Source organism: Panthera leo, chromosome A2, assembly GCF_018350215.1.
Source record: "Panthera leo isolate Ple1 chromosome A2, P.leo_Ple1_pat1.1, whole genome shotgun sequence".
NCBI classification, from domain to species: Eukaryota; Metazoa; Chordata; class Mammalia; order Carnivora; family Felidae; genus Panthera; species Panthera leo.
The window spans coordinates 8,351,497-8,409,088 of NC_056680.1; the positions used below are offsets into that span (position 1 = coordinate 8,351,497).

The 57,592-nt window shown below is 53.0% G+C and overlaps 2 protein-coding genes and 1 long non-coding RNA gene across 11 annotated transcripts; 1 reads left to right on the forward strand and 2 right to left on the reverse strand.

Moving 5' to 3' along the window:
• The first annotated feature begins 329 nt into the window (after window positions 1-329).
• LDLR (low density lipoprotein receptor) lies at window positions 330-39,838 on the forward strand. 8 transcript variants are annotated; one of them, XM_042928459.1, is made up of 19 exons: window positions 330-408; window positions 1,139-1,316; window positions 14,503-14,625; window positions 15,588-15,710; window positions 17,723-18,109; window positions 21,776-21,898; window positions 23,386-23,508; window positions 24,758-24,877; window positions 25,318-25,443; window positions 27,428-27,599; window positions 27,691-27,918; window positions 30,492-30,610; window positions 30,820-30,959; window positions 32,981-33,122; window positions 33,234-33,386; window positions 33,633-33,815; window positions 36,199-36,276; window positions 37,309-37,466; window positions 38,090-39,838. In XM_042928459.1, the coding sequence occupies exons 2-19, from the start codon at window positions 1,232-1,234 to the stop codon at window positions 38,123-38,125; spliced, it is 2,619 nt and encodes an 872-aa protein (XP_042784393.1). In that variant the 5' UTR covers window positions 330-408; window positions 1,139-1,231; the 3' UTR covers window positions 38,126-39,838. The 8 variants fall into 8 exon arrangements, with proteins under 8 accessions (XP_042784393.1, XP_042784397.1, XP_042784394.1 ...); XM_042928463.1 differs by having other exon boundaries at window positions 1,139-1,244; XM_042928460.1 differs by lacking the exon at window positions 330-408 and adding an exon at window positions 444-620.
• LOC122213979 lies at window positions 6,743-7,948 on the reverse strand. Its single transcript, XR_006199715.1, has 2 exons — window positions 7,772-7,948; window positions 6,743-7,161 (listed from the first exon to the last, which is right to left on the reverse strand). It is a non-coding gene; the product is annotated as an uncharacterized LOC122213979 (long non-coding RNA).
• An 8,231-nt stretch (window positions 39,839-48,069) lies between the features above and the next one.
• SPC24 (SPC24 component of NDC80 kinetochore complex) lies at window positions 48,070-54,395 on the reverse strand. 2 transcript variants are annotated; one of them, XM_042927430.1, is made up of 5 exons: window positions 54,191-54,395; window positions 50,866-51,010; window positions 50,617-50,721; window positions 50,413-50,489; window positions 48,070-48,279 (listed from the first exon to the last, which is right to left on the reverse strand). In XM_042927430.1, exons 1-5 carry the CDS (start codon window positions 54,348-54,350, stop codon window positions 48,173-48,175), a joined length of 594 nt encoding a protein of 197 aa, XP_042783364.1. In that variant the 5' UTR covers window positions 54,351-54,395; the 3' UTR covers window positions 48,070-48,172. The 2 variants fall into 2 exon arrangements, with proteins under 2 accessions (XP_042783364.1, XP_042783365.1); XM_042927431.1 differs by lacking the exon at window positions 54,191-54,395 and adding an exon at window positions 53,923-54,184.
• Window positions 54,396-57,592: the final 3,197 nt, after the last annotated feature.

Sequence of the window (57,592 nt, forward strand, 5' to 3'; positions counted from 1 at the left end):
TAGAAGTTAAAAAAAAATGAGGGGCGCCTGGCTGGCTCAGTCGGTTAAGCCTCCGACTTCGGCTCCGGTCATGATCTCACCATTTGTGGGTTCGAGCCCCCGCAACGGGCTCTCTGCTGTCAGGGCCTGCTTGGAGTCCTCTGTCTTCCGCTCTCTCTGCCCCTCCCCCCTCTCAAAAATAAACATTAACAAAAAAGAAGAAGGGAAAGAAAAGGCACTGTAGTTGCAGGCAGCTAGAAGTATCCATTTTCCCTGCAAACAGGTGTGATGTACCCCCTCACCTCTCCCCCACCTCTGTGACGCAAGACCATGAGTTGCAGTCAGTTCAGCCAAGGAGCACAGAGCTCCAATTCCAGGCCGTCAGGCCTCTGACTGTTGTAACATGCAGAATGGGAAGGGCAGGCACAGGTCTGTGGGGCCCCTGGAGGGCTTCTCCCGGGGGCTTTTTCTCCCTGGATTCCCATGGGTTCCTGGCAGCCAGGGTAGGGGCGGCCTGAAAGACAGGGCTGGGAGGCCGAGTTGCCCTTGACTTAGACCCCGAGGCCAAGGCTCACCCTGGCTGACGCAAGAAGCTGTAGGAGCCAAGGTCTCATCCGTGGCTTAGAGGAGATTTTCATAATGTGGGTTGTTTTTTTTTTCTCATTTATTTATTTTCCTCCCTCCTTTCCTTTCCTCTTTCCTTTCTATTTTTATTTTAGTTTTTCTTCTCCTTTCTAATTTTTCATCACGGCAAAATACACATAACATAAAACTCCCCACCTGAACCATTTTTTTAAAGGTTATTTATTTATTTTGAGAGAGAGAGAGAGAGAGAGAGACCGTGAGCAGGGGAGAGGCAGAGAAAGAGGGAGAATCTGAAGCAGGCTCTGTGATGCCAGCGCAGAGCCTACGCGGGGCTCGAACTCACGAAACCGTGCCGTCATGATCTGAAATCAAGGGTCGCACACTGACTGAGCCACCCAGCGCCCTCTCCCCCCCCATCTTAACCATCTTAAGTGCACGGTTTGGTGGCTGGTGTTATATAATCATGACCGTATCCACCTTCAAAACATTCCCAAACTGAAATGCTGTCCTCATTAAACACTGCCTCCTGGTAACCACCATTTTCTTTCTATCTCTATAAATCTGGCCCCTCCAGGGACCTCCTCTAGATGGAACTGTACAGTATTTGTCTTTCCGTGACTGCTCTGTTTCACCTTTTCCTGAATCGCCTAAGTGGTGCTACATCGATATGACGCATCCTGGTAAGACGTCGAGCATCACAGGACACGGTGAAAGACACTTTCCCACCTGCCTCCTCAGATCGGGACCTAGGGGTATGTGCCTCCCAAGGACGTTGGGACCCCGGTGGCGTCTCAGACTAAATGTAAACCGAATCTGACGGTCATCCCCTCCGTGGCCGGACCGTGGTCCAGCCTGATCATTGCTCATCACTGCGCTTGAGTCTCCTAGTTCCCGCTCTGTCCCCCCCACAGCAGCCAACAGGCGCCTGGGAGCACCCAAGTCCTGCCCCTCCTCTGCTCAGAACCCTCCGTGGCTCCGACTTTTGGGGTAAATGCCAGCGTCCTCCCCACTGCCCACAAGGCCTTGCACAACCTGTCCCCATCACCTCTTCTCACTCACTCTAACCCAGCCACACTGGCCTCCCTTCTGGAATGTTCTAACCTCAGTCCTACCTCAAGTACCTTCTACCTGCTAATCCCTCTGCCCACATCGCCCTTCCTTTGGCCAGGTCCTTTTTGTTATTCAGGCCTTCGCTTAAAAGCCCCCATCCTCAGAGAAGCCTCTTTCCTTTTCCCATCTAAGCTCAGCCCATTGGTGTGAGGGACACTGCTAATATTATCTATCTTGCTCTAGGTGGTGGTTACACAGATGAGTACCTATGAAATAAGTCTCTGAAGGGGTGGGGGAAGGCACCTGGGTGACTCAGTCAGTTGAGGGCTCGACTCCCGGTTCGGCTCAGGCCATGATCTCACAGTTTGTGAGTTCGAGTCCCGCATCAGGCTCCGCTCCAACAGCAAGGATTCTCTCTCTAGCCCCCCTCGGTGTTCTCTCTCTCCAAAAAATAAAATGAGGGGCTCCTGGGTGACTCAGTCGGTCAAGCGTCCGACTTTGGCTCAGGTCATGATCGCACGGTTTGTGGGTTCAAGCCCCGCATTGGGCTCCGTGCCGACAGTTCGGAGCCTGGAGCCTGCTTCGGATTCTATGTCTCCCCCTCTCTCTGCCCCTCCCCTGCTCATACTCTGCCTCTCTCTGTCTCTCAAAAATAAATAAATGTTAAAAAAAATTTTTTTTAAATAAATGAACTTAAAAAAAAACTAAAGCCATGTACAACTCTAAAAAAAAAAATCTATGGAGCTGTACACATAAGGTTTGTGGACCACATTGGATGTATATTTTATCTCCATGCAAAAAAGTCATAGGGGCGCCTGGGTGGCTCAGTTGGTTAGGCAGCTGACCAGCTCAGGTCATGATCTCGCGGTCTGTGGGTTCGAGCCCCGCATCGGGCTCTGTGCTGACAGCTCAGAGCCTGGAGCCTGTTTCGGATTCTGTGTCTCCCTCTCTCTCTGCCCCTCCCCTGCTTGCTCTCTGTCTCTTTCTCAAATAATTAAAAAAAAAAGAGTCATAAAAATAGACACCTCCCACACTAGCCACTCTTGTTTCATATTATCCTCTCGTGTTTTGAATCTGGTTATCCCAAACCATCTCACTGATTTGTTTCATGCTATCTCCTGCCCTGGAACTTCAGCTCCAGGAGGGGTGAAGTCTTGTCTCCCTGGGGTCCTCAGCACCATAGAACGTTCCTGGGACACAGTAGACACTCAGGAAATTTTTGTTGAATGAGGAATAAAGACAAGGAAACAGAGACCCAGAAAGTGATTTGTCCAAGGTCCTAGAATTTGGCCCGGCCAGATTTCCCATACCTCTGAAGCTTTTCCAGCGTCTTCCAGATATTTCAAAATTCAGAAAACTCCCCATGTGCGGGCAGGCTGTAAGCAATGCATTTCACATGGGTGTATTTCATGAAACGTGACAAGGTGCGGACTCTGAATGACCAAACCTTGCATTTCAGGATTCGTGTGGATGACGAACTGGTGTGAGTTAAGTATAAAATATAACCTAAGAGGCATAATCCCCACTCATTCCCGCTCTCCCTGCCCCCACCTCACCTCTTGCCCAGGCCTCTCTCCCACCCTGTCCCATGACCGAATTAATGAATCATCTGCCCAAATTACCACGTTAAGCATGCATCTCTCAGCTCCGTGGCCTCAAATGCTTCTCACTGCCCTGGAAATAGTTTCCTTCATTTGAAGGGCATGCCAAGGCCTCTCGGGTGTCCATCCTCATCTTCTTTCAGCCTTCCAGGGTTCCACACGTGTGCCCCGCCCTTCAGCCCACCTCTCCCTGTCCCCACCTCAGTGCCTCTCCTGCCATGCACAGTTGGGCAGTTTGAGGTTCAAAGAACAATTGAGCGGAACGTACAGAGATTTCCCACATACCTCTGCCCCCCTACAGTCACGGCCTCCCCACCATCAACATCCCCACCAGAGTGGTGCATTCGTTACAATGGAGGAACCCGCGCTGACACGTCATTGTCACCCAGCGTCCATAGTTGACATTACGGTTCATTTTCCATGTTGTACGATCTCTGAATCTGGACAAAGGTATGACATGTAGCCACCGTTACGGTAGAACACGGAATCATTCCACGGCCCTAAAAAAACCTCTGGCCTCCGCCCATTCACCTTGCACCCCCCAACCCCCCCGCCCCCAGATCCCTGGCAACCACTCATCGCTTTACCATGCCCATAGATCTGCCCTTTCCAGAATGTGACACACACAGTTGCAAGTGTGGAATAGCTTGTTAATACGCATTTATGGTTCCTGCAGGTCTTTTCATGGCTTGAAAGCTCATTTCTTCTTAGTATGGATATTCCATTGGCTGGATGTGTCATGGTTTATTTATTCATTTACCTGCTGAAGGATATCTTGGTTGCTCCCAGGTTTGGGCTGTTATGAATAAAGCTGCTATAAACATCCGCATGCAGGGTTTTTAAAAAAAATTTTTTAACGTTTATTTATTATTGAGACAGAGAGAGAGCTTGAGCGGGGAAGGGCAGAGAGAGAGAGAGAGAGAGAGACAGAATCCAAAGCAGGCCCTGGGCTCCGAGCTGTCACACAGAGCCCAACACGGGGCTCGAACTCGTGAACCCCGAGATCATAACCTGAGCTGAAGTTGGCCCCTTAACCAACTGAGCCACCCAGACGCCCCACCGACTGAAGTTCTCATGTCATTTGGGTACATAGCAAAGAGTGATTTCTGGATCATAGTAAGAGTGTGTTTACTTTCGTAAGGAATTGCCAAACTCTCTTCCGTGCCTCACCACCAGTGACACACCACGGTTCCAATTTCTCCACATCCTCACCAATGCTTGTGCTTTTCTGGTTTTGGATTTTGACATTTTTTTAAAAAGGTTTATTCATTTTTGAGAAGGAGAGGGCAAGCAGGGGAGGGGTGGTGGGGGGAGGGGGGGACACAGGATCTGAAGCAGGCTCTGCGCTGATAGCAGAGAGCCTGACACGGGGCTCGAACTCATGAACCGTGACATCAGGACCTGAGCCAAAGTGGGATGCCTCACTGACTGAGCCACCCAGGTGCTCCCTTTTGTTCGATTGTTAATCGGGTCGTTTCGTTGTTGAGTTGTAGGGGGTCTTTACGTATTTTGGATGCTAAACCCTTATCAGATGCAGGATGTGCAAAATATTTGCTCCCCTTCCATAGGTTGTCTTTTCATTCTCTTGTGCGTGTCCTCCGATGCGCGGTAGTTTTTGATTTTTCTGAGATCTTTTCTAAAGATTTTTCTTTTACTGCCCGTGCTTTTGGTGTCGCGTGCAAGAGATCATTGCCAAGTCTACTGGCATGAAAGTTTACTTCTATTTTTTCTTCTAAGAGTTTCATAGCTTTAGCTCTTCCTTTTACACCTTTGCTCCAGTCTGAGTTCATTTTTGTATGTGGTGAAAGTAAGAAGTGTCCAACTTTATCACTGTGCACATGGCTATCCAGTTTTCCCAACACCATTTGTTCAAAACACTGCCCTTACCTTATTGAATGGTCTTGGCACCCTTACGAAAAATCATTTGACCGGACCTGCGTGGTTTATTTTGGGCTCTGTATCCTAGTCCATTGGTCTATGTCCGTCTTTATGCCAACACCACACCGGTTTTGTTGTTGTTTTTTGTCTTAAGTTTCTTTCTTTATTTTGAGATAGTACGAGCAGGGGAGGGGCAAAGACAAAGGGAGAGAGAATACCAAACAGGCTCCGCACTGTCAGCTCGGAGCCTGATGCGGGGCTCAAACTCATGAACCGTGAGATGGTGACCTGAGCCGGGATCAGGAGTCAGACTTTTAACCAGCTTGAGCCACCCAGGCGCCCCAATACCACACTATTTTGATTACCGTGGCCTGAAGGGAAAGGAAGGGAACAAGAGAAGAAGGAAAAATGATGTAGTTGTAACAGAAAAAAAAGCAAATCCATATATGGTGCTTATTTTGTGCCAAGCGTGGTTCTAATCAATCACTTTATACATCTATGTATTACTAATTTACTTAATTGTCAAAACAACCCTATGAGCTAGTCCTGAATGGAGGCTCCTGTAAGTGGAAGCAGAGAAATTAAACAGCATGACTCCATTCTTAAGGCAATATATGACCATGGCCATGTGTGTGGCAGGGACAGAGTGGCCTTGCGATTTCCACGGGGAAGGTCAAAGAGAGACCTTGTCCAGGCCTAGGCACCCCCGAAATGTTCTTTACAGAGCTTTTATGGCCCTTTTCCACGCCTGCCCTTACATCTATGTAGAATTAGCTTTGAAAACATTAAGCCAAGTCCCTTCCCAGGAGAGAGCTCCTTCCTGGTAAATTTTTTCAGCCCTGATGGGGAGAAAGGGCCTCCAACCACCAGGTGAATAAGAGAAAGCTGGGCTCAAAACCAGAAACTGGGCTTGTTAGGTGTTGTAACTGTTTTGAAGGGAAAGAAAACTTAGTTTTATTTATTTGACAAAAAAAAAAAAAAAGTAGCATGTGGTCTTAGGAACGGAATTTGATGATGACATTCATAAATGTGCCAAAAACTCCCAGAACCTGCCCATCCTTACAAATTTTCCCAGGTGATTGTTAATTATCTCAATTGACACTCCCCCCCCCCCCGCCCCCCCATGGAACCTGCCATGTAAGGGAAGCAAGCATGATTTCCTCTCCTTTCCTCGTTGGAAAAGCTAATTTATTCACCCAGGGTCTGATTCCCAAGCTGGAGCTCCAGACTGCTCTTTCTTACTCTGGATTAATCGCGCGTTTCCTTCTGAGGTTTCAATCGTTCCCTTTCTGCCTCCTCTCTTGGGTTTCCCCATAAGCCTGCTGAGAGGTTAGTTCACCCTCCCAGGATCAATGTGTAAAACCCCAGAGAATTCTGCTCATTCCTGGAGGACCCTTCCAAGACTGCCAGACCCTTAATGGGGTTCAGGCAAGATTCTCACATGTGCCTTTTTGGCAAGGGGCTGCTGGCATCTCACCCAAAAGAGACTCGATTCTTAAAAGCAGCTCTCCATCAGCCCTCTGTGATTAAGGCAATCAGGTTCAACTCTGCAAGCTGTTTTGTTTTGATTTTGCTTCGGGGAGAGGAAGCAGCCTGGTTGTTCGAGTCCTTCTCCTAAAAGAATAAATCAATATTTATGTCCAGACCCCGACTGGATCAATGATTTTAGAGATGTTTTTGCTCATATTGATCCAAACGCTGGATTCACTGGATCAGTTGGGGGCTGTACTTTTGTGAAGATTTTATTTAAATTCCTCACTGATGAGTATTTTGAAGAAAACTCCGTTAACATCTCTATACGATTCCTAGAAAGGCAAAGGCAAGTAGGGAAAGGCGACGGTAAAGTTTCCGATACGTCCCGTTTTCCCTTTGGAGGCACAGGGGGCGATGGTCATTAGCCTATTAGACGATTCGGGAGCGAGGTTTGGAAAAGACTGGAATCCGACTCAGGGCTTCACGGGTTAACAGCCCTTGTAACATCGGCCGTTCGAAACTCCTCCTCTCGAAACTCCTCCTCCCGCAGTGAGGTGAAGATATTCGAAAATCACCCCACTGCAAACTCCTCCCCCTGCGAGGAAACTCACATTGAAATGCTGCAAATGACTGGGGCCCCGCAGGCAGTCGCCGCCGGGCCGCGCCAAACCCGGGTTTCCTGTGCGGACTTTGCGGACCCAGACTCGGGCCGGTGTTTTACGGGCGGAGGCTTGGGAGCATGAGGGCCGCGGGCTGGGGGCTGAACTGGGCCGCCGCCCTGTTCCTCGCAGCGGTGGGGACGGCAGGTAAGGCTGGCTCCAGGCGCCCGCGTGCGGTGCGATGACCCCCCAGAACTTGGGGAGCCCCTTGGTAATTTGCGGGAAGGATGCGAAAAATGCCCCCATCCTTTACGACTTGTGGGAAAATGGCACGAAGTCCTTCCCAAACGGCTGGAGGGAGCGCTGAGGGTTGCGAGGGTTTGGGGATGTGGGGGAGTCAGGAGAAGCGGGGTGAGGTTTTCCCCACAAGTCTCCGCCAGAAGGGGGGACCCCCCTTATCTTCCCTCAGACCGGGACACGGGGCTCTCCAGCCCTAGGGAGGCAGGGACCCCCCCCCCCCTCCCCCCGAGCTGTTGTAGGGAGAGGACTAGCAGAAGCCCTGGGGTCCCTGCGGGCGCCCGTTTGCGCCCGCCCGCGGACAAGTACCCAGGCGCCCCAGGCAGCTTCCTATTGCGCTAGGGAGGCTCCGGACCGCGGAGCCGGACGCTGCGATGCCTCGCGGGCGCTACACGCGCGCTTCTGCCGGTGGCCACCGCCTCCAGCCCCGCCTCCGGCTTCGAGGGCCAGTCCCCAAGCTCCCATTGGGCGCGATTGGAACAGGCGAGCCTCGAGCCACTCCCCTCGGCCAATGGGAGTCGGCGGATGCGGCGGGGCGGGGCGGGGCTGGGACGAGGGCTGGGCGGGGCTCGAGGTGCGGCTTGGGACGCGCGAAGCACCTGGTTGCGTGAGGCGGCCGAAGGAGTTCCCTCGCGTCCGTCCAGCGCTCCTGTCACAAAGGCGACGCGTCCCGGGCCCCCGGAGTCGCCTCCGTGAGCGTGGGCAAGGTGCCTACCGCGCTCCTGGGCCGCCTTCGCGCAGCCCAAGGTTTCCTTCGAGATCTGGCCCGAGCCCATTTCGTCCCCGTGGCCGCCGTCGCTGCCCCTGCCCGAGTTCACATCCGTGTCCCCAGGCCACCCCTCAGGGCCTACCTCCTTCCCTGGTTGAACCGTTGCCTCAGAAATGCCCGCCCCTCTTCGGTCGGAAGCGGAGACCTTCCACCCGGGCGGGGATCGGGAGGCGCCGACATCGGATGGATCCCTCAGGGTGGCCCTGTTTGTTTCGAAGCTCTGAAGGGGGGGTTCGACGACTTTTTTCCTCTTCGGGGGTTTCAGGGGGGTTGAGATTTAGTGAAGAGACTGGTTGGTGCCTGCTCCTGAGTTACCCGGTGGCTTTAAATGAACTGCCGGAGGCATCTGACCTCGCCCTGGATATTAGATAAGTGATCTTTTTCCTACTTAGAACCGGAGCAGCCCCTAAAAGAATCGGGGCTGCCTAGTATCGGGATTGCCGGAAACTTTTCCACGGATGGGGCGGTGGCTTTGCGTGGGGCGCTTTGAACTCTTGGAATTCCTGCCCGTGACGCATCAGTTTTGGCTGAGAGTCGAGGAAGGGAGTTGATGCCATACAGCTGAGGATTGAGATAATTCTGCCACCCAGTTGTGTGAAGAGGAGGGAGTGTGGCTGGTCAAGAGGCACTTGGTTTGGCCTGTGTTTCAAACGCTGATGGGCTTCATCCCTAGGAGGAAATGATGGCAGTGATGTCTTGAGCAAGATGGGTTGCTGACTTTAGTTTTCTCTCTCACCGAGTGGCTGAGGATCTGATGTAATCTGTGTTCGCCAGGAGGCTCTGAGACCCGAGGGGTTCCCCAGACTCCTGGGAGCCAGCAGTTCCTCTGCTCTGGTGTTAACCTGATGATGTATATTTGTGGCAGCCCTGTTTTGCGCCAGCTTGCTCCTTAGCGGTCTTTAAAGCATTTTGGGGAGGTGGCAGGGGATAAAATTTCTTGTCCCGTTTCCTTGAAAATGGAAGTCCTTGGAATCCGAGCTGCATGCGTTCACTTAGCCGGGTCAAAATCCGTTATCTGCGGAGTATCAAGTATGCCCAGGGCACACACCAATTCAGAAAAAATAGAGCATCCTGCGAAGAGTTGTCTCTGCCTTGGCAACATGCCCCCGGGGGGATTCAGTGGTCATTGCTGGTCATACTTTTCTTCTTGGACAACACCGGCAAAAAGGGAGATTTTTTTGAGACTGCAAAGCTTCAAGGGGAACTACCTGGCTCATTGTGTCTTTCCAGGATATTTCTGCTCTTATCTGTAGGGTTCCTTCCCCGGTAAGATCCAATTCTAGATAGCTTTGTTGCTCAGTGCTTTGATGGCCCTCACATCCCGTGTTAAGTACATTAATAGAGTCCACACTTTACCCGGCTGTCAAGCAAGTGACATTTGTTGCTAAGACACTGTGGAACTTAGCAGCAGTGAACAACCACAGAAACAGGCTACCCCACCCTGAAGGAGCTGACTGCAAAATCTTCCATCGAGATCACCCCTGAGGAAAATGCCTTGAGATCACCTAGTTTGGAAAAGAGCCCTTGGTAAATTGATTTCTTATTCATTTTCAGCTGAGTCCGTTAGCTCTGGCCATTTTTTTTTCCACGGAAATGGTTCTGTCTGTAGTTTTGATGGCCCTCAACAACAGCTATCTTCAGTAGCATGGGAAAGAAAACATCGAAAGCATTTTACCACCTCATTTGTGTGCTGGTGAAAAAGCAGAAATGTGTATTCTCCTTTTCTGTTTCGATAACCTTGTTCCTGGCTTGTCACTCGTGACAGGAGAGATTTAAAGGCTATTTAGAGATTTGAGCGTGGGGGCCGGGGGCCGGCAGGGGTACGGTGGGTGTGGTTCTTGTGCAACCCTAGCAGAGAGGAGTTCAGGGGTGGGGTGCTCCAGGTTGCTTTTACTGAAATTAGATGAAACTGACCAGGAAAACCAAGCCTTGATTGGGCAACAGGGAGGAAGCAAGAAAACCCTGTGGTTTCTTTGGGTGATGGTGCTTTAAATTGGACTGGTTCTGGAGCGCCTGTGTGGCTTAGTCGGTTAAGCGGCTGACTTCAGCTCGGGTCAAGAGCTCGCGGTCCGTGGGTTTGAGCCCCGTGTCGGGCTTTTGTGCTGGCAGCTCGGGACCTGGAGCCTGCTTTGGATTCTGGGTCTCCCTGTCTCTCTGCCCCTCCTCCCTTGCTCTCTCTTGCTCTCTCTCTCTCAAAAAAAAAAGAAAAGAAAAGAAAAAATCAACATTTAAATTGGACTGGTTCTGACCCTTTGCCAGGATGGTGTTTTCTGCTGTGGGGACACCCATCTGATGGGGTGTCCCTCGGTGCTCCCTGTTCCTGATCCCCGTCCCCACCAGCAATGCTATTACTACTATTTCCAGTCTTTCCTGTAGCACGTTCTGGTGGTAAAATAGAGCTTTGTGCAAAGGTTGGCAGGCCAGAGCCGTGGATTAGTGGTAATGGAAGTTGTGAGCCCCTAGGGGAGGAGGGGATGACAGAAGCTTCTCCTCCACCATCCTCACTGCGAGTGCCCCTGGCCTGAACTTCCTTTTTAATTTTTTCTGAGTCCTGGAATTCCAATCACTCTTTTACCCACCCTGTGTGCCAGCAGCGAGCAGTGAGTCATATCCCGTTGTGGGTACAACTACGATTCAGCTATGAGTCAGTGCAGTGTGGGGCGTACTGTAGAGGCAGGTCTGAGAGACTCCTCCTGTTCAGGTCACTCTTTGGACAATTCGATTCTCAGGATGTGTAACCACAGCAGATCCCAAAGCTCAAGGCATTCTCTTCTCTCTTACTTTCTGTCTTCTACTCGTTCTCCATGACACCTGGGGGCTCTGCAGCATGGCCACCTCAAGCGTGGCCTTCTTGTAATTCAGTTACCAGGTTCTTTGATTTTTTTTTTTTTTTTCTAAGAGCTTCTTAGATTTCTCTATTGGTATCCCCTCTATTCTCCTTTCAACCCCGCCCTCAATTTTCTCCTAGTGTCATCTGACTGGTTTCCTAACCTCTGGCAGAAGCACTGGACTTGAACTTTGAAGACCCAGAGTTTGTTGGCTTTTTTACTTATTTATTTATTATTAAAAAATTTGTTTCTAAATTTTTGAGAGAGAGCGGGAACAGGGAAGGGGCAGAGAGAGAGGGAGACACAGAATACAAAGCAGGCTCCAGGCTCTGAGCTGTCAGCACAGAATCTGACGTGGGGCTCGAACCCATGAACCGTGAGATCATATTCTGAGCCAAAGTCAGACTCTTAACTGACTGAGCCTCCCAGGTGCCCCCCAAATTTTATTTATTTATTTGTTTTTAAATTTATTTATTTTGAGGGGGCAGGGAGAGAAAGAGAGAGTGAGTGAGTATGAGTGGGGGAGAGGGAGAGAAAGAATCCCAAGCAGGCTCCACACTGTCAGCATGGAGCCCGACGCAGGGCTCGAACCCACGAGCCGTGAGATCATGACCTGAGCCAAAATCGAGAGTTGGATGCTTAACTGACTGAGCCAGCCAGGTGCCCCGGAAGGTGGTTTTTTAAAACTGGGTCCCAAAGTCCCTAGCCCCCAGAGCCCTCAGGCCAGGTTCAAGATTGGGTTCAAACCTAGAGGGGGCCTGGAGGTCTCTGGGCTTATCTACTCCCATTGGAATGACCAAAGATAACAAAAGGCACTTGGGAAGGTTAGAGAATTAGCGTAACTAGCACGAAAGTCAGGCGTGTGCAGCAACTGGCATTGCAATTATTTCACTTAATTATTTTTTCTTACCTCTTAAAAAATCTCAAAAATAAAGCATTCCTTGAAGAAAAATGACGCTGAAGTGAATTGGCCACTATTCCCTATGCAGAAGCACAGATAAGATTCTGTTTCTCAAAAAAAAAAAAAAAAAAAGGACCATACTGAACTATTACGAACTATTCTGAACCTTGTTTTTCTCCCCCCCAGTTAACAAAATACGGGCACCTGGTGGCTCAGTATGTTAAGTGTCCAACTTCAGCTCGGTTCATGATATCACAGTTCATGAGATTGATCCCTTCGTCAGACTCTCTGCTGTCAGCATACAGCCTGCTTCAGATCCTCTGTTTCCCTCTCTCTCTGTCCCTCTCCCACTTGCACATGTTCTCTCTCTTTTTTTCTCTTCTAGGGGCACTGGGCTGGTTCAGTCGATGGAGCCTGTGCGGTCTTGGGATTGTGGGTTCCAGCCCCACCATGTTGGGTGTAGAAATGGCTTAAAAATGAAATCTTACAGGGGTACCTGGGTTGTTCAGTCAGTTGAGTGTCTGACTCTTCATCTCAGCTCAGGTCTTGATCTCAGGGTTATGAGTTCAAGCCCCACATTGGGCTCTGTGCTGACAGCTCAGAGCCTGGATCCTGCCTTGGATTCTGTGTCTCCCTCTTTCTCTGCACCCTCCCCCCCTTACACTCTCTCCTCTCTCTCTCTCTCTCTCTCTCTCTCTCAAAAGTAAATAAGCACTAAAAAAAAAAAAAGATAAAACAGATGTTCCAATCAGATATGATGGAAAGTCAGGCAAAATAAATACAAATAAGTTATCAAGAACACTATTTGAATTGTGGTTTCATGTGCCCAACTGTTAATGATTAACCCAGCCTTGGGGTGCCTGGCTGGCTCAGTCCGTGGAGCACGCAACTCTTGATCTCGGGGTTGTGGGTTCAAGCCCCATGTTGGGTGTAGAGATTAGTTAAAAATCTTTAAACAACCAAAAAACTGTACAACATGACTTGAGATTTTAAATCTAAGTAGGAAACCATCATGAATAAGATTTATTTATTTAAAACATTTTTAAATGTTTATTTAAAGAGACAAAGTGTGAGTTGGGGAGGGGCAGAAAGAGAGGGAAGCACAGAATCCAGAGCAGGCTCCAGGCTCTGAGCTGTCAGTAGGGGATCAAAGCTATAAACTGCGAGATCATGACCTGAGCTGAAGTTGGACGCTTAACTGACTGAGCCTCCCAGGTGCCCCTATGTATGTATGTATGTATGTATGTATGTATGTATGTATGTATGTAGCTAGCTAGCTAACTAGCTGGCTAGCTAGCTTGAGAGGGGGATTGAGGGGCAATGGGAGAGAGAGAAAAAAATCCCAAGCAGGCTCCACACTCACTGTGTAGCCCTGTCCCACAAACCTGGGATCATAACCCGAGCCGAAATCAGGAGTCAGATGCTCAGCCGACTAAGCCAGCCAGGCACCCCAATTATTATTATTTTTTAAGTAGGCTTCACCCCTAGCATGGGAGCCTGACTCAGGGCTTCAAACTCACAACCCTGAGAGCAAGACCTGAGCTGAGGGACCCTTGGGTGGCTCCACTGGTTAAGCATCTGACTCTTGGTTTTGGCCCAAGTCATGATCTCACAGTTTGTGTTTGAGTCCCACTGTGGGCTCTGAGCTAACAGCTCGGAGCCTGCTTGAGATTCTTTCTCTCTCTCCCTCCCTCCCTCTCTCTCTCTCTCTCTCTCTCTCTCTCTCTGTCCCTCCCCTGCTTGTGTGTGGGCGCACAAGTGCTCTCTCTCTCTCAAAATAGAGACAGAGAAAGAAAGAAAAAGAAAGAAAAGAAAAAAGACAAAGACCTGAGCTGAGATTGAGTCTTGATAGTTTGAAAACCTCTTAGTGACATCAATTTGGATCCTTACTCTCAAAGGAATGTGAAGATTTAAAGTTACAAATAGACCAAGGAAACTGGTAGTTATCACACCTCTATCTATATTGAAGTAGATTAAAAGACATTCTAGGGGCACCTGGGTGGCTCAGCTGGTTGGCTCAGGTCATGATCTCCTGGTTCATGAATGAAGCCTGGTATCGGGCTCTGTGCTGACAGTGCGGAGCCTGCTTGGGATTCTCTGTCTGCTCCCCCCACCCCCAAAAATAAATAAACTTTAATGATTTCTCAGAATTTTGTCTCTTTTTATTTCCTCCCTACCTACTAGAGAAGGCCCCTCATTTTTCCTTCAGCTTGATGATTTAATAGTGTCAATTTTCTTCATTACTGTTTCCAGCACAGGTTTGTAATATGCTTTATTCGTGTGCAGGGAAGGATTTTTTCCCCTACCTTAATGGACCCATACCATTATGTCAAGTTTTACACATTGTTGGCAGGCCGCTCTTCTAGATCTATTCTTTGCAGCTTCCACTATACTTTTGGTTTATGAAATTTGTTGTGTGTGTTCTGTTTCCTGGGAAGGATCGGATTCATTCCTCAGCTGGCAGGAAATAGACACGCACAGGTGACGTCGTCAGTTTCTGGTTCTGGCACTGAATGGTGTTTTCTCTTCCCTTCTCTCTCAGTGGGGGACAAATGTGGGAGAAACGAGTTCCAGTGCCAAGATGGAAAGTGCATCTCCTACAAGTGGGTTTGTGACGGGAGTGCCGAGTGCCTGGATGCCTCAGATGAGTCCCAGGAGACCTGCAGTGAGTCCCCTTTGCGAGTAACACGCTTCCTGCCCTTTTTGATGACAGTGGGTGACAGATGAGGTGGAAATCAGTCCGCAGATTGATGTGTTCAACCATGAATTGGGACTTGGGAGAAGAGTTATTTCTGGAACTTAACTTTAACAACTTAAAAAAAAAAAAAAAGTGAAATTTACATAAGATAAAATTAACCATTTTAAAGTGACTAGTTCAGTTGTATTGATACAGTCACAATGCTGTACAACCACCACCTCTGTCTCCTTCCAAACCTTTCCATCACTTCACGTCTGATTTTTTTATTTTTTTTTTTTATTTTATTTATTTATTTTTTTTTTTTTTAAATTTTTTTTTTTTTAACGTTTATTTATTTTTGAGACAGAGAGAGACAGAGCATGAACGGGGGAGGGTCAGAGAGAGAGGGAGACACAGAATCTGAAACAAGCTCCAGGCTCTGAGCTGTCAGCACAGAGCCCGACGCGGGGCTCGAACTCACGGACCGCGAGATTGTGACCTGAGCCGAAGTCGGATGCTCAACCGACTGAGCCACCCAGGCGCCCCACGTCTGATTTTTTTAACAAGCTCCGTCAGATACCCTTCATTTTGACCCAGAAAGGTGGGCGTGGCACCCTCCTTTTGAAAACTGTTTTTCCTCTGCAAAGCGGGGGCTGGTGAGGCAGACCGGGCTTCCTTTAAAATTTTTTTTTTTTTCAACGTTTTTTATTTATTTTTGGGACAGAGAGAGACAGAGCATGAACGGGGGAGGGGCAGAGAGAGAGGGAGACACAGAATCGGAAACAGGCTCCAGGCTCCGAGCCATCAGCCCAGAGCCCGACGCGGGGCTCGAACTCACGGACCGCGAGATCGTGACCTGGCTGAAGTCGGACGCTTAACCGACTGCGCCACCCAGGCGCCCCAAACCGGGCTTCCTTTAGAGTGAAGGCTCGATCCCGTTTCTCCCACAGTGTCTGTCACCTGCAAGCCGGGGGACTTCAGCTGTGGGGGCCGTGTCAACCGCTGCATCCCTGAGTCCTGGAGGTGTGACGGCCAGGTGGACTGCGAGAATGGCTCGGACGAGCAAGGCTGTCGTAAGTGTGTTCCCTCCCCTGCCCGCCCCTACCCCTCTGACCTAACCGGAGCCGCGGATAGGCTGCTCTTCACCTGGCTCTGTCTCTTGGGGTCTCATGCCAACCCCCCTCACACGGTACGAACCCCACCTTGCCCAAGGGGCATTGCAGCGGATAGTGATGACATCACGTCTACGGTCATCCGCACACACAGCGAGGCTGTCTTGCCCGGTGTCTCCCCCAACCACATGGCACACGCTCTGGTGAGTCGCCGTGACCACCACCAGCCACGCTGGGAGGCTGAGTGCACAGTAGGTCCCGCCTGGCTGAGACCTGATCACCCAGCTAACCATTGACGAGAAGAAAAAAAGCTTCACCAAGTTGAGGGTTCTGCCAAGAAACAAGAGGGGAGCGCACTTTGGAGAGCTGGGTGCCTGTCCTGACTCTTTCATGTTAGTTGGTTAGTTTTTATTTTTTTATTTTTATTTTTATTTTTTTTTTAATTTTTTTTTTTTAACATTTATTTATTTTTGAGACCGAGACAGAGCATGAACAGGGGAGGGGCAGAGAGAGAGGGAGACACAGAATCTGAAACAGGCTCCAGGCTCTGAGCGGTCAGCACAGAGCCCGACGTGGGGCTCGAACTCACAGACCACGAGATCATGACCTGAGCCGAAGTCGGACGCTTAACCGACCGAGCCACCCAGGCGCCCCAGTTGGTTAGTTTTTAAACTATCATTTTGGGGCGCCTGGGGGGCTCAGTCGGTCAAGTGTCCGACTTCAGCTCAGGTCATGATCTCACAGTCCGTGAGTTCGAGTCCCAAGTCAAGCTCTGCACTGACAGCTCAGAACCTGGAGCCTGCTTCACATTCTGTGTCTCCCTCTCTCTCTGCCCTTCCCGTTTGCCCTCTGTCTCTCAAAAGTAAAAACATAAAAAAAATAAAAAAAATAAAAACTGTATTGTTTCTTGTTTTAGATGTATTTGTTTATTTTGAGAGAGAGAGAGAACAGGCAGGGGGGGAGCAGAGAGAGAGGAAGAGAGACAGAATCCCAAGCAGGCTCCACACTATTAAGCATGGAACCGGATGCGGGGCTCATACTCTTGATCCCCTGAGATCATGACCTGAGCCGAAATCAAGAGTCAGATGCCTAACTGACTGAGCCACCCAGGCACCCCTTTGTTGTTATTTTTTTTTAATGGAGCAAGGTTCCATTAAATAACAAAGATAATGTCAGATCTTCAAGTTCAGAAAATGTAAAAATCCAGGATATTAAAAAAAAACAAAAAACAGCACATGAGTGTTCACATACATTTACTTTTTTTATTTTTTTTATTTATTTTTTTTTAATTTTTTTTTTCAACGTTTTTTATTTATTTTTGGGACAGAGAGAGACAGAGCATGAACGGGGGAGGGGCAGAGAGAGAGGGAGACACAGAATCGGAAACAGGCTCCAGGCTCCGAGCCATCAGCCCAGAGCCTGACGCGGGGCTCGAACTCACGGACCGCGAGATCGTGACCTGGCTGAAGTCAGACGCTTAACCGACTGTGCCACCCAGGCGCCCCGACATTTACTTTTTTTAAAAGATTTTATTTTTAGGGTGCCTGGATGGCTCAGTAAGTCAAGTGTCCGACTTGGACTCAGGTCATGATCTCACCGTTGCGTTCCTGAGTTTCAGGCCCCCCCCCCCCCCCCCCACCCCGGCCTGGGGCTCTGTGCTGACAGCTCAGAGCCTGGAGCCTGCTCTGTGTCTCCCAGTCTCTCTGCCCCTTCCCCACTCGTGCTCTGTCTCTCTCAAACATTTAAAAAAAAATTTTTTTTTTAATAATCTCTACACCTAGGGTGGGGCTCGAACTTACAGCCCTGAGATCCAGAGTCACAGGCTCCACCTACTGAGCCAGCCAAGCGTCCCCACATACATTTACAACCCTCCTGGGGTTCGGTGTCCTCATCTGTGGAATGGGCTGCTACTGAGGAGGAGAGGCTCTCTGGTGACCCCGTTGTCTTTTCCCATCCCCCTCCTTCCCCTGCAGTGCCCAAGACGTGTGCCCAGGATGAGTTCCGCTGCCAGGACGGGAAGTGCATCTCCCTGGAGTTCGTCTGTGATTCGGACCGCGACTGCTTAGACGGGTCCGATGAGGCGTCCTGCCCCGTGCCCACCTGCAGCCCCGCCCACTTCCAGTGCAACAACTCCGCCTGCATCCCCGAGCTGTGGGCGTGCGACGGCGACCCGGACTGCAAGGACGGCTCAGATGAGTGGCCGCAGCGATGCGGGGGCCGCAACACGTCAGCCCCACAAGGGGACGACAACCCCTGCTCGGCGCTGGAGTTTCACTGCCACAGTGGCGAGTGCATCCACTCGAGCTGGCGCTGTGACGGCGGCCCTGACTGCAAGGACAAGTCTGACGAGGAGAACTGCGGTAGGGGCGCCACCGGGGGTGGGTCCTCTGACCTGTCCCTGTGCTCCCCCCTGGTGTGGGACGGGTGGGCCTTTCGGTGGTTAAACAGTTTGAGATCACACAGCAAGAAAGTCCGTCTGGTTTCGTGTTTCTTCCAGTGTTACTGATCACCTGGAGAAGAGAGCATCCCTAAAAGGAGGCTTTTTTTTTTTTTTTTTTTAATTTTTTAAGTTTATTTATTCATTTTGCAAGGGGTGGGGGAGGGGCAGAGAGAAAGCAGGTGAGCGAGAATCCCGAGTAGGCAACACATGGCTTGAACTCACAAACCGCGAGGTTGTGACCTAAGCAGAGATCAAGGGTCAGACGCTTAACCCAACTGAGTGAGCCCCCCAGGACCCCCAGGAGACTCTGTCTTTAACACTTACACAATAAGCTCTTTTTCCTACAAGGGAGCAAGCTGCATGTTGCAGTATTATTTTGGTCCAGAAAGGATTCTGGGCTCCAGGCCTGGCTGGTGACCCCCAAGCTTTGTGACCCTTGGCCAGGGACCTAACCTCACTGCATTGTGTTCTCCTCCCCAGTAGAATGGGGCAAAGGCCTTGGACTTTGCAGGTTTCGGTTGGAGTCCAGTGCGTCCCAATAGAACTCTCTGTGGTGGTGGAGACGTCCCACGTCTGTGCTGACCAGAGCAGTCCTTGCCTCCCAGTGGAGCTTGTGTGACCAGAGAGTGGAGTTTTTTGTTTTATTTCACTTTAATGAATTGAAAGTTAAGTTGCCACACGTGGTGAGCGGCTCCTGTGTCGGAGACCGTGCAGATGAAAGGTGTGTGGCCCAGGCCCCGTGTCCGTGCTTCCTTGTCGTAAAACTAGCGACGTAGAGCTCCTGTGAATCTAGACCAGGGTTTCATGTTCCTCTTTCTTTGGTATCTTTGCCCAGGTGCGCTCTCCCTAGTGGTAATCTCTGGGGAGATGTAATTAGACTTTTAAAAAGTTGCTTGAAAAAAATCTTAAATTATTTTAAAGTTTATCGATTTATTTTGAGAGAGAGAGAGTGGGAGGGGGGCAGAATGAGAGGGAAAGAGAGAATCCCAAGCAGGTTCCTCACTGTCAGCACAGAGTTCGACACAGGGCTCGATCTCACGACCCGTGAAATCATGACCTGAGCAGAAACCGAGAGTAGGATGCTTAACCGACTGAGCCGCCCAGGTCCCCGTATTTATTTATTTATTAATTTGTTTACTTACTTAATTTTTTTAATTTACATCCAAGTTAGTTAGCATATAGTGCAATAATGATTTCAGGAGTAGATTCTGGTGATTGATCCCCTAAGTACAGCACCCGGCGCTCATCCCAACAAAGTGTCCTCCTTAATGCCCCTTACCCATTTAGCCCATCCCCCCACGCAAACCCCTCCAGCATCCCTCAGTTTGTTCTCTGTATTTAAGAGTCTCCTATTTATTTTTTTAAAGTAACCTCTGCACCCAACGTAGGTCCCAAATTCATGACCCCAAGATCAAGAGTCACATGCTGGTCTGACTGAGCCCTCCAGGCACCGCTAAATGGCACGTTCTTATTTATTTTTTATTTACTTATTTTTTGAATGTTTATATTTGAGAGAGAGCTGGAGCACGAGTGGGGGAAGGGCAGAGAGAGCGAGCGAGAGAGAGAGAATGAATCCCAGGCAGGCTCCATGCTGACAGTGCAGAGCCCAACACAGGACTTGATCTCATGAACTGTGAAATCATGATCTGAGCTGAATGAAATCAGGAGTTGGACGCTTAACGGACTGAACCACCCAGGCTACCCTAAAAGTCACATTTTAAAATAATGGATGACTTTGTACATGATCTGTACTAAATTTTTTTTTTTTTTAATGTTTGTTTATTTGTGAGAGAGATGGCATGTGAGCAGAGAGGGGGCATGAGATGGAGACAGAGAATCCAAAGCAGGCTCAGTGCTGTCGGCACAGAGCCCATTTTAGGCCTTGAACCGTGGACCTTTGAGATCATGACCTGAGCTGAAGTTGGATGGTTAACTGACTGAGCCACCCAGGCGCCCCCGTACTAAAACTTAACACAAACTAACTTAATTCTCATAACTTGTGAGCAGGCTTCCCCCACTCTTTACAGATGGGGAAACTGAGGCCCAGAAAGGCTGAGTAACCAGTGCCTTGGTCCCTTGCAGAAACAAAAAATTTGTCTTTTTCCCCACATGTCTTGTAAACTCTGGAGCTGTTTCGCAGTGATGGGCCGTGTTGTACTTGGTGATGCTGATAGCATCGGTCATAATTTGTCCTGCCTCTGTCTAGATTGCGAACATGCCATTGCTTTTCTGCTGAGAGTGGCCTGTTGGCTCTTCCAGCATTGTAATAAATTACGTGTCCTTGGGGCGCCTGGCTGGCTCAGTTGGTGGTAGAGTGTGGGACTCTTGATCTCAGGTTGTGAGTTCGAGCCCCACTTTGGGTGTAGAGATTACTTAAAAATAGAATTGGAAAAAAACAATTATGTGTTCTGAAAAAACGAGTATGTGGAAAGAGTGGAGAGGACTCCCAGAAAACTCACTGGTTGCGTTAGGGTGCTCCCCACCCCACTTTCCTATTTCCCAAACGTTGCTCTGTGACTTCGGTAATAATTTTCCGGGATTCTTCTTCATTGAGGAAAACAGTACTTGCTGCCATGAAAGAAGCTTTAAAACTACATTGGCGGGGCGCCTGGGTGGCTCAGTCGGTTAAGCGTCCGACTTCAGCTCAGGTCATGATCTCGCAGTCCGTGAGTTCAAGCCCCGCGTCGGGCTCTGGGCTGACGGCTCAGAGCCTGGAGCCTGCTTCCGATTCTGTGTCTCCCTCTCTCTCTGCCCCTCCCCCGTTCATGCTCTGTCTCTCTCTGTCTCAAAAATAAATAAAACGTTAAAAAAAAAAAATAAAAAAAAAAATAAATAAAACTACATTGGCAGGGGCACCTGGGGGGCTCAGTTGGTTAAGCGTCCAACTCTTGATCTTGGCTCAGGTCATGATCTTACAGGTTTGTGCGTTCGAGCCTCGCATCGGGCTCCATGCTGACAGCATGGAACCTGCTAGAGATTCTCTCTCTTTTCTCTCTCTCTGGCCCTCCCCTGCTTGCTCGTGCTCTCTTTTTCAAAATAAATAAATGAACTTTAAAAAAAATTAAATAAACATTTATAAATAAATAAATCTACATTGCCTAAAATTTTGAATATGAAGACCGGTGTTCCTGGGGTGAGAAGCAGGTAAAATGACGAGGCACTGTCTCCTGCTCATGGAGGTCGTAGAGTGTGTTTTTTCACCGCTAATATCTTTCCTGTTACAGGCTGTCTCTGATGCCCAAGGCAGCCAGGAAATTGCTGTTTTAAAGGTGGTAGTTGAGGGGCGCTCGGGGGGGCTCAGTCAGTTAAGCGACCGACTTCGGCTCAGGTCATGACCTCGCAGTTTGTGAGTTCGAGCCCCGCATCAGGCTCTGTCCTGACCGCTCAGAGCCTGGAGCCTGCTTTGGATTCTGTGTCTCCCTCTCTCTCTGACCCTCCCCCACTCACACTCTGTCTCTGTCTCTGTCTGTCTCTCTCTCGAGAATAAACATTAAAAAAAAAATTAAGACAAAACAATAAAGGTGGTAGTTTATTTTGTCTTCGCGGTTCCCTTGAGAAAAACCAACATGTGCCCTGTCTTTCCCAGCTGTCACCACGTGCCGGCCTGATGAGTTCCAGTGCTCAGATGGGACCTGTATCCATGGCAGCCGGCAGTGCGACCGGGAGTATGACTGTAAGGACATGAGCGACGAGCTTGGCTGCGTCAATGGTGAGCTCCTCTCGGGTCAGCCCTGCGTGCGCTGTGCGTCCTCGGGCAACTTAACCCCCCTGAACTTCCATTTACCTGAAAAACATGTATGTTATGAAATCACCTGCTTCAGGACTGTGAGATTTAACGAGGTCAAAGTGTGCAGAGCTCCTGTCTTTGAGCTCAGGGGTAACACGGTACAGGTCGATGTTAAGCACTTTCCTGAGCTTGCGGTGGAGGGATTCCCCTCCTGGGAATGACCCCCGAGAAACTCGCACCTGTAATCAGAGATGGGCTCAGGATCACGCAGAGCAGCACTGGCCTAACAGCAAAATACTAGAAGCAACCCAGGTGTTCATCAGCAGAGTTAATTTAAAAAATTGTTTTAAACTGTGGTGAGACACGTGTAACACAAGGATACTAGTGGGCTTATTTTGTGGTTGTTGTTGTTGTTCTTAATTTTTTTAATGTTTATTTATTTATTTTTGAGAGAGAGACAGAGCATGAGCAGGGGAGGAACAGAGAGAGAGGGAGACACAGAATCCGAAACAGGCTCCAGGCTCCGAGCTGTCAGCACAGAGCCCGACGCGGGGCTTGAACTCACAAACCGTGAGATCATGACCTGAGCTGAAGCTGGACGCTCAACCGACTGAGCCACCCAGGCACCTCCTGGTTTTTGTTTTGTTTTTTTTTTTTTAAGGGCGTGCACACGCACAAGCAGGGGAGGGGCAGACAGAAGGAGAGACAGAATCCCAAGCAGGCTCTGCGCCATCAGTGCAGAGCCTGATGCAGGGCTTGAACTCACGAACCGTGAGGTCATGACCTGAGCCAAAACCAAGAGTCGGATACTTAACCGACTACGCCCCCCGGGCGCCCCAATGAACAATATTTTAAAAACCATATCCTTGTGGGGCGCCCGGGTGGCGGAGTCAGTTAAGTGTCCAACTCTTGATCTTAAGTCTTGATGGAGAAAAAAATATTTTTAATTATAGTACTTAGAGACTGAAACAAACTTTTGTGAACAAGAAGTTAAATTCTGATAATGGACTTTTTAAAAATTGTGTTGGGGTGCTTGGGTGGCTCACGTGGGTGCCTGGGTGGCTCACGTGTACGACTTCAGCTCAGGTCATGAGCTCATGGTTCGTGAGTTCGAGCCCCGCATTGAGTTCCCTACTGTCAGTGTGGAGTCCGCTTTGGAGTTTTGGATCCTCTGTCACCCTCTCCCTTTGTCCCTCCCCCAATTGCACGCACACGTGTGCGCGCTCCCTCTCTCTCTCTCTCTCTCTCTCAAACTAGCTAACTGAATAAAAATTGTAGTCACCTGCGTATAACAAATTTTGCCTTCGTCACCATTTTTAACGGTTTATTTCTGTGACACTGATTACATCATGTTTTATTTATGAATACATTTACATATAATCTCGTATAAATGAACTATCATGTTAATAAAGAGTAGTAAGCGGGCTCTTGCAGCTCAGAAGCACCTGACTCCCTTCTCTGGCTCTTAGTGACGCTGTGCGAGGGGCCCAACAAGTTCAAGTGCCACAGTGGCGAATGCATCACCCTGGACAAAGTGTGCAACTCGGTCCGGGACTGTCGGGACTGGTCGGACGAGCCTCTGAAGGAGTGCGGTGAGCCGCGGGATGCAGGTGGCTCTTGAACTTGTGGGGAGCCGGAGTGGGACTCAGACGTGGATACTTTGGGGGCTGCAAGGCTCCTGCCCAGCCGTGCCCGTGAGTGCTTTAGCTCCGGGGCAACACGGACGTGGGGGTCCTTGGGGATAAGTGGCTTTGTTTCCAAGCCTGTGCTCACATCTGTAGGATGGGACGGTGATGGTTCACATACCCTGCTGGGGGGTGGCTGATGGGATGCTTGTAAAGTTTCAGCGGCGCTCCGTGAACCATAACTATGTAAATATTTTGGACTTTACCAGCTGTAAGGTCTGTCACAGCTATTCAGCGGGGTGTTACAGCAGGAAAACGGCATACGGATGTACACGCACGCGCACTTGAATGCGTGTGGCCGTGCTCCAAGGAAACCTTATTATGGACACTGATGTTTGGATTTCACAGACCTTTTATGTGGCACAAAATGCCGGTTATCTTCGGATTCTTATTTTTCTTTTCAACCATTTAAAAACCGTAAAAACTGTCCTTAGCTTTCGGGCAAGAACAGATGGTGGGTTGGCTTTGGCCGAAGCCCTGTGAAAAGCGCCAGGTCGTGGATGCTGGACCTTAAGCGCCCTGAGTCCGGTCCAGCACTGTTGGGCAAGTGATTTAGCCTCGCCTGGGCCTCAGTTTCCACAACTGTAGTTGAGCTATCTATAGGGCTGTTGGGAGTTCGTATATGCAACCGTGGAACACAGTTTTTATTTTTTTATAATCAAGAACATTTTGAAATGTGGTTGACAAAAAAATAACGTTGAGATTTACCTTCTTAACCAGTTTTAGGGGTAAAATTCAGCAGTGTTAGTACATTCGCGTGGTCCTACAGCCCTCACCGCCATCCATCTTGAGAACTTCCTCATCTTCCCAAACTGGGCCTCTGTGCCGGTGAAACACTGACTCCCCGCCCCCTCCCCCAGCCCCTACCCCCCCCCCCCCCCATCTACCTCCTGTCTCTGACTTTGACTCCACTAAGGACCTCCTAGGAGTGAATCCTCCAGTGTTTGTCCATCTGTGCCTGGCGTATTTCACTCAGCGGAATGTCCTCCAGGTTCATCCGTGGCATTGCACGTGACAGTGGTTATTTTAAGACCTTTTAGGGGACTTGGTAGTTCACTGGCCTCCACGTCATTGTGGTGATTACGATAAGGCTGATGAGATAGCGCAGGGAGGCTGATGACCTGAGCGTGACCGGTCTGTGTCCCTCCTGTCCCAGAGACCGACGAGTGTCTGGACAACAGGGGCGGCTGCTCCCACATCTGCAACGACCTCAAGATCGGCTATGAGTGCTCGTGCCCCGAGGGCTTCCAGCTGGTGGACCAGCGAAGATGTGAAGGTGATTCCCGAGCCGCCTCGGCCCTTTCCCCTCGTGTGGTGGCCCAACCCTCTGTGCCTCAGTTTCTGTTAAGTGGGCACGAAAGCGGTCCTGACCTCACAGGCCTGTTGGGAGGATTTGATGAGGTGCCAAATGCAGGGGCCATTCTAGCACAGGCTTGGCCCCTGAGGAGCACCCTGGCCTTGCCTTTGGGGATTAATAATTAAGAAAAATCTCGGCTGACGCAGCCTTTGCTCTGCTTGGCTGCACCCCTGAGGTGAACGGGGAGGTCAGGGTCACTGCTGGAGATGACACTTGGCTATTTCAGTGTGTTCGTTTCTGAACCTGATGGTCACCAAGACCCTGCCACTGGGAGGGATGGCTTTCGGTGGGAGCCCTCACTCCCGTCAGCACCCCATGAGGAAGACGCCCCAAACCCCTTTCTGTGTCCCGGCTTGCAGATATCGATGAGTGTCGGGATCCCGACGTGTGCAGCCAGCTCTGCGTGAACCTCGAGGGCAGCTACAAGTGCGAGTGCGAGGCGGGTTTCCAGCTGGACCCCCTCACCAAGGCCTGCAAGGCTGTGGGTGAGCCGGGGGCGGGGGCGGGGACGGCGCCGGGAGCAGATGCGGTGGCGGGTTTCATCATGTGAACTTTGCATACACTCCAAAGACCCGGGCAGACCGTGTGCCCTCTGGCAGAGGGATGAGCGGCCCAGTTAGGAACTCGCTGGGAGGCTGCCCGCACATGTCCAGCTTCTCTGGGGACACAGGTCAATTGCACAGGGAATGGTTTGCGGCCCCCAGCCCGGCCAATGGCTTTAGGGGACAAGAGGTGAAAAGCAATGGCCCTATGAAGGGCCCGCTCCCCCTCCAGCTGTTTTGGGAGGTCTTTTTGTTTTTTGTTTTTCTTAGAGCTAGAGCATGAGTGGTAGGAGGGGGAGAGGGAGAGGGAGAGAGAGAGAGAGAGAGAGAGAAAAGGAATTTTAAGCAGGCTCCACGCTCCGTGCAGAGCCAGACATGGGGCTCAATCCCACAACCCTGGGATCATGACCTGAGCCCAAACCAAGAGTTGGATGCTCAACCGACTGAGCCACCCACGCACCCCTTGCTGAAATATTTTAGATCGCCTTCCGTTTCCTCAAGGATCTGTTTTAACCTTGAAGTTTTTCTCCCCTGTTGTCATCCCTTTGTGACCGTTCCTTGGGCTCCCTCTGTCACACCCCTGTGTGTTTCCTGGTTCTGGGGAAAACTGGGGACAGAGATCATAAAACTCTCTAGGATTTGAGATATTACTTTCGTTCCAACCTGTAGGGCCAGTGTCTATCCAGATCCTTCCCAGGGGTAGGCGTGGTGTTGTGGGGAGGGGTCCTGAGTGAGGTCCGTTGTTCCCGTGGTCAGCTCATTGGTGAATGTCAGTGTCATGGTTACAGCACAGCCGCCAGAGTCGGGACGACGTGGGTTTGAGTCCCAGCTCTGCCGTTTACTAGTTGGTGTGACCTTGGGCTAGTCCCCTCCCCTCTGAGCTCTGATCCCCTTCTGTATAAAGGGACTTTGACAACACCCCCGGCCTCCTAGGAGCGTGAGGATCAGTGAGGGAAAACGTGATATGAACAGCACTGAGCAGAATTTCCTGCCCTAAGGAATCCCTGTGGACACATTAACTTATCATTTCTTCATATTTATGTTCCAAAATGTAAAATGCTGGGGACCCAGTGTTTTATTTATTTTTTAAAGTTTATTTATTTTGAGAGAAAGAGAGTGCATGAGCAGGGGAGGGGCAGAGAGAGAGAGAGAGAGAGAGAGGGAGAGAGAGAATCCCAAGCAGGCTCCAGGCCCTGCACTGTCAGCACAGAGCCAGATGCGGGTCTCGAACTCATACACTTTGAGATCGTGACCTGAGCCAAAGTCAGACGCTTAACTGACTGAGTCACCCAGATGTGGGACCCAGTGTTTTAAAATGTAGGTTTTGTTATCATTCGAGCATGGTGAGGCCAGCAGATCAGGAGACGACCCCACTGGAAAGATTGGTTGTTACAGTTCCCAAGAGGAGGGGGCGTGGCAGCCCCAGGGGCCATACGGGGAAGCGCCAGGTTGCTCCGAGGGAGAGTGAGAGGGGGCACACGTGGGCTGGAGCCTCTTGTGGTTTCCTCGGGCATGAGGTGAGGCAGGGTGAGCAGGCTCACGACTGGCTGGACGGGAGAATCCCAGCAGGCTCTGGGGCCGGGGCGCTGCTCGTGCTGTCTGGTGTCTGTCCCAGGGTGACCCGGGCAGGCGGGTGGATAGTGGCCCAGAGTGCGAGAGCCCAGTAGAGGGGGTGGCAGGTATGGGCTGGCTCGTTTGCACTTGAGGCGGGTTGTGAACAGTCCCTAGGAGCTGGCTGGCCCTGGGAGGGGCTTCTGCTCTGCAAGGCCCAGGATGTCAGGGCCTCAGAACCACATGGTTAATACACTAGGGGGGCCTTTTCCGCCCCATCCTGGGTGTCTTCTCTGGTTCAGTCAGACCCCAAAGGGTGACAAGCGGGAATCGGGGGGTCCTTCTGCTCCCCTGAGCGTCCTTCCTGTGTTCCCAGGCACTATCGCCTACCTGTTTTTCACCAACCGCCACGAGGTGAGGAAGATGACCCTGGACCGCAGCGAATACACCAGCCTCATCCCAAACTTGAAGAACGTGGTCGCCCTGGACACCGAGGTGGCCAGCAACAGAATATACTGGTCCGACCTGTCCCAAAGGAAGATCTACAGGTGAGCCTTGGAGCCACACCCATCGCTCAACCCCCGGTGGCGCGGGGGCCCCTCTCACTGACGCTCTCCTTCCCCTGCTCCTCCCCCTCAGTACCCAAATCGACAGAGCCCCCGGCTTCTCCTCCTATGACACCGTCGTCAGCGAGGACCTCCAGGCCCCCGATGGGCTGGCGGTGGACTGGATCCACAGCAACATATACTGGACAGACTCCATCCTGGGCACCGTCTCCGTGGCCGACACCAAGGGTGTGAAGAGAAAGACGCTCTTCAAGGAGAAAGGCTCTAAGCCACGTGCCATCGTGGTGGATCCCGTTCACGGGTGGGTGCTGCTAAAGCCGAGGGCCACGGAAGGAACGGAGAACACGGGCGGGGTTCAAGAACTGGTTAGGGCTCCAACCGGGGGAAGGCGTGTGCCCGAGCTGGATTGTCCCCAGCCACAGCGGCTCCTGCTCTCAGGAAAAAGCAGGACCTGAACAGTCGCCCTTCCCCCACCCACGCTTTGGGAGCCAGGGGCCGATCCCTCTTGAGGTTCGCTGTGGTCCCCGAGATGGGAGCGGGCCCTGGAAAGCTGTGCCCTCAGGACGAGAGCCCCAAAACCAGAAGTTAGAATATGGATTTTTTTAAGTTTATTTATTTAGTTTGAGAGAGACGGTGTGAGCAGGGGAGGGGCGGAGAGAGAGGGAGAGAGAGAGAATCCCAAGCAGGCTCCATGCTGTCAGCACAGAGCCCGATGCGGGGGCTCAAACTCACAAGATCATGAGATCAAGACCTGAGCCGAAACCAAGAGTCAGACGCTTAACCGACTGAGCCACCCGGGCGCCCCAAAGTAGGGATGTTTAAAATGGTATTCAAAATTAGTACTTATTTAAATCCCGATTTGGGATTTTATGGCCGAGTATCCTGTGCCTGGGTAGGAAAGGTCAGCACAGTCAGCTCTGATGGTAGTTTTGGGGAGGACGTCACGGGGAGTGAAGGTCGCCACGTCTCGGAGCCCCCAGGAGGGTGTTTGCAGGGCCCGCGGCTGACTCAGCAGCTCCGGGCCCACTTGGGGGGTACCTGTGTCCCCGCCCCGTGTACTGCGCCTGTTACACCACACCTGCTGGGCGTGGAATTGCACAATTCTGGAAGGGCAGCCTGGCGGCAATAATCAGAGGAAAGGGGAACTCGGGAGAGAAGCATGAATCAGGTGGGCTAGAGCTGGGGTGCAGGTGGGCCTGGGTCCCCACTGAACAAAACATTTGTTCTCGTTTGGCGGAGGGCCACTCGGTTGAGTGACTTTATTCCCGCGGCTTTCAGAAAGAGAGAGACTCCCGGAGAAAACCCCTTAGATACAAGTCGTGGTGTGTGCGTGCGTGTGTGTGCGTGTGCCGTCTGCTCTTGTGTTTCTTTCCCCCCGCAAATAGCCACACGTGATCACACAGTGTTCATCTGGCTTTTTCGTTTGGCGTATGGGGTTCATTACCTGTTGGCTTGTTGAGCCACGGTTTCCTGGTACCCAGTGTGTGGAAATTTAGTTATTTTTCCCCCTTACCTCACACAAAGGCTGCAGATACCTTTGAATACCTTTGAATGTGAGTCACTGCAGTTTACCTGCAGGACTTGTAGATTCTAGATTCTTCATTCCGGAAGTTGGATTACCAGCTCCGGGGGGTACGGGCGTGGATAGAGCAGCAAATTGTCGTTCAGCACCTGGATTGTGCAACCGACCCTCCGTCCTGAAGGGCACCCGAAGACTCCTTTCCCTCACTGTCGGCAGTAGGTTTTCACTCTTGCCAGTCATTGTGGGGAGACTGCCGGTATGTTTGTCTGCTTGTGAGTTCGAGCATCTCTTCAGAGGCTCAAGAGCCATCGGAGATCCGCTTCTAAGTGTAGATGGGAAAGCAGCGAACGCAGGCACGTGCGCAGGGATTTGTAGCCCCACGTTCGCAGCTGCCAGGGTATGGGCCCCCCCGGCGGACGAAGGAGAAACTAAATGTGGCCCGTCCACCCAATGGCATTTTACTCAGTCTCAAAAAGGAAGTAAATTCTGGCACCAGGGACGAACCTTGGGGACATTATGCTAAGTGCGAGAAGCCAGACACAAAAGGACACATAGTATAGGATTCTACTTCCAGGGGGTCCCTAGAGGAGTCCCATTCATAGAGTCAGAAAGCCGAGTGGTGGGTGTGGGGGGCTGGGGGAGGTGGAGGCGGCATTTAATGGGGTCAGAGTTTCAGTTTGGGAAAGTGGGAAAGTTCCGGGGATGGCTGGCGGGGATGGCTGCATGGCGGTCTATGTGTACTTAATGCCACTGGCTGGATACTTAAAAACGATCAAGATGGTTTGGGGCGCCTGGGTGGCTCAGTCGGTTGAGTGTCCGACTTCAGCTCAGGTCATGATCTCATGGTTCACGGGTTCGAGCTCCGCCGCGTCGGGCTCTGGGCTGATGGCTCGGAGCCTGGAGCCTGTTTCGGATTCTGTGTCTCCCTCTCTCTCTGCCCCTCCCCCACTCATGCTCTGTCTCTCTCTGCCTCTCAAAAACAAACATAATAAATAAATAACAAGATGGTTTATGTGGCGTATATTTTGCCACAATTAAAAAAAATCGTTTTAAAGCAAAAAACAAATTATAAAATTAAAAATGTATAAAAGCCTTCAGAAAGGCTGAAGGGTATACATTACGGGTCCCGGTCCTGACGTTGGAATCAAAGTCTCCCTTTGTTCTTGAAGGTTCTAAATCCTTCCAGGTCTCCCCATGTTGCAGGCACTAGGGTAGCAGAAGAACCAGTCCAAGGTCTCCTTGGGGGGCTTCTTACAATTCCTGGCCTGCTGCTCCAGATGGAGGCCGCTCTTCGGGGCACGCTGGGCGCCTCCCCCACTGACCTTCTCCTGTTCATGCTACTCTCCCACCAGCTTCATGTACTGGACGGATTGGGGAACCCCCGCCGAGATCAAGAAGGGGGGTCTGAACGGCGTCGATGTTTACTCGCTAGTGACGGAGGACATCCAGTGGCCCAATGGCATCACCCTGGGTATGTCCTTGGGACCGTGGTCCCTGGGGTCCACACGGCCCCCGAATGGGGTTGTCACTCATACATGGTGGTGGGTTATTGGGGCTACTTTTCTGGGCACATCTCCGCTGGGTCCTTGGGGGTGTTCCTTCCTGCGGGGAGTGGAGTGGCCAGGCCCAGGCCCCTTGGGCGTCGGCGTGTGACCTCTCCTTGTCCACTGTGGGTTCTAGATCTTTCTGGTGGCCGCCTCTACTGGGTTGACTCCAAGCTCCACTCCATCTCGAGCATCGATGTCAACGGCGGGAACCGGAAGACCGTTTTGGAGGATGAGAAAAAGCTGGCACACCCCTTCTCCTTGGCCATCTTTGAGGTGGGGGCTGGAAGCAAGTGGTTGCTCCTTGGGCGCCTGAGGGATTCACATCCAAGTCCCGGTTACTGAGCACGACTGACATAGGAGGCATAAGCGCTCGGGCTAATGGGTCAGCCCACATTGGCTAGTTCATCCAAGCCAGGACTAACTTAGAAGACTGTCTGTGGCTGTGAAAAGGTCTTAGATCTGGAGTTATTTCTATTTTCTTCTCATCAAAAGAGTCAAAGATTTGTTGCTTGGTTTTTGGGGTTTTTTTTTTTATGTTCATTTTTTCTTTGAGACAGAGATCACAAATGGGGGAGGGACAGAAAGAGAGGTTGAGAGAGAGAATCTGGAGCAAGCTCCATGCTGTCAGCACAGAGCCTGACGCAGGGCTAGATCCCACAAACCATGAGACCGTGACCCGAGCCGAAATCAACAGTCAGACGCTTAACTGAGTCACCCAGGGGCCCCCACGTTGCTTTTTTTTCTTTTCTTTTTTTTTTCTTAAGTAAACTCTACCCCCAGTGCGGGGCTCGAACTCACGACTCTGAGATCAAGAGTCACACACTCTCCCAACAGCCCTCCGAGCACGCCCTCTCCAAAAGAGTCTTAGAGTAGGAATTCTCCCTTGGAGGCCATCTTGCCGCCCAGGGGACATTTGGCACTTTCTGAAGACTTTGCTTGTTGCACTTGAGGGGGGGTTACTAGTTCCTAGTGGATAGAGGCTGGTGACCACCCTTCAAAGAGAAGAGGGGACCAGCCAAAGTGGGTTGTCTGGCCCGAGTAGCGCCACAGCGGAGAACGGCTCTGAGGCAATGTTGCTATATTCGTACACCCGTGTTCAAGCAGCGGGATCCACAACAGCCCAGAGGTGGAAGCGACCTGGGTCCCATCAGAGCTGATCTGCTAAACAAGATGTATATCTATACACTGGAACGTGGTTCAGCCTGAAAAAGGAAGGAAATTCTAACACATGCTCCAACACGGACGAGCCTTGAGGGAACTAAGCCAGACACAAAAGGACAGATGCTGTAGAATTCCATTTTTTTTTTTAAACTTTTTAAAGTGCGCATGCGGGCGAGCAAAGGAGGGACAGAGAGAGAGGGAGACCGAATCCCAAGGCGGCTCGAACCTCAGATGTGGGGCTGGAATTCATGAACCGTGAGATCATGACCTGAACTGAAATCCAGAGTCAGAGGCTTAACCAGCTGAGCCACCCACGTGCCCCTGTAGAATTCCACTTACATGAGGTCCCTAGAGGAGTCCCATCTATAGAGACAGGAAGTAGATGGGGGGGGGGGGTTGGGGGAGGGGGGGGAGTCAGTATTTCATGGGGACAGAGTCTCAGTTTGGGAAGATGAGAAAGTTTGGGGCATGGGTGGTGGGGAGGGCTGCACAACCATGTGAATGTATTTCATGCTACTGAACACACTGAAAAAGGGTTAAGATGGTCAGTTTTGTGTGTATTTTATACATTTGAACTTTTTGGGTTTTTAAAAATGTTTTTATTTATTTTTGAGAGAGAGTGTGAGCAGGGAGGGTCAGAGCGAAAGGGAGACACAGAATCTGAAACAGGCTCCAGGCTCTGAGCTGTCAGCAGACAAACTGTGAGACCGTGACCTGGGCCGAAGTCGTCGGACCCCCAAGCCGACTGAGCCACCCAGGCGCCCCACAATTAGAACTTTTTTATTTTGTAAAAAATTTTTTTAATGTTTATTTTTGAAAGAGAGAGAGAGAGAGAGGGGCAGACAAAGCATGAGCAGGGGAGGGGAGAGAGAGAGGGAGACCCAGAATCCGAAGCAGGCTCCAGGCTCCGGTCAGCACAGAGCCCGACGTGGGGCTCAAACTCACGAACCGTGAGATCACGACCTGAGCCGAAGTCAGACGCTCAACTGACTGAGCCACGCAGGTGCCCCAAAACTTTTTTTGAAGAAAAAATAAACAAGGCTAGTACCACCTAGTGCTGCTTCTTCCCGGAGACTCGTGTGCCCTCTGCCCATGGTTAATGGGATCTGCCATCTCTTTTCATGCCCACGTAGGATAAAGTATTTTGGACGGACATCATCAATGAAGCCATTTTCAGTGCCAACCGCCTCACAGGCTCAGACATTAGTCTGCTAGCAGAAAACCTGTTGTCCCCGGAGGACATTGTCCTTTTCCACAACCTCACACAGCCAAGAGGTAAAGACGGGGTGACTGCCTCCCCCCTCCTCTTCCCTGCTGTTATTTCTGGAACTTTCCAGAATTTTCTAATCTTGTTCTCACCCTGACTCCCTGCCTCTTCCGCCTCAGGGGTGAACTGGTGTGAGAGGACGGCCCTCCGCAACGGTGGCTGCCAGTACCTGTGTCTCCCGGCCCCACAGATCAACCCCCACTCACCCAAGTTCACCTGTGCCTGCCCGGATGGCATGCTGCTGGCCAAGGACATGAGGAGCTGCCTCATAGGTAGGGGCACCAGCCTGGGCACGAGTCCTGCTTCCGCCACCCTTGTGTCTGTAACACTCGTGAATCTCCCGTTTGGAGTACAACCAATGATGGAGTAACAACACCGTTATTAGCGGGTTTCAATTTTCACTACGTTGATTTTCTATGTGGCCAACGGCACGCACTTCCTCTCCGTTGTCACGAGCAGCACGGTTATCAGAGGGGCACTTGGACCGCGGGGCACTCAGGAAATGTTTCTTCTTTCAGAGCCCGAACCTGTCGTGACCCCCCGGGCGACCTCCACGGTCACGGTCAGGCCAACGGTGCGCTCCACAGCCGTGAGGACGACAGTGCGCCCCCCAACCGCGGAGCCAAAGCACACAGCCGGCCCGTGGTCCGTGGCCAGCCCTGAGTTCACCACGCCTGAGACGGTGACAGTGTCCCACCAAGGTAGACGTCGGGACTACCCTGGGCCCTGGTTTAACAGCTCGGGCATCTCGATGGGCCAAGGGAATCTTGGTGAAGGGATGGAGTGGGCTTAGCTTTCGCCCCTGCACTTTCTGACCTGGCCTGTGCCTCGCGGAAGCCTCCGTTCCCCTCTCTGTTAAATGGGGCTGATAACAGTGCCCGCCAACCCCCCCTAAGGCGTGTGAAGGCTTTGGGTGCGTGGTGGCGGCTTATCCCAGAGGCCTCCAGGCACAGGGACCTGAAACATTATCGAGGCCCCTTTGATGACCTGTTTTCAGGCACTTGCCCAACAGGGCCAGGGTGAGGCGGTGAGGCACTCCCTTGGGCACCATCTGAGGGCGTACCAAAAGCCCAGCACTTAATATTTTACTACATTATTTTTTTTTAGTATTTTTTTACTGTTTATTTTCGAGAGAGCGAGCGAGCGCACTCGTGACAGAGCATGAGCAGGGGAGTGGCAGAGAGAGAGGGAGACACAAAATTGGAAGCAGGCTCCAGGCTCTGAGCTGTCAGCACAGAACCTGAATGCAGGGCTTGAACCTGTGAACTGTGAGATCATGACCTGAGCCAAAATCCGATGCTTAACCTACTGGGCCACCCAGGTGCCTCTTTAATGTTTATTTTTGGGAGAGAGAGAGAGAATGAGCAGGGGAGGGGCAGAGAGAGGGACAGAGGATCCAAAGCAGGCTCTGAGCTGACAACAGAGGGCCCAATGGGGGGCTTGAACCCACAAACCGTGAGATCCTGACCTGAGCCAAAATCAGATGCTTAACCGACTGAGCCACCCAGGTGCCCAACTACATTAAAAAAAAAAAAAAAAAAAAATCACCAAACTGTGGGCCATGGGCCAAACACTTGGTTTTGTAAATATAGTTTGATCAGAGCCAGGGTCTCAAAGAGGCAAGTGTAGAGTCAGATCCTGTCTTCCTAAAAATGTGATCCTTTGTCATGGGATCTCGGCCTTAATTTTTATTAAACAAAAACCAAAAAACACCACACACATTAGGATGTTACTTGATTACTAAAGTCTTTTTGGTGAGAGGCAGGGGGAGGCTCTAAGTTTTTGCTTGTGGGTAGTGCCTCGTTGTCCTCACCCTACCAGTCTCAAGGTCAGAGCTGGGCTCTCAGTGAAATCAGTGGAAGACTTGCCATTCATCTCTTTGGCCACCAGAGGGCCCCTGTCCCGGAGTTCGATCAGCTAGAGAAAATGGAGCCCCTAGACTTTTTTTTGGCCAGAAAAAAAAGGGAGGCATCAGCAAGTTTCAGACATTTTCCCCCACTCAGAGTAGCTAAAGCCCCTGTGCAACCATAAACAAGGTAAAGCGGGGACTGCTGTGGTCAAGGGAGGCCGGGAAACCTTTTTGCTTGGGGGTGCCCCTGCTCGAAAACCCATTTCACAGACAGGCCCGTCTAGGGCGTCTCGATTTTGGTGAATGAGTCCTTTTAAGGGAAAAACTTCTCAAAGATCTTGCTGCCGCCTTATTTATTTATTTTAACGTTTATTTATTTATTTACTTTGAGGGAGGGGGAGGTGCAAAGAGAGAAGGAGAGAGAATCCCAGGCAGGCTCTGTGCTCAGTCTCATGAACCATGAGGCCATGACCTGAGCCGAGATCAAGAGTCGGATGCTTAACCGACTGAGCCACCCGGGCACCCCACCTTAAGTTATTTTTGTTAAAAGTTTTCTTAAATCTGAGCCGATGTCAAAGTAGAAAGTCCATGCACCCAGGTGGGGTTGACTTTAACTGGTGACCTACTACATGTGGCCCAGGTGTGGTCTTTCAGTCTTCCCAGCCTGTTTGCCTGCTTGAAGGACTTTAAACTTTGATTTGCACGGGGCCCTTACAGGGCTCAGGTGCACATTCATGGTTGCGTAACGAGGTCTCCCCCAATATTTATTAACTGGGGACAGTTGAGACAGGACTAGGGCGCTTCGGCGCGATCCAAGCCAGGCACTGGGGTTGCTGCACGGTATGGAGTCACGTGGTGGCCGCTGCCCCACCCAGAACGGTCTCATTTCCATCAAATGCAGACCCAGGGTGAGAAATTCCACCAGCGACCTCACCAACTGTTGAGAACGTACCTGCAGGCTTTTGCCTCCCAGACCGTTGGCCCCTTTCCCAGAGCCTCGTAACACCTGGCTGAAGGGCCCTCTTAAATCCGCTCCATAACCGTGTCTGCTAATGAATAAGGCCCCAGCGTGGTGCCTCCCAAACCCGGGAGTCCCTCCGAGTCGCTTTGAGCTTTTAAGGACGCCGAGCAGCACCAGGCGTTTTTCTCGCGCGTGTCGGCGGCCGCACACCTGCCGCGTTTTCCGTGGCCCTCGCTGTGAATCCGAACCTCACTTTCTCCCCTCTCCCGAGCAGCCCTGGGCGATGCTGCCAGCAGAGGAGACGAGGAGAGACCGAGGAGCGTGGGGGCCCTGTACGTCATCCTCCCCATCGGTAAGCCCATCGGGCCCGCCCCACTTCCCGGCTCCCTGCCGGAGGACCGCCCTGCCCAGCCAGCCGGTCCGGTCCACCCGTACGCCCAGGATGGGGGCGCCCCCCCCCCCCCCCCCACGTGCCCTGTTCATCACTGCGGCCCCCTTTGTAGCTCCATTCACTCAACAAATCCGGTCGAGCGCCTGCTGTAAGGCCGCTTCTGGGCCGTGGGGCCGCAGCTGTCCCCGCTGCTGGGTCGCAGGGAAGGCCTCCCGCCACCAGAGGGGCGCCTCCTGGCAAACGGTGCTCTTGTAGGGGGAGTTTGAGGGGTTCTACACCCCCCCATCCCTGTCCATCGTAACTCCGTTAGCATCACACCTAATTTTCCTTTTCTAAGGAAATCCTTCTGAGGTGTCCCTTCCCCACCCCCAGCCCACTCACAGGACCTGCACTTTAGTGCCCAGTGGCCGTCTGGCTCTGAGTTGACAGGTGGCAGTGGGACCCTTGCCTCCCGAACAAGGCCCCCACCCTGTGTCCTCCCAGCAGAGCCTGAGGCTGTCCCACGCCCGGGGCAGTGGCCAGGGTTTTTGTTTGTTTTTTGTTTGTTTTTACAAACCTGGGCTGGGTGAGCCCTTGGCTGTCCCCTGGATCTGGGAGGGGCAGGGCGCACCACCCGGGGGTCCCCTCATAAACGAGGCAGAGAGCACCCAGATGGGAGAAGAGAATGAGTTTGGCCGTGTCCATAGAGAACAGTCCCATTTCTGAAAGAGCCCTGTGTGTGGTGACTCAGAAGCACCTGGAAGAATCGACTGCGGTCGGGTATTTCCGGGGCGAGCCAGTCACAGCAGGCTTCGAGTTGGAGATTGGTCATGTGTATGGATAGGTTCCCCACCCCCACCCCACCCCCCCGACCCCGCAGTGGACAAGTATGGCTTGAAATTGGAACAAAAAAACCCTATAGAAGTCCGAAGCCGGGAGTTTGCAGGCGGCATCACTTGGGGACGTAGGGCTCTGGGGCCACCTGCTGACCGGGCTGGCCACCTCGCCCTGCAGTGCTGCTCATCCTCCTGGGCTTCGGGACCTTCCTTCTCTGGAAGAACTGGCGGCTGAAAAGCATCAACAGCATCAACTTTGACAACCCCGTGTACCAGAAGACCACGGAGGACGAGGTCCACATCTGCTGCAGCCAGGACGGCTACACCTACCCTTCGGTGGGTGCCCTGCGCCGCCCCGGAGGCCCCCTTCCTCCCTGCAAGGCTGTGAGGTCCTCCGGGATGCTCCCGTGGTGGGGGACCGGCAGGGGGACAGGGGATCGGGGGAGGAAAGAAAACAAGAAAGCCAGTGGGGGCTGGGAGGGAGGGAGGGAGTGCGATTTTAGATAAGGCGGCTGGGGCAGGTCTCCCTGTGCAGGGACAGCCCTCGAGCAGGCTGGTGTGCTTGAGGAACGCAGAGGTGGCCGGAGCGGGGGGCTTGGGGGCTGTCGAGGGAGGAGCCGAGTGACAGGGACCATGGCAGACGGAGCAGGGCCTTGTGGGCCACGGGGAGGATTCTGGCTTTGCTCTTAGAAGGTAGGAGCCAGGAAGGGTTCTGAGCAGAGGAGGGACTTGACCCGGCTCAGGGCTCACAGGCGCCCTCCCCTGGCTGTGGGAGGAAAGACCGAGCCCCAGGTCGGGAGCCCAGAGCCCAGGGTGGAACCCGGGGTGCTGGTTCAGGCCCGCGATGGGCCGGGCTGGCCGCGGGGTGGGGCCGGGAGGGAGCGAGGCGTAGGTGGCCTCTTGCCATGTTTACCGAGTGTGGGACTGATCGCTTCCGGCGTTTATCTTTCTGTTGACAGAGACAGATGGTCAGCCTGGAGGACGATGTGGCCTGAGCCGCCGCCTCGAGTCCCGTGCTTCCCCGGAACCTGCTGCCCGACGCGGGCAGGAAGAACACTTTCTCCCAGGACCCTTGACCCGCGCCACACCCTTCCTCCTGGTCCCTGCAAAGAAAGAAGTGACCGAAAGCACTGTTGGTGGCCACAGCCTCAGCGCCGGCAGCCGCTTGGCCTGCCTGCCAGAGCTTTGTTTTATATATTTATTCTTCTGGGAGGCAGAACGGGCTTCCGACGCCGCACACGCAACGGGTTGGGGTTGGGTTTTTTTTCTTTCTTTCTTTTTTTCTTTCTCTAGGAATAGCGGAGAAGAGCAGGCCAAAGGAGCTGGGAGGACATCTCTGTCCCCTCCAGGGACCGCTCACTTCTCCCCCCGCCTCCCGACGCACTGACGGAGGAGCACGGGGAGAGGCGGTACATGGCTTTGAACCGCGAGAGCAGGCACTACCCCCGAGGTCCTGGGTAGCTGCCGGACCCCCGCCTCTCTAGCCCGAGCCCCCAAACTCAGGAGTAAGTGCGTTCACCCCTGCCTTGCTGGACGGCCAGAGTTAGCTTTTGCTCTGCTCCCCCCAGATCTGGATCAAACTAGGGTTTCCCCAGCGAGGTTCGTGCCCTCCCTTGACGCCAGGACTCTGGCGTCGCCGTGGCTCCGGCCAAGTGCAGCATCCCGGGGGGGGGGGGGGGGGGGGGGGCACTGAGGCCCCCCCCTCCATTCCCCGAAACCGTGACAGCTCCCAGAGAGAGCCCGAGCCACCGATCGTCCTTAATATTTATTAAGTGCCTGAGCTACCCGTTACCCGAGGCGCGAAGGCAGCGGCCGCCAACCTCTAAGAGCACCCGTCGCTCTGGGTGTGGCTGTCTGGACCCCAGCTCCTTCCAGGTCCCCTTGCACTTTTTTCGTTCGGGGCCGTATCCTGCGTCAAGTCGACGTTCTTACTATTTTGCACTGGTTTCTGTTCCGGGTGGGAGGGGTCCGTGCGGATGGGCCTGCTGTCTGGGGCCTCCCTCCCCCGCCCCCCCAGCACGTCAAAGTCACAATCACGACTCTCCGGCTCGTGTGGCCGCTTCCGTGCAGATGCCCCTGGGCCGGTAATTTCCCCCCCAGAAGACGGTTCGCTTTAGCCCTGCAAGGCATCCCCTGGATGCCCCTTGGCCATTTTTATGGGACTTCGGAAACCAAACTTTCTGATCCTATCACACATGTCACACTCACGACCAAAGAAAGAAGTGCGAGCCTCTTGTGGATTCCTGCCTAAAGTCGTCCAGGGAGTGTCCACGTTCACTGCATGACCACTAAGCACTGCGTCCTACTCTGCAGGAAACTGTGAAAGCCTTTTCTCCTTCGGAAGCATGTAAATAAACTGCTGTACAGATGCGGGGGCGGGGGGGGCGCTTTTTGTTACGTTTGCACTTTGTATATTCATTAGACATTTATCACTTATATATATGAAACAGAGATCTATTTATTTTTGCAAACCCTGGTTGCTGCATCTGTGACCCCTCTGGGGGCTCTGCATTGGGGGAAGTTGTCTCTGAGACGCCTCTTAACTTTTGTACAAAGATGATTCGTGCGGGCTTCGCGCGAAGCCCTTCAGGAGAAATGGGTCTGTGTCGGGTTGTTTTGGGGGATGGGTACCGCTTTTTACAACCACTGTATAGAACGTTTTTATAGCCTGAATGTCTTACTGTGATCGATTAAATTTCTTAAACGAACCGCTTGGCTCCTCCTGGAATGCTCTTTTTCCCCTCCTTGTCTGGGCTCCTCCATCTGGACATGGGCCGGACTTTCCCAGGAGGCGGTTCTGGAAAGGGAACATTCCCGAGAGCTCGGGACAGGCTGCGGGCTCCGGGGCGCTTCCCCGAGTTAGGATTTTTTGCTAAGTCTGCACGCTCGTCCCACTGAACTACATCTACTGGGCGGCTGTGATACAGGCGAGGGCCTTTTTATTTTATCCACTGCAGTGGCAAAGAAGAGTCTGCCCTCAAGGAGCTGACAGCTTAGAAGGGGAAATGGAGGCTGACGACGACATTAGTTTGGAAGGATGTTAAACAGGGCAACAGGGAGAGAGAAGTGACTGGCAGGGAGAAGATTCCTTTAGGGGGGAGTCCGGGGAAGGATTCTCTCAGGAGGTGACATTTGAGCTGAATCCAGAAGCACAAACGAGGGGAAGAGTGTCCGGGCCGAGACCTTCGCACTTCGCTCAATCAACACGAGTGATTTGGAAGGAAGCTTCCCTTCACACCCGTGGGCTCCGGGGGTGGTTTGGTGTAAGTTTTCTTACAGGAGGAGACAAAGGCTAAACACCACCTAATTAGTTGCTAAGATACAAACCAAGAGGGGGCGGGCGGCTCAATCCCTTAAGCCTCTGACTTCAGCTCAGGTCATGATCTCACGGTCTGTGAGTTCAAGCCCCGCGTCAGGCCCCGTGCTGACAGCTCAGAGCCTGGAGCCTGTTTCGGATTCTGTGTCTCCTTCTCTCTCTGTTCTAACCCCCACTCATGCTCTCTCTCAGAAATATTTTTAAAAATTTAAAAAGATGTAAAGCAAGAGATTTCATAACACAAATCCAAATAATCGTGAGTTCCGGCGAATCTGCCCTCAAATTCCACTGTGGCGACATCTGGCTAGAGCTGTGGGCGTCCAGGTACACGCACCCCCATTCTCTCGTGCACCCAGGCTTTCCTGGCGTCTGGACCCGGAGGCAGGTAGGGTCCCTGTCCCTGAACATCGCAAGTCAAACCACAGTCTAGACGTAGCAGCTGGGGTACAGTCAGGAGCACAGCAGGTCAATGGATGGAACTTAATCCCGGGAACCAAGTATAACAGATCAAATGGGGCAAACCGTAATGACAGGCCACCTCGCGCGATCAGGGTTCCGGTCCAGGTCCCTAGAGGAGTCCCATCCGTAGAGACAGGAAGTAGATGGTGGGAGCCAGGGGCTGGGGAGTTAGTGTCTCATGGGGACAGAGCTTGAGAAGAGCTGAAAGTTCTGGAGACGCATGGTGGGGATGCCAGCCATGGTAACATACTTGATGCCCCTGAATTGGACACTTAAACAGGGGTACGATGGCAAATTTGATGTTTATATGTATTGGGACGCCATTTAAAATAATACTAAACGATCATTGTTTTTTTGAAGATGGAATTGGGAGGGCGCCTGGGCGGCTCAGTCAGTTGAGCCTCTGACTCTTGATTTCAGCTCAGGTCACGATCCCAGGGTGGTGGGATCGAGCCCCATGTCAGGCTCCATGCTGAGCACGGAGCCTGCTTAAGATTCTCTCTCTCTCTCTCTCTCTCTCTCTCTCTGCCCCTCTACCCCACTAGCGCTCTTGAGCTCTCTCTAAAATTTAAAAATAAAGACCAAACAGGAGAACAATGAGATAGCCAGAAATGAGCAACAGTGTAAGGTGGGGCTGGTGTTACTGGAACCCAGCAGGGAAGCTGGTGGGAGCGTCCCAGGAGACGCTGTCTACGGCAGAAAAAGGGAGTCGGCGTCTCCCCTCCTCCCGGCGCCCTCTCCCACCAGCGCCCCCCACTGGCTGAACTCAGCAGGGCCTCGGGATCGGGGTTCCCTGTCTCACAGGGCAAAGGGAAGGCAGGCAGGAACGGGCTGGGAGCAGGCGACCCAGTTGAGCCGGGAAGGAGAACACCCTGGGTCGGGCCACCTAGGTGGAGACGGGTGACCTTGGGCCCATTAGAGCCTCAGTTTCCCCAGTTGAAACTGGGGTCAATGCTAACCCCCCACCTCCCAGGCTCGGGCCGTGTAGGGGGCTCTGCGCATGCCTGCAGGACACCGGGAGCGGCAGGGACTGTTATCTTTTCTGTGTCCACAGGGTGGCACTTCCTTCCTTCCTTCCGCCTTTTGTCTTGGGAAGGTTCCAAAATGCCTCTGGGGGTGAAAACTGAACAGACCGCACAGGAAGCGTCGGGGCCGCACACGGACGGTCGATAATTGGTTGATTGACTGAGTTCATGCTCAGCCGCGTGGCAAACGGGACAAATGAACATACATGGCTTGGCGAACGGAAGGGGCGTGGAGGTGGCCCGAGGATGCAGCGGGGGGTGGGGGGTGGGGGTCCCCGGCCAAGGGCACACGTGAGAGTGGCCAGAGGTGATGGCAGTTTCTGGTGTCTGGCTCAGGCCAGCCGTTTTCTGTTGAAACAGGACCAGTGACTAAAATCCTTCCCGGGGGCTCCCACCGCATCGCCGAATGTGGCACAGGCACGTGGGACTCAGAGCCTCACGACAAGAGCACACCCTTCTTGTGGGGACATGCTCCTTGGTGTGGCCCTCTGAGGAGAGGACAGTATCAAGCGCCCATTTTACAGATGGGAAAGGGGAGGTTCGGGTCACCGCGCTCGGGGGTCGGGGAGGGGGGACCCAGATGCCACGCTCGCCTCTCCCTACTGGCTGCGAGGAGCCGGGGGGGGGGGGGGGGGCGACGGGGGGACGGATTCCCTGCGCTCAGAACGGGGTCCCCCGTTGGAAGGCCCCAAGTAAGACTGCCCTGGTGCCAGCTCCCTGGTCTGCGGGCTCAGTGCCACCGGGGTGCGGGGTCTGCAGGGGCGAGACGCCTTCTGCAGCTGGGGGTGGTCAACCCCAGCACAGGGTAGAGGGGGCTGGCCGTCCTGTCCTCCCGGCTCTGGGCGCTCAGTAGCTCTGACCAGGACAGGGTCGGGGGTGGGAGGAAGCTGCTCAGCTAAGCTTATACCCCAACCCGTGTCCTCTGCTGCCCCCCCCCCCCCCAGCCCAAACCACAGCTGCCTGTGGTGAGTCAGGCTGGAGCCTGCGGGGCTGAGCCCAGGTCCATGGGGGAGAGGGGAGAGGGGAGAGGGGAGGGCTGCCCTCCCCCTGCAGCCTCCCCCGCCGTGGGAGTCAGTGCCCCGTTCCCTGCCCCAGGAAGTGAATTCCCGGATGTAGGGATGAAGGAGAGGCCGAGGGCTCCGACTGTGGCGAGCCCCGGTCACATCATCCACCCTGCCCAGCAGGGCAGCCGAGTGGGGTGGAGGGGTTGGAGGCGGGGCCGCCCCTGGGACTCCTGGCTCCTACCCAGCCTCCCCTCCAGGCAGTTCAGGTTTCAGCTCTGCTTCCTGCCCTGGGTGGAGGGGCTCCCTCCCACCCGAGCCCCGCCCTCCCAAGGCCCAGCTGCTCTGCTTCCCCCAGCCTCTGCTCCCACGCCGCGCCGGATGGAGATGGAGCGGGGAGCTTGGGGCCGACAGCAAGACTAGCCCCCTAGAGACGCTGGGCTACTGCAGGGTGGCCTGTGTTAAGAGGCTGTCGTCAGGCTCCCTTTTCCTGAGCCCCGACTCTGGGGTCCTGCCTGGAACCTGAAGAGTCTCTCCAGCTCTTACTGTGGACTGCAGGCCCTGCATGATCAAGCAACCGCTCCCTTCTCCCAACCCCATGCGATCGACCGAGCCCCTGCCTCAATGTTCGGGCCTCCCCGTTCCCCCAGTTCTTTTTGCACTTGTTCCCTCTGCCCGGATCACTGTCTCCACACTTTTGTCCCCCGGGGGGGCTCAGGTCTGGGCTCCAATGACACCGCCTCACCAGGGCCTCCTACAGAGCCTCCCCAGAGCAACAGTATCGCGAACTGAAAGTTGAAGTACACAAACTCTGGATCCAGTTCAAACCCTGGCTCTACCATTCATTGGCTGTGAAAACATATACAAATAACTTGACCTCTCTGTGCCTCGGTTTTCTCCTCCGTGACACCGTAAGTCCTGGCCGCCACTGGAGTGTGGCTCCCTGATGGGGGGCCCGGCAGGTCACAGACGCCCAGTCCACATTTCTGAGTCAATTGGACAGGCTGCCGGGAGCTTGGGACCACCCAGGCCCAATGAGGGCCACACACAGTGTCCCCAAGACCCCAAGGATTGCCATGACGACGCCCTGCAGCCAGTCTTCCCAGATGGTCCCCAGCCAGTCCAGAAAGATCAGATCACGGCTTCACATCCAACAACCGAGGTTCAAATACAGCCTTGGACACCTGTTCCCTGGGCACACGCACTCGCCCACCCCGTTGATCTATAAACTAGGAACAGGTCTGACCATAGCTCACACCAGGATGGGGCATGGGGGACCCTGGGTGGGCCGACCTGCCCATGGCGACCAAGGCCTGCCGATGCCGGGTGGGGACCCTCGAGGGCAGCCAGCCTTAGGGCTTTACCGCCTTAGCTCGCACTCAGCGAGCTGGCTGTTCTCCCCGGAAACCAATTACAAGCCAGGTCAGCTGGGCATTCCGGTATGTGACACACCGCCACCTATCACTAGTGACTTAGAACTCTGGCCTCCCGGCTCCACCAACACAGACATGAGTCCCAGTCCTTGCTTGGCCTCTTTCAACCTTGAATAAGGGGCAACCACCCCAGAGGCTGCTTCTCATCTGAAAAGCCAAGATGCTCTCCCATGGACCCGACAGCCCCACTGTGGGGGGTTCAGGCTCCACGGGTGACTTTGGGCAAGTGACTGGACCATGCCATGCCTGTTTCGCCATCTGTAAGATAAATATTCCTTACTGGTTTGTGCTGGTGCGGGGCCCGTGCTGGCCCTGGGGGGTTGGGTGCAGGAGGGGGAAGGGGGTCAAGCCTCAGCAGTATTTTTTTTTTTTTTTAAGGTTTATTCATTTTTGAAAGACAGCGAGAGACAGAGTGCAAACAGGGGAGGGGCAGAGAGAGAGGGAGATACAGAACCGGAGGCAGGCTCCGGGCTGTCAGCACAGAGCTCGATGCGGGGCTCGAACCCACAAACCGTGAGATCATGACCCGAGCCAAAGTCAGACGCCCAACCAACCGAGCCACCCAGGCGCCCCAAGCCTCAGCTCTAAAGGCGCAAGACCAGTGACCTGGCTCCCCACTCCCTGGTCCTGGGGACCCGAATCTCGCTTCCAACTCAACTGGGTTAGGCCCAGCACCCGACATGCCTGCCACCGGCCTCCAGGACTCAAGAGCTGGTGACCACCACTGCCTGGGCGGCTCTCGGAGGGAGAACAGGCAGAGACGGGGGTAGGGGTGCAGACCGGAGGCTGTGGGCCTGAGGCTGTCCTGCTGGCTGTCCCAGGCCTCCTGCCAGCGCTGGGCAGTGAGTCAGAGCCCAGGCATGCGGAGGGCCCGGGCCTCTCCAGGCCCCTGTGAGCTCAGGCACTTCCCTGAACCCGCCCGCCAGGCCACGTTCCTTACCCACTTGCTCACTCCTTCGGCCAGTCCCTGGGGCTGCCTGGGGAGACAGACGTACACAGCCGCTCCGAGCCTGGGTTCGTGCGGCCTCCCTGAAGGGACCTTCTTCCTCTTGGAGAAACTGAGCTCCAGGCAGGCCAACACCTCCTTGGCCCCCTCCCAGAACGAAGAGCGATTGCTTAGAGAGGGAGAGGAGGCCCACGGAGGGCTTTAGGGCCTGGGCCAGGGGCGCCGATAGGCCTGGTCGGTAACAACATCCCGCCCCGCTGCACCTGCTTTCTCTCCCAGGCAGGCCAAGGTTTGATGGGCTGCAGGTTTGTTTGATTAACCGCGAGGCTGCAAGCCTCATTGCCTGCCCCCCGGCTCTCGGCTGGGCTGGGTCTATTCTAGCATGCTCTCGGGGGCCCACCCGGGCAGACAGTGCTCCTGGCAACACCTCCACCCCCACCCCCCCGCCCCGCCCGGGCGCAGGTGAGCAGGCCGAGGCCAGCTGCGTCAGTAGGAAAGGCCACCAAGGTGGCAACAGCTACTCGGCCGACCAAGTGTGGACGACTGGCCGGTTCTTGGCTGAAGCCGCAGGGCTGGGGGGCTGCCTGGTGCGTGCTCCACGTTTGTTGTGATGGAGGGGGCGGGGGGAGGAGGGGGGAGTCCTCCTGGCAATCAGGGGGTGGGGACCGGAAAGCTGCTGGATGTCCCGGAATGTCCAGGGCAGCCGGCACCACACAGAATGACTAGCCCTGAGGTCACTAGGGCCGAGGTGGGAAAACCCCGGTTGAGTTCAAGTCTTCTGCCCTTTGGGGGCCGATGGTACAAACAGGAGGCTCTGTGCCCATTTCATACCGTAAAAGACCCTACCGATCTTGCAAACGAAGACCGCTCAGGAAGACTTATAGGAACGTTTACTTGAACATGTAAAGCCGAGCCCTTGGCAGGAAAGCAGGGCCTCTGAGGTTCTGGGAATCTTTGTGAACCGAATGAACCGGTCCCTCTCCCTACAGCCCAATAGGCAGGCATCCTTGCCCGAGAACCTCCAAGGGTGACCTGAATGGACTCTTTCTAGTGCCCATGATGGGCTCAGATGCTGCTAGAACTTACTGCTTACTGTTCCCTCTGCCTAGAACGCATCCTCCCTGATGAAAACAACACTTACTGTACCATTGCACTTCCTAGAAACAATTCAGTGATACGGAGGTGCAGGAAAACCTACTGACAAGGCTGTACCCAGAAGGCAGCCTGCGAGGTTCAAGGAAAACCTACTTCCCCTTGTCTACCAGGCAGCCAGGCTGGCCCTCAGCTTCCCACTCTTCCTTTATATATATTATATAATAAATTATATATATATATATATATATATATATATATATATATATATATATAAATTTTGGTAAATGCTTATGTTTTTAATGTTTATTTTTGAGAGAGAGAGAGAGTGCATGCACATGTGAGCAGAGGAGGGGCAGAGAGAGAGGGAGATGCAGAATCCGAAGCAGGGTCCAGGTTCTGAGCTGTCAGCACAGAGCCCGACGCGGGGCTCGAACTCATGAACTTGGAGATCGTGACCCGAGCAGAAGTTGGATGCTCAACTGACTGAGCCACCCAGGGGCCTCACATTTTGTTTTGAGAGAGAGAGAGAGAGAGAGAGAGAGAGACAGACAGACAGACAGAGAGCGCGCACGCACAGGGGAGAGGGGCAGAGGGAGAGAATCAAGTAGGCTCCATGCTCAGTGCAGAATCCGATGCAGGGCTCGATCCTGCGACCCTGGGAGCACGACTTGAGCCGAAACGAAGAGTTGGATGCTCAACCGACTGAGCCACCCAGGAGCTCCCATGAGCTTCCCATTCTTAGTGGTACCCCAAATCAGAGGATCGGGGCTAGGTGAACGCAGACTGGCCTGGGTCGTGCGCTGCATCAGTTAGGATTTCCTTTAGCTGTCCGTGATAAAAAAAGTAACAATGGCACACACGAGGTAATTTAGTCCCCCCCCACCCCCACGTAGAGTCCGGTGCTGATACCCAGTTCCACCGTCGTCAGGGGACCAGGCTCCCATCACCCCTAGAGGACTGTATCCCTCCTCACATGTGTCAACGGGACTGCCAGGGCTCCAGTCAGCACTTCCAATTCCAGAAAAGAGAGGGGAGGGGAAAGAAAGGGTATATTCCCTTGCCTTTTAGGGATCCTTCTAGAAGTCTCACACATTTCCACTTATATTTCATTGGCCGGCACTTAGCTGCAAGGGAGGCTGAGAAATGCTTTGCTCGGGAAGCTACAAGGGCTCCCTTACTTAGGGGGGAGGGGGGCCCAGGATCAGGGAGGCGGCCCGCGGGCTCCGATACACAACCCACCCCCCTCCCCGAATCTCTTCCTCATCGACTCCTTGTCCTTTCTGGTCCTGGCACAAAAGTCGCCCCTGTCTCTGTCCCCTCCCCGGCCAGGGTCCCGTAGCAGTCCTGACCCTCTCTAGCTCAAGGGTGGCATCCGCCCCGACTTGACTCCTTCCTCGGCCGAAGGGATCCTCGTCCCCTCCGTGTCTTGGGCACCCGGCACGGTTCCGGGCGCACGGTGGCACTCGAGGATGGGCCCTGAGCGAATCCCAGGCGACAGAGCCCTGGGACCTGTCCTCGTATGCCGCGGCGCCATTCGCACAGTGTCGTCACAGATGTGAAGCAGCAGCCCGAAGTCCAGTTAGTTCTCTAGGGTTACCTGGCCAGGGCCAGTCCAGCCACTGAGGCCGCGGTCAGGGGCCAAAAGAAATCTGGTCAAAAACGCGTCTCTGGAGAAACATTTAATTTTCAGCTCCTCTCCCCGCTGAGGCACCGACCACCCACCACACTGACTCGTGCCGTGTGCGGACGCGTCCTTGAGGCTCCAGGCTACCAGTCCGTGTCTACCAAGTTCCAGAGATAGTCGCTGATGAACTTCTTGGAGAGCTGGGTGCTGTCCAGCTGGACAGGCTGGGCGACGCTGGGGCCGTGATGAACTGGGGGAGATGTAAGGAAACCTGATGTACGCAGCCCTCCCCGGGACCCCGTGAAGAAGTTGGAAGGTATTTAGAGACCGAGGGGCGCCTGCGTCTCAGTCGGTTCAGTGCCCAGCTTCGGCTCAGGTCATGATCTCATGGCTCATGAGTTCGAGCCCCGCGTCGGACTCTGTGCTGACAGCTCAGGGCCTGGAGCCTGATTCCGATTCTGTGTCTCTCTCTCTCTCCCTCCCTGCCCCTCCCCTGCTCACGCTCTTTCTCTCTCAAGAATAAACATTAAAAAAAAAAAATTAAAAAGAAAAAAGATATTTAGAGACTGAGGGGCGCCTGTGGCTCAGTGGGTTTTAAGCATCCCACTCTTGGTTTCGGCTCAGGTCATGACCTTGCGGTTTGTGGGTTCGAGCCCCACGTCAGGCTCTGAAAGTGCAGAGCCTGCTTGGGATTTTCTCTCTCACCGCCCCTCCCCGACTCGCTCTCATGCTCGCTCTCTCTCAAAAATAAACTTAAATTGAGAGACAGAGCATGAACAGGGGAGGGGAAGAGAGAGAGGGAGACACAGAATCCGAGGCAGGCTCCAGGCTCTGAGCCGTCAGCACAGAGCCCGACGCGGGGCTCGAACTCACAAACCGTGAGATCATGACCTGAGCCGAAGTCGGCCGCTCAACCGACTGAGCCACCCAGGCGCCCCTTTTTATTTTCTTTAATGTTTATTTTTGAGCCGGAGAGAGACGGAGCACGGGCGGGGGAGGGGCAGAGAGCGAGGTGGACACAGAATCCGAAGCACCTCATTGGCCAGTTGTGAAGCGTGCAGCTCAGTGGCATTCGGTGCACACACGTTGTTGTGCAGCCCTCCCCACCGTCCGTCTCCAGAACATTCCCAGAGCCCGAAACCGTGTCCTCGTTAAACACTGACTCTCCTCCCCTCCCCTCCCCCAGCCCCTGGCACCTGCCATCTACTTCCCGTCCCTCTTGTAAGTGGGATCAGACAGTAGTTCGCTCTTTGTGTCTGGCTTATTTCACTTAACATCATGTCTTCTAGATACATGCATGTTAGAGCATGGGCCAGAATTTCCTTCCTTTTTTAAAAAAAGGAAGGAAATGTAAATGTAACTCATTTATTAATATTACTTATTATTAATTGTTTACTTTATTATTGAATCTATTCATTTCAATTTAACTAATTCATTTCAATTTAGCTAATTTATTTAAATTTATTTTATTGAAAAATTCTAATATTTATTTATTTATTATTTTTTTTTTTTTTTTTTTTTTTTTTTATTTTTGGGACAGAGAGAGACAGAGCATGAATGGGGGAGGGGCAGAGAGAGAGGGAGACACAGAATCGGAAACAGGCTCCAGGCTCCGAGCCATCAGCCCAGAGCCTGACGCGGGGCTCGAACTCACGGACCGCGAGATCGTGACCTGGCTGAAGTCGGACGCTTAACCGACTGCGCCACCCAGGCGCCCCAATATTTATTTATTTTTGAGAGAGACAGAGAGCACAAGCAGGGGAGGGGCAGAGAAAGAAGGAGACAGGATCCGAAGCAGGGGCCAGGCTCTGAGCTGTCAGCACAGAACCTGATGTGGGGCTCGAGCCCACGAACCTGAGATCGTGACCTGAGCTGAAGTTGACACTTAACTGACTGAGCCGCCCGGGCGCCCCCATTTTTTTTTAATTTTAGAGACAGTGATAGAGAGCGAGCACAAGCAGGGAGAGGGGCAGAGGGAGAGAGAATCCTAAGCAGGCTCCAGGCTCAGCACAGAGTCCAACACGGGGCTCGATCCCACGACCCTGGGATCGTGACCTGGGTTGGAATCAAGAGTCGGTTGCTCGACAGACTGAGCCACCCAGGCGCCCCTCCTTCCGTCTTAAGGCCGAATACTATTTTCTTGCACGGATATACCACATTTTGCTTATCTGGCGCTTTGCTGATAATTGGCGTGCTTCCACCTTTCGGCCACTGTGACCACCGCAGTCACGAACACAAGGGTGCAACCCAGAAGGGGGACTGCCGGGTCATATGGTGATCTACGCTTCATTTCTGAGGACCTGCCAGACTTTTCCACTGCGGCCCAGCCCTTCACAAGGCCGCCGGCAGCACACCGGGCTCCGCGTTCTCTGCAAAAGGATACTGCCTTTGAGCATCCCTGGCTCACACTCATAGTCCCACTCAATTTTACTAATCTGGCGATAAAGCTGAGCCACGTACCTGTATGAGAACATGAGAGAGAGAGAGAGAGAGATTAAGTTACCCCAGCGTAGACTCCAACTCAGGGCCGTGGGACGACCCACGTGCACGCAGGGCAGGCACCACCGCACGCACTGGCGGGACCTACACGGCCGAAGGGATGGTGACAGTCGTGTCTTCGTCAACTTCTCTCTCCTGCCTCTCGAGACTGGCCTCGGTCTCCTTGAGCGCCTCCAGCTCTCTGGTGAGCTGAGTAAAGCAGGCAGTTAAGGTCACCTCGCTCTGGAAGGGGGGCCGCCGTGGGCCCAGGGCTCCGAGCTGGGTTCCCAGCACGACCCAACGGGCACCCCGGCGGTGAGCCCGAGGCCCGGCCGTCCGCGCACGCAAGCAAGGATATAGGAGGCTGGCCTTCAGACGGGTGTCCTCCTCGCCGGCCTTCCGGAGCTCAGCTTCGAGCTGCTGCAACTCGACGCCCCCCCGGTGCGCCCGCTCCTTCGCATCCAGAAGGCTCTGGGCCACTTCTTCTTCTGCGGCCAGGATCTCTACGGGGCGGGGCGGGAGAGAGAAGGCTGAGACCCTTCGAGGAGGTCTCTCCAGGGTCTGGCCTTGCCCCAGAAGAGCCCGAGGCCTCCACCGCGATCGTCCTCACTTCCCCGTCTACAGCTCCCCAACCCATCGGTCCTATTTCCAAAAGCCCACGTTCTGGTGGTCCACCGAGACCTTGCAAAAGTGCTTCCATTTCACCAAAACACATGTGGAGCCTCCACAAAACCCCACAAAGGAACGAATGAGTGAAAGCATCTTCTTCTTCCTTGACAGCCTCCTTTCTTCCTGCTCTTCAACCCACCTTGTACTTTTCTCTCCCCTCTGGCCACAAAGACACCTCACCATTCTGCAAACACGCCCATTTTTCACAGGCCCGGCCTCCACCGGCCCGTCCTCTCTGAGATGCCCTTATGCTCCCACCCTTCGGGCGCTCGGAGACCCAGCCTTCGAGACCTGCTGGGTAATACACAACCGGGGCAGCTGGACACTCTGCTCTCCCTCCCAGGGCGCGGCCACGCCTCCACCACGGCCCGGCGGCACTGAATTGTTCATTCCTCCTCCTCCTCCTCCTCCTCGCTCGAACCGGGGACTGCGTCTTACACTCCCCGTATATCGCCAGCGCCTAATCAGAATAAACATGCTTTGACCAAAACATCCAGAAAGATCAAAAACACCCTAGCAAGGTTACCGTGTTCCTTCCCATAGAGCTGGAGGAACCTGCCGACTCAGGGAAGGCACAGATGGAAACACTTCCCAAAAGGCAGGCGTTTAAGTGTTTACAAACTTACATTGAGTTAATTTTTAATCAAGGTATTACACGTATATGGCTGTGAAAATTTAAACACACACAGGGCCCCCCCTCCCCAAGCCTCCCGACGCCTCTGAAGCAGCCACTTCCAAATCATCACTGTTTTCTCTGGCATTGACGTTCGTGTTTCTAAATAATTTGCTTATGCTGCTATTTCTTGATTTGTCTGTTTTAAACAGTGCCTGCTGATTTCCTGTTAGGATAGCCGAGGGTCTGGCTTTCTTCTGCAGCCTTCCTGCCCCTTCTCCCCTCACCCTCCCCACAGACAACCTTGTTTCCTTGGATTCTTCCCTGGGAGTGCCCTCTTCCCCGGGGGCACTGTCACACAGTACCATTACCTGAGCGTGTGCTGAGTGCTGCAGGATAGCCCTGGAGCCCCTGTTCAGTATGTTCTCAAAACCCTCTGAGGGAGGTGGCTTAACCCCTGCCCCCATGGAGAGATGAAGGACAGAAGCCTGAAGATATTAAAGTGACTTGTCCACAGGCACGTAGCTCTGAAGCCTGGATCTGAACTGGAGCCCTTTAACTCAAAGTCCCGGCTCCCTGGAACACGGACTCTTGTCTCCCTGGCCCCAAATCCATTCATTCTGCTGAAGCCCACGCAGGCAGGGTAATAATGATCTTCTCCCCAAACCAATCAATGGAGGGGGAGTGAATGGAGTGGGGAGGAGAGAGAGGAGGAGGAGAGAAGGAGAAGACTCTGGCTGGGGCATCCATCACACTTAGAACAACCTCCAAACTCCCGGGGTTGGGGGGCGTTCACTGCCTACAGGGTCTGGCTACAGCTCATCTTCCACTTTCTCCTGGGTGTCCAAGTTCACTCCTACCTGGCGACCTTTGCCTTTGCAGTTACCTCTGCCAGGAACACTCTCCCCCCTACCCCCAAGCCATCCCCTGCCTAGCTCCTAGATCATTTCAGTCCCAAGCCAGACAGCACGGCCACATAAAACATAACTGTAAAAAGACTTTAAAAAAAAAAAAAAAAAAAGAAAAGAAAAACAAAAACCTGGCACCAAAACCACTATGGAAAACTGGATGAGTCTCTCAAAAAACGAAATATCAAACTGCCATGTGATCTAGCATGGGAAATACAAAATAGAAAAATACACAAAGAAAATACAAATTTTCTGGGAAAATACAAAAACTGGAAGCAGGGACCCAAAGAGGTATTTGTACACCCATGTTCATGTGTTCATGGTGGCATTAGTTACAACAGCCAGACCCTGTTCATGGTGGCATTAGTTACAACAGCCAGGGTCTGGAAGCAACCCAAGTGTCCATCAGTGGAGGAATGGACAAAAAAATGAGGTATGTCCGGACTATGGAATTATTCATCCCTAAAAAGGAAGGAAATTCGGGGCACCTGGGTGGCTCAATTGGTTGAGCGTCCGACTTTGGCTCAGGTCACGATCTCAATGTCCGTGAGTTTGAGCCCTGCATCGTTTGAGCCCTGCATCGGGCTGGCTGCTGTCCGTGCGGAGCAGAGCGAGCTTTGGATCCTCTGTCGCCCCCTCTCTGCCCCTCCCCAACTTGCACTCCCTCCAATTTATTTAATCCTCACCATAGCCCTGGATCCCTCCCAAACCTCCTTGGATTTCCGCTAAAATATCATCTTTTCAGAAAGTTTTCGCTGACTCATCCCAAAGCATCACCCCTCCCTCGTATACAACCTAGTTTCCTAGCCCACCATCTCCTGACATATCTATTTTTCTTTCTTTCTTTTTAAAAAATGTTTATTTATTTTTGAGTGGGAGAGGTGGGGCGGGGACAGGGGGCCAGAGGATCCAAAGGGGTTCTGCACTGACAGCGGAGAGCCCGATGGGGGGCTCGAACTCACGACCAGGGCCAACTGAGCCGAAGTCAGATGCCAAACCAAATGAGCCACCCAGGTGCCCCTCCATTTTTCTTGTTCATCGCCTGACCACCCCACCACTAGCATACCAACCCTTTAAGGGATTGTCTGTTCTGTTCTCTGCTTCCAACCCGGGGCTGGCACTATGCCTGGCACACAGCAGGTGCTCAGTAAAACAGCTGAACCTCAGTAAGTGGGGATGCTGGGATTAAAGCCCAGCGCTTTGACTCCGGAGCCCCAGTTCGAACCTTGAGTCCCCCAGCTCCTGCTCGTGGACCGCTCGGAATTTGCCAGTTCCTGCCAGCTCCTATATTCACCACTAACTCTCTGGGAGGTGGCTGCCATCCTGAAGTCCATTTCACGGGTGGGGAAACTGAGGCCCAGAGCGGGCAGCGCCCAAGGGAGAAGAGGGGAGGGATGGGGGCGCCCAGGAGGGAGGGTTTCGTCAAGGCGGACCTCCCGCCCCCTCCCATCACACGAGCCCGGGTCCCGGCCGCCCCCGGCCCCAGCCCTGACCTCGCAGCCGTTGTTCGGCGCTGTCTTGCGTCTCCAGCAGCCGTTCCACCACCTGCTCATGGCGCCCCAGCAGCCGCCGTTGCTGCGCCTCCGCGCGGTTGGCGCCCAACAGGCTCAGCAGCCCCTGGCTCACCTCCTCCATGTCGCGGAAGGCCGCCATGACTACGCCAGGACCAATCCCGCGCAAATTTAACTGCCCTCATTGCCCGCCCCGTCCCCGGAGAGCCCTGTTCCCATTAGCTTGATCTTACGTCAGTCATCAGAGAATGGGTGGGACTTAGCTTCAGGTCTGGCCCAGTGCGCCTGCGCCAGCTCCTCCGTCCGTCTCAGACAATGGCCAATGGGCCGCAGGGAGCGGGGGTGTGTGCCTGCGGGAGTTCTGCGTGTTGCGCCTGCGCAGGTCGGAAAGCGCCTGGCTGATAATGAAGCTGTTTATGAGTCCTTAGCTGCAGAGACCGTACTGCAGCCAGGGCGGGGTTCTAGGGGCGAAGCGGTGGACTGCGTTTCGTTCTATAGTGCGTGCGTGGGATACTCACAATAAACATAATAAATAAGTAAATTTCCTGAGAGGCTACATAGCAAAATGGAGCCTGCAACTAGATTTATCGGATTCGAATCCCACTTACTAGCTTTGTTACCTTGGGCAAATGACTTCATCTCTTTGTGCCTCAGTTTCCTTCTCAGGAAGATGAGGGTCACGATAGTGCCCACTTAAGAGTTGGCGCGAGGAATAAGTGAGGACGGTGCCTGGTATTCAGTAAGCAGTATATTAAGGCGTTAAATAAAACATACGTAGAACACTAGCAGGTAAGGCATTTAGCCTAACTGGGACCAAACACAGCCTAACTGGGACCAACACCATACTGTGTGAAGGGTTAGGGTAGAGAAAAGACAAGCTGCACATTTATGTGGCAAGTTCCTCAAACTGAGGTAAAGAAATCAATTCAACAGGTCATGACCAGCATTTTCTACAAAATACAATGGGGGAAAAAATCTGTGCACTGTGTACTGAAAGTTAACTATTGTTTTGGGAAACTCCAAAATTCGCATTTGTGCACTGGGCGTGGCAGATTATATTTGCAAAAAATGGCTACAGAAATAGTTCCAACCTTGCCACTCCCCGTCAAGAGGCAGACTCCCATCCTCCTCCTTTTGAACCTCAGCAGGACTTTGTGCAACAAATAAAATGTGGCAGAAAGGACACTGTGTGAATTACTACAAGCCTTGATCAGAAACTAGGATACGGTCTCTGCCTGGGGCTAGCTTGTACTCTCTTTTGCTCTCTCTTAATTTTGGAATACTTTCTCAGAGCCCAGCTGCTGTGTTGTGAGGAAGCCGAGGTGAGTCTCACAGATAAGGTCACAGCAGAAGACAGAATCCAACCATCAGACAGGTGAGTGAGGGAACATTGAAATCATTCCAGTCCGCAGCCTCCCAGCCATCCCAGCTGACACCGAGAGGGGCAGGGTCCTGCGGAAACCAAAGATCTGTGAGCAAGATCAACGCCATTGTTGGGGCACCTGGGTGGCTTCGTCTGTAAAGCGTCCCACTTTGCCCCAGGTCATGATCTCAAGGTTCGTGAGTTCAAACCCCATGTCAGGCTTTGCGCTGACAGTGCAGAGCCTGCTTAGGATTCTCTCTCTCTCTCCCTCTCTCTCTCTCTGCCTCTCCCCCACTTGTGTGCTCTCTCTCAGAGTGAATAAACTTGAAAAAACAAAAAAGATCAATGCCATTGTTTAAAGGCAGTAAATTTGAGAATTATATGTTACGTAGCCATAACACCTGGATCACTGGGTCACATGTGAAATTTCTGTCTTTATGGAGGTCACACAAAAGATGTCAGAGGCCACTGATCTAATAGCAAGACCGCACCGTAAGCAAGGAAATGAATGAACGGGGTCACTTTAGATACGAACAGGTGCTTTGAAGGCACTCAAACAGGGTCCGGGATGGCGTCACTAGGGTTTGAGGTGGGGAAGGAAGTGACTTCAGGTCAGGTGGTCAGGGACGGACTCCCTGGGCAGGGGCCATATGAACCATGAACCAGGATCTGAGTGATGAAAAGCTGTTGGGAAACCAGCGTCAGGCAGAAGAAAGAATATGCAAAGGGCAGGGTAGTGGGGAAATTTTTAATTTGTTTAAGGAATAGTGAGGAGGTCCAAGTGGCTGGAGAAGAGTAGGAAGAGGGTTTCGGGGGGCCCTGAAACTCTATTCAGGTGTAACAGGAAGCATTAAGTAGGATTTGCCAACGGGCTGCAGGTTATAAGGAAATTTATTTCTATCTGCCATTTCCTTCTGCCTTTGTTTCCCACATCAGTGCTAGTGGCCAAGAGGGGAAGGGACAGGCACGGAAGTGAGGGGCTCCATGAAGCGAAAGGTTTAGGGGAGTTCTCAGCAGCTGGGGAAAGGCCCCGTGGAACTATCGAAAAGATGGGCGCTTGGCTGTGAGTCTGTAGAGATGTTTAGGCTGGGAATAAAAGCCAGTTGCCAGGATGCAGCCGAGAGTAGATGATACCACCCTGGAACAGAATAATGAGGAGGAGGGTCCAAGGACCAAGCTCGGAGACCCTCCAACTGTAGAAATTACAGAAAAGAGGGGGAAGCCAGGAAAACAGAGAAGGCACAGCCAGGGAGTTAGGAGAGAAGCTACCACAGAGCAGTCAGGTCCCCAACCACAGGCCTGGGGCCACCTTCCTCCTCAGAGCTTACTTTCATGAAATGGTTTTTGCAAAGCAACCCCCCCTCCCCCTCAAGGGCTGTTTTTATATTTTTACAGTGGTCCGGCTGGGGACACCCTTCGGACGAATATATTTATGTAGTCTCGCCCAGGTCACAGATCCCTTTGAAATCAGACAAAAGCAAGGAGACAGGCTCTTCCTCGAGAAACACACCCAACATCCATGCGCTTTTTGGATTTTGTGCATATTTTGGGTTTGGGACCCCAGAAGGCCAGCCCCAGGTTTTTAGGTGAGGAATCTAACTGCCCAGCCTGTCTCGTGGAGTCGCTAACAGATGTAGAAATGAGGACACTCTTGCAGAACTATCAGTGCGTGTGGGCATGGAGCTGGGTCCCCTGGGTCCCCAGAGACAGCAATGGTGGCCAGCGATGCTCACTCTTCCCTTGGCTGAGCATTCGTGCTAAGATTGGGGACAGGGGCTCGGGTGCTCTGAGCCTACAGGTGGTGAATTACTTAACAACGCAGAGTGAAATAAAGAGAAGACGTCAGGGCTTCCGTAGATTACCCATGACCTTGGCAAGCTCTTACCCTTTTCTAAACCCTGGGCTAAGGATAGCTCTCTCAGCTGGGGTGGGATGAGAGAGTTCCCCTCTGGAGAACTGAGGAGTAAGAGACCTTTAGCTCAGAAACATACAACGTCGTGTAAATTTCTGGGACTTGCAAA

Coding starts and splice junctions, on each gene's coding strand:
- LDLR (XM_042928457.1), top strand. CDS start 7,974: ATGGGAGTCGGCGGATGCGGCGGGGCGGGGCGGGGCTGGGACGAGGGC. Junction 15,711..17,722: donor CTCGGACGAGCAAGGCTGTC/GTAAGTGTGTTC, acceptor CTTCCCCTGCAG/TGCCCAAGACGTGTGCCCAG. Junction 23,509..24,757: donor CGAGCCTCTGAAGGAGTGCG/GTGAGCCGCGGG, acceptor CTCCTGTCCCAG/AGACCGACGAGTGTCTGGAC.
- SPC24 (XM_042927430.1), bottom strand. CDS start 54,350: ATGGCGGCCTTCCGCGACATGGAGGAGGTGAGCCAGGGGCTGCTGAGC. Junction 51,011..54,190: donor CGCCGAACAACGGCTGCGAG/GTCAGGGCTGGG, acceptor CCCGCCCCGTAG/AGATCCTGGCCGCAGAAGAA. Junction 48,280..50,412: donor GCCAGGGATGCTCAAAGGCA/GTATCCTTTTGC, acceptor CATCTCCCCCAG/TTCATCACGGCCCCAGCGTC.